Genomic DNA, 67,272 nt, shown 5'->3' on the forward strand with positions numbered 1-67,272 from the left:
TATTGGCATCCCAGGCAGATCCCTAGGTATGGGACATCTGAAAACCCTCTAGAGACAAACATTCTTCCCCTCTCATGCAATTATAATATCCTTTCACTCTCATCCAGAGGAAAAGGTGAAACATGATCTGCCTGCCCAATTCTGACTGTTTGGAATGTTTTGTCTATCTGTTTTCTGTATGTGGATGGGTCTGTTTTCTGATGTATCTGTAAGTTTCCTTACAAACATGGGAGCCGAGATGAAAATCAGTTAGGCCCAGTTGAATGTATAATAGTGGCCACTGCATGTTTTATTTCTGACTGGTTGTCTTTGAGTTTGTGAGTGTTCTGTGTTATATTCACTGGTTTGTTTTTGTTTGTTTTCTTTGCCACTGTCACCTGCAAGACACCACCACTAATGCTATTCAATATGGCCGCTTTGATGTCCAGAGAGCAGAATTTATCTTCAGGTTTTCAGGTCATGAGGGTCAGTTTACAAAAGAAAGGATTAAAATGCTTGTTTAGTATGGTTTTCAAACTATACCTTCACGTATTCATATACAATAATATACCCCTGGCTGCAGATGAACTTCTTTAACACAAATCAAAGGAGTTAACTTTTCGGTCTCTTATTACTATCTTCCCTCCTCACTCCCTAACTCAACAAATCATCTGTTTCTGCTGTCTTCAACCACCCATATTTGTTTCCAAATTTTAGAGTCTGCCTCATCAGATGCCTCTTCCTTCCACCTGATCTAATAATCACCCATCTCTCTTAAACTACTCAAGGTTCCCCAAAGATACCAACACCACCAAAATGCATTAAGTCATCTAAGAACAATGCCCACATTCGAAAAAGATGGGTTATGGATGTTTATTATCATTTAAGGGGGTTGGTTACAAGTAGTTATTAGTCATATTTAGGAAAAAAGCTAAACAAAGAAGTTAAAAAATCTCTTTCTAAAAGAAAAAGGTAGGATATGATATAGAAGTGCTGTGATTCAAAAAAGTAGATTATTGAATCTACTTTAACCCATGAAACAAGTATTAATCTTAAAATATTTTACATTGGTAGGGATTTTAGTTTATTAATGCAAATTTAAAGACATTTCTGTTATTTTGTCTGTAAGTTCCTACTTTTGTTTAGAGTATTGTGTTTATGCAGCTCATTTTTGTATTTATGCAGCTTAATTTTTCTTATCTCCCACTAAAGGCATTCCATATTACCCCCAGGCCAAGACACAAAGTTACACCTAAGCCTCTATGATCTTCTCACTAGTATTTAAAAAGATTTTGAGCCGGGTGGTGGTGGTGCACGCCTTTAATCCCAGCTCTCGGGAGGCAGAGGCAGGCGAATCTTTGTGAGTTCAAGACCAGCTTGGTCTACCAAGTGAGTTCCAGAAAAGGTGCAAAGCTACACAGAGAAACCCTGTCTCGAAAAACCAAAAAAAAAAAAAAAAAAAGACACATTTCATATTTAATTCTCTGGCTATCCTGATGTTTTGTTGAGACTCCAAGGATTCAGAACTTTGCTCTGACATAATTTACCAATGTTATATTGCTAACATGTCTAAGATTTTTGTCTATTAAGAAGGTTCTTATAAGCTTCAGGAGATCAAAATTTGCCAACACTCACAAGCCAAGAAGGACTGGGAGGAACGCAACCTAACTACAGTTCTTTTCTCCCACTTACAAAATTTCTTTTTCTTCTCTGGGTGGGGGAGGAGCCTTCCCTTTCCCTGGCCTGGTATCCCCTTCTCTCATCTGCTAACCATGCATTTAATATTCCATAGGTACACCTAAGAGAAAAAGTTTCCTCTTTAAAACTCATCTTTAAAACTCCTCAGCTGCATGTTCTACCATTAATACATATATTTGTTTCCAGCAGAAATTATAACCATTTAAAGAGTTACAAGTTTTCATCCTATGGACCACAGACATGCTGTCTAGCTGCAGGTCTGCATTCCACCCTCCAGCCCACACAGATGTGCTGTCCAGCTCAGCCCTGCATCATGCCCTCCAGCCCACGAGACAAAACATTCTGCCACACCGCATGTCTCACAGAGCCTGAAACAGCCTGCGCTTCCTGGGTTTCCACTGCATTCCAGCCTTCAAGACCCCCAGTTTTGTCCCCATATCAGCAGGAAGTAACCATAGACAACTTCTACAGCCCCCTTTGTCATGTACCCTTTTTTTTCTAAACTGAACTCTCCAGCCCAGGGGCTGGACTGCCCTTATCAATTGTATAATTTCTGCCCATGATTCTGAAATGTATGTACTATCAGATATTCTCCTCATGTACTTATGACAATTGTTCTGTATGTAAGTCTTGCTAGGTATACCTTGGCACAGGTTATTACTGTGTTCTCATAACTAATAGATTAATATGCATTGATTACAAATTTAAATTAGGTAGCTTCAGCTGCACCCTTGGTCCCACAGGCGCTCATGACTCAGGTAACTCTTTAACTATGCCTCCTTAAAATACAAGTTAACCAAATTAATACCAGTAACCAAAGATTAATAGATACAGTTAATGTTCCAAATTAACCGTTTCTTTTTGATAAGCCACAATCACAGTAGTCAGACACTTTTGATCATATTATGCCATACTGGCTATTGATAGAATTTTTATGTTACTCCTCTGCTCCCTTTCTAGGACAGAGATATTCTAACTATATACAACTAAACCTATTAGATGGTTATACTAATCCTCAGCCAGCCATCTATATAGACTATTGATTATAAATATATATAGTATTGATACAATATTGATTAAATATCAGTATTAATTAGTCATTTTTTAGTCATCTCCAAATTTAAGTTTAACTACATATTCACTGTCCTAGAGAGAATGAAAACTTTTTTTTAACTAAATGAAAAAAAACGAGAACTGCTATGGGCCGCAGGAATATATCATAAGAACTCAGCTGGTTATGGCAAAGTCACTACCTGGAGGGATCAAGGATTTCCTCCACAGGAAGCCAGATTCCAAGGAGATTTTGGTGTTATTTGGCTTGTTATATATCAGCTGTCTTCTGTTATGAAAATCATGTGTGCCTTCATAGTTTTCCCAATTAACTTTTCCCTAAGAAGGGCTAACAGTATGGACTGATCACTCTCTGGACATACACATTCCAGGCATTTGGAGAACAGTCTCAGGAAAGACTTTCTCTGGAATCAGATATCTCCCTTGGCCACTTTCACGGACTAGCAGTAATAACAGTCCACATGCTAGTCTCCTGATTTAAGGTAAATTCCACAAGGAGACACCACGTAGGTCAGGTGGACCTTAAGTAATAGCTTTACACAATTTAGCTTGGATCCTCCTTTCTTACAGCCTTAATAACTTTATAGACCTTTAACTCCTTCTAGCAACAGTTAGATAACTTTCTGTGCTGACAGCTATGCTCAGCCAGAACCCCAGTTCAAGCTTCCCTGTAATTATCATCATTGGCAGCAACTGGCAGCATCCAGTCAGGTGCATCCCCAGATGGAGGAAAGGACCTTATCAGAGATACCTCTGTACTCTCTAAGAACAGACTTAAGCATCCAGGATACCTGTTTGAGAAGGCCTGGTGGATGTGCCAATTAAGCTTTACATCCTCCTTTCCCAAACCTTACCTCTAGTTCCAGATCTCCCTTAACTATCACCAGAGGCATCTAGCTGTACACAGGTTGCCTAGTGACCGAGCATACTTTCCCCCACCCTGCAGAAAAAAACGGCAGATAGCTTGGACAGATAGGAGTCACAGGAAAAAAGAAGACAGTTTCATTTTCTCCCATTGACCTAGCAACTTATAGATTCTTAACATTTTCTACTAATCACGTTTAAGACTATAGTTGAGCACATAAGATATCTCTTCCTAGATATTATCCAAATTTGCTTTTATTTCCCTATTGGTCATGGGGTTGCAAATGATAATTAATGGTTATTGCCCCTCTATGTGATTCTTATCATCCCTCCATTTGACCCTGGAAGCCTGGCTTTGCACAACCAAAGAATTTACTCCTTGTAAGTATATATATACATATATATATATACACATATACATATATATATACTAGGACTCCCAGGGCACAGGGACTCAGAGAAGAGAAAAGAAGAGATCGGAAGAACTAGATGGGTAAGAACTTGAGAGGAACAAACTGAGATGGGGAAGAAATTGTTTGAAAGGCTAGAAGAGAGTACTAGAGGAATGAGAAGAAAGATGAGGAAGAGCCAGATGGGGAAGAACGAGATGAGGAAGAACAAGATGAGAGAGAAGGAGATGGGAGAGGAGCTGATATGGGAAGGAACTAGACTGATGAGAACCTAGAAGGGGCAGAGCTAGATGAAGGAATTAAGATAGACCCTGGAGGGGACAATAGATAAATGTAAAGAGAAATTGGGCAAGAAAGGAGCTAAAACTGAAAGCAGAATATAAGTTTGTAGAGGGAGAACTGACAGAATAATGAAGTGTATGGACTAAGGAATTTTGTGTACATAGATTCATTTCTTTTCTTCAAAGATTAATCATCAGTTGGTTGTAGATTCTTCCCAGACCCTGGGAAGGGACTATCCAGGGGCTGGACACCCATAGTCCTTGATAACAAAGTAGGACAGTCCTTGAAAATTCCCTGCTTCACAAAAATATTTGTCAGACATAGTAAGTTTATAGGCCAAAGATGGATGTCCCAATGTTACAGAACTCTGGGTGACTGTCCAGGCAGCCAGATGTCCCTTTCATTTCCCCCCTGTTATCTTGAATCTTTTTGTAATAAATCTAGATCATCCACTGTTTCTCTTTAAGATTTATTTTATGTACATGAGTATTTTTCTGGGGGTAGGTCTGTTCACCTCGTGCATGAAGTGCCTGCAGTGGCCGTAAGAGGCCAATAGATCATTTGGAAACTGATTTAAGTCAACATGCACATATATGGTACTGAATCTGGAAACTACAAGAGCAATAAGTGTTCTTAACTGCTGAGCCACATCTCCAGCACTTAGTTTATGGTTCCTTAATTAGTTATTGTGGAGAATTAAATCAATGAACAGTGAGACAGAATTAATGGACAACTAACAACACTTTCTTAAGAGTGTCACGGTGAGTGTCAGCTCATGAAAAACAGTGACAGAGAAGTGGGATAATGAAGATACACTGAAAAGTTTTGGCAGTAATAGGTGCTGGTTGTAAAAGACATTTTCCCAAAGTCATGTGGCTGAGAACTTATAGGCATAAGAATAAGTCAATCTAAACCAGTACACAGAAATGCATTAGAGGTTGTACAGAAATTCAGAGACCAGACAACAATATGAGTCAAGGAAAGACTTGTTTCTGTGAACTGACAAATGTACTGATGACCTAAATCAAACTAAAAGAATGAATTCCCAAGTGATACAACTAGAAAGAAAAATAGGACTTTGTAGTGTATCCCAATGACATCAGAGTTACTTATAGAAGACTGTGGATGGTCACATACCAAGAAATTGGAATTGAAGAAGAAAAGCATGACCTCCTAAAAACGAGTGAACAATTCAACCTTCTCAATTCTAAAACTAGAAAAGGCATTAAGCAGTGTTGAGACTGAAGCAGTCAGAATTTCCACTAACAGTTTCTGAGGACAAGATAGATTCAGCACATAGCTTTCTTTTCCTTTAGAAAAACCTTATAATAATACCACAAGAAGAACTTTGCATGAAACACAAAGAAAAGGAATGTTAGAAAGTCATCATATAAAGCCAGCTTTACCTCAACACTCAAAGCAGGTGATACCATATACCCAAAGCAGATGAGCCAAAACAAATGTATGCAAAAAAAAAAAAAAAAAATCACAGAATCAACATAGACAAACAAATTGTCTCTAAATTATATGCAAATGGAATGCAGGCTGATTTAAAGCCAAGAATGCACAAATGTTTGAACACCTATGACTGATCAATGTAAATCACCAAATATTTAGACTCAATGAGAAAAGAAAGATGATCAGGTCAACATATCCAAGGAAGGACTGTGACAAAACATCACATTTGCTCAGTATAAAAGCTCTGAAGGCTGTAAGAACAACAGGAATATACTTCAGCATATTTAAAACAATGAGATACAATCTTAAACGTATAAAAAGACAGGGGAATCACTTTGTCCTAATCAGAACAGAGATGGATATCTACCACACTCAAAATATTGCATCAGTGGGTACACAGTTCAAAGTCACAGAAAATTTTAAAGGTGATAATCTAGAACAATAATAAATAAAGCGGACCTCTTGAATAAGAAACAGAATTGTGAAATTTAAAAGTAGAAATACTCATGAGAAAGCAGACCTCTTCATAGGCTGAGTAATCCACATACATTACTTTTTACTTTTACATAACAAGATGTTAAGAAGTCAGCAATCCATGTAGAGTGTCTAAATATATCTTGGACTCTGGGGTACTATTCATAGTGTCAAAAACTGATATGCAGGCTTGTGGGGGTGGTGGTCAGAGATACCAATGGCCTACCCAGATTTAGAGCCTGTGTGCTATAATCCCAATATGGCAGGTAAAAAAATGCCCATTGGTATCAGAGTGGCAAGACTATTGTGGGTAACAGAAGGCCTCTGGTTTCATCTGAAGCCAGCTCCAGAGAAGGAAATAAATGCATAGCACAGGTAACCTGACCAAAATCCAGTGACAGTGAAGGTCACAGACTCTAGGAGGGATTCGACTACTGACATTCTCCTACATGCACAAATATTCAAACTACCTTTTTTTGTTTCTAATCACATCATAGGCAGGTGTTACTTTCAGCCTGGGTCTAAGAAATGTTGTTTTCCATGGACAACAGTTATTTCAGAAATTCGTAACTCATCAAATACTAAGAACAACTGCTTACTGCAGAGGATGTTTGGCTCTGAGTATTAATAATTATTAATAATTCAAACACAATAGGACAATCCTGAGGTTTTTTTTCTCAGCAGAATTCTCTAGAATCACTTATTATGAAATAGAATGTGGCAAAACCAATTTCATGTCCTTTTTCTGTCACTAAGCAATGTGGGCCCTGCACAGGAGAAAGAGATGATTCTTCAGAAAACACCTAAAACTTTTCATGGAACAAAAATAAAAGATGCTAACTGCCAATAAGGTAAACATGACAGAGAAAGAACATATCAAGAAAAGTGGGGCTGGAGAGATGGCTCAGAAGTTAAGAGCACAGGCTGCTCTTCCAGAAGTCCTGAGTTCAATTTCCAGCAACCACAGGGCAGCTCACAACCATCTGTAATGAGATCTGGTGCCCTCTTCTGTCATGCAGGCAGAAACACTGTATACATAATAAATAGTAAATCTCTAAAAAAAGAAAAGTGCCTCTCTTTCTCTGAGGATTTCACTTTACTCTCTGAGATGAGAGACTCATTCACACAGTAACATTCATGCAGAGTAGTTTTCTCAGGAACCTGAGGAGATCAAGAGCAACTGCAAGAAAACCATTCTCACCCTCAGAATCCAGACTGCTGCACTTCTCCAACAGATCTCTGCAAAACCCCTGTGAGCAAGATCTAGACATTCCCACTCCTCCCACAAGAAGTCCACAGTCACAGCACTGAATGTCAACAAATTCGGGAATAAAAAAGGACAGTTCGGACACGCGTCCATGGGTAGAGTGCTTTTCTTCAACCAAGGAGACGTTTTCCTGATACAGGTGAGTGATGAAAATTATTCCAATGATTCTTTCTAAAATTTTGATTCAATCTATAATGAGTGTGCTAATTATAAATTACTGTGCCCTGGTATACTCTCACAGCACTCATACTGAGCTTCCCTGGACAGAAGATGTAACATGAGAACACAGTATATGAAGACACATTTCTGAATGCTGTATTTAAATCCTAGACTGCACATATCTTAGAAGAAAAATTAATGGGAAGTAAAAGGTTTGCTAAATGTTTACAACCATATCTGTGGTACTCGATTGAATATATTTTCTGTTTAATCATATGTGCACTGGTTCCTCATGTCATTATTATATACAAAGGTCTTTGAGGATGCCTAGACTCAGGGGCAAAGGCCCTATGTCTTGAATAGGCAAGTGGTAAAACAGGGGAATTAGAAAGCATGGATGAATTTAAATTCTAGGAGGCTTGGCACTGCCATAATAGTAGAGAACCATGTTTGCAAACAACAGACAATGCAGATGCTCTACTAGGTTATTTTAAGAATTATTTTATGACAGAATAGTCTGGCAACAGTAATATAAGTGAAAAACATTATGGTAAGACTCACCTGATCTCAAACTTCCTGACAATGGAAAAATATCAACAACATAATACTGAAGCGCCTGAAAGCCGTGTACCTCTGACGGCAGGCCAGGGTGGGCGGCTAAGAGAACGCGCCACATGCAACAGGCCTAGTGCAAGACGGGAGAGCGAAAGTCGGTCTCCGCCTGAGGACATGAGAAGAGAGGCAGGCAGGCAGAGAACACTGAAGAGAGCAAGCGAGGAGCAAGAGCCAGAGTGGTGACGGACAAACACTTTAAAGCGGTTCGCGGTCCACAGGGAGGCACCCAGCTTGTAGTGCGTGGAAACGCCCGCACCAGGCCGCAGGTGATGACGTAAGCGGCCGGCGCCTCCGCCGCCACCGCCAAGGGCAAGCCCGTAGGAGCTAATGATGTCCTTCTGGGCACCCCCGCGGGCACCCCGGTCCTTCCCTCCCGCGTCCCAGCCCCGCAGCTCCTCTGACCTGGGAGGTTCCAGGGCCGCCGGGCTGCGGTTCCCGCCACTGCGCTGTGACTGTGACTTTCCCAGGCCGCCCGCGCGGAGACTGCGGCTCCGGGAGGTTTCAGGTCCCCAGTACCCGGCCGGGTCCTCCTCACCCACTTGCGGACCACGCAGCCCGAGGAATTCAAAGGGGAACAGGTGACAATTGCCTGGTTCCTTGCAGCGAATGCTGCCCGCCCCGCCCAATTATCTGCTTCCGGTTACGTACTTCCTCCAACCCGCCCACCATAGTCTCTTTTTCACGATCACGTTCATCAGGCACAGACATACTTGCAGCCCGAGCACCCACACACATCAAATCAAATTAAACCAAACCCCAAAACCTAGTGGAGCATGGTCGCTGGCACCACTTTAATCTCACCCCTCCGCCTGCGGAGGAATGTTTAACTCTGTTACTTGCCTCTAATCTTGTCTGCCTAGGGAGTTTCTGATGCGCAATAGCTATATAATGAGCCCACCACTTCAAAAATGAGAAACAAAGAAACAACAGCAAAAAAAATCAAACAAAAATGAAAGGGCTACAAATGCATTTGAAGGGGCACCAGGAGGAGTTATTCTAACTCCTGAAGGGAATGTGAACTAGTGCAAATAAGAGAAATTAAATTGGAGATTGCAGAAACCACAAGTATGAATGACCATATATATTTACCCCCAAAGATGAGGTACACACGGCTGTTTCAACATGTACAGATATATCCACGTAAGACAGCAAATTTTATGTTTTTAGAGAAAGAAAATGATTGTTAATATATTCATAAAAGCCATGTAGGGAATTTTCATATTTGCTGGTTATCAAAGATTTGAAAATTCAGGAAATAGGAAGAACATATCTTATTTAGTATAATGGGCTATAGAAGCCACAATCCTAAATCTAACATTGTACCAAACGTGAAAAAATGGAAGGAGTCCATACACCTCAGAAGAGAGATATGGGTATCCAGTCTTTCCAAAATAACTCAACATAGTGTCAACTGTTACTCATAAAAGAGAAAAATCTCCATTTAAAGGCATTGATGGAGGTAAGATAGTAACTTATACCAAATTGTAAGTAACATAAAACTGAGCATCAATAATTATAAATATTCTATGAGAAAGCTCAGATCTGACTGTCTTTGAAATAAACCATAAAACCCAGGCTCTAAATCAGGTGGTGATTTACATATCAACAAGGTAACGGTGAGAAGACAGCAGACCGCTAGGACCTGCATAGTGTCTATGAAATATCTTAGATGCCCTGATGATAGCATTCGAAGTACCAAAAGGTAATGTGTATATTTGTGGAGAAGAGTTACCAATGACCTCACCCAGGTGTGGACCCTCTGTGCCGCACTACCAACCTGACAGGCACAGTATGTCCTGACAGTGATAGAGCACAGGACCGTGAAAGCTGCCAGGAAAGACCAGCAACAGGGTGGTCAGAAGCCTTGGGGTGTCCAACTATGTCTTCTCTTTATCCAATATCCATCCACTCATTGACCCTCAGAAGTATAAATGACTTCTGTTGTCTGTTGTTCTTTACAGAAAAGTTTCTGCATGAGAAAATGCACAAACCCTATTGAACAAATATAAAAGAGCCAGTCAGAACCTGTGCCTCTCTGTGTTGTTGGCATGTGTGGAAGGGTTGGAGGCACACAGAAATAGATGGACATAGAACACTCTGTTTAACTGAACTCAAAGCTGAGAATATAGATGTTGATCATGTGACTCTGTGAGGTTCAGCACTAGACACTAAAGCTGTTTAATGAGTCACAGCTTGGTAGTTAACTTGGTTGCCTAAAGCAGTGTCATAATGGGAAGACAGTTTTCTGTGTAATGAAATGCTTCCTGTTTGAGTTTTTGGCCAGGTGCAGAGAAGGACATATTTGCAATGCATTGTAAACCTGGCCCCAAGAGCCAGTGACTGGGAGGCTGACAGACAATAGGGGAGAATACACTCATAATATCATGCTGCTGGTATAAATGCACAATTTGTCTTTACCTATTTCCACACCATAATCTGGTCCTGATTTCATCCTCTGTCCAAGTGACTTTGTATGCAATATGTAACAATTATTTCAGGGATTCATACCTCATCACATACAGAGATTGAGTGACAGATGACTATACAACCATGAAGAAGAAATATATAGACCTGGTTCAAATCCCAGGGAATATAACAGAAGAGGGGACAAAGTATGCAAGCAGCAGAATAAGGAGGTTAGCTATGTAAAGCACTATACTGAATATGACTCACAAGAATCATCAGGAGAAAACTGAGGCAGCACAAAGAACCCGAGAGCACAGAACAATCCCAGGGAATATCTTGAATTGTCCCAGCTGTGATTCCAGATGACAGTGCAGGGCCACAGAAGAACAGAACATGAAACCGTCAGAAGAGTAGAAATACAAACTAATGCAATAGAACAGCAGATCCAGAACCAGAACAATAGCAATGACCATGTGATGTCACCAAGATGACTCACACAAACACACACACATATGTGTTGCATACTAGGCAGCCTCATTAACCAGTAGTAATGGGAAATCTACACAGGCCAAAAATATGATACTGGGTCTGATTTTCTCCCACTATATAATGAATCACAGATCTTCATTAGGAGCTCAGACAATGAAACTGACAGAGGATGCATGCAAAATAAAACACGCACGGAAAATGTAAAAATGAAGAAACTGCCTATAGCACAGGTTAGTTTATTACCAAGCTTTTCATATTATGAGAGGTTAATAACAGATTATATCATATAATAAAGAAAAATCAAAGCAAATAAATAAAACATCATTTAAATGAAGAAGGAAATAATTTGAATAGATCATGCTAAAAAGCAATTAAGTACACATTTAAAATGCTGAACACCATTAGTAATGAAGAAAGGTTCACCTAATATGCACCGAGATCTCCTCTCTGCCTCGTTACTGTCCATACTCAAGATTTCAACAAAACAAATGATGCAGAAAATCCAACAGAAAGAAATTAGAGACGCAGTGTCAGTAAGTCACATCCAACTTACTGCGGTCACCATGGAGATCAGTGTGAACCTTCTTCAACAACCAAATAAGCAAAAATTTCACAAAAGAATCAACTGTATTATACATGGAGTTTTGTGTACTTGCAAAAGGAGTTATACATGGACCAACGTGCATTTAAACAGCAAAAGCAGTTGAAGAATACAATATATACATGGTATGTGAACACTGACCCATGCCTTTCATGTTCTCATTCAGACCTGGGAAGATAACAGACAGGGAGAGGGAGATTTCTGTGATGTAAGGAAGCAAAGCAATTTATTGGGAATGGGGAATTCCTACAAAATAGAGACAGTCATCCTGGATAGATATGTAATTTTGAGAAAGCACAGAGCTGAGAAACCTTCAGAAGATAAAACAAGATTTCAAAGTCTCTTAAATAATGAAATGAAAACCAATGAGAAGTGTTGTGAAGATAGTAGACAGGATATATCAATGGGAAGACAACACAGAGTTTAATGCTCTGCAAAGAAACAAAGCAATTCCTAATGAAGTCCTGCTTAGTAAAGTAAGATATGGGAAATTTCAAAGTTAGATTAAGAAACAAACCTAAAGGCATGAACTTTCTTTCTTATTTATTTATTTATTTGTTTGTTTGTTTGTTTGTTTATTTATTTTTAATGTGGAGCTGAGGATCGAACCCAGGGCCTTACACTTGCTAGGCAAGCAAGCGCTCTACCACTGAGCTAAATCCCCAACCCCAGGCATGAACTTTCTAATATTATAAGACAATAAAACTAAAGTAACGAAAATCATATATTATTGAAATGAAGACAAAATTGATGTATGAGTAGGATTGGGAAATCAAGGCTGATATGCACAGTCAAATAAATTACTTCTTCTAGCATTAATTATTACATAGAAAGTCAGTTACATGTAAAAATAAGATAATCTTGAGATTATTTACAGTAGAGTATTATAGGAACGTTTCTAGTGAAACAATGTAAAACTAATCTTCTGTATAATTTTCATTTTCTTTGTACTTAAATTTTCCCCTAAGAATTTGTATTTTAACTGATGAATGTAGTTGAAAGTTTCTCCAGAAATGCCCAGCCCTGCAGTCAGGACAAATCTCTCTAACCCAAGATCCTGTAAATGTTTATAAAATCATTCAGAGGCTTATATTAATTACAAACTGTATGGACTATGGTATCAACTTCTTGCTAGCTATCTCTTTCTTCTTAAATTAACCCATTCCTTTTAATCTATATGTTGCCATATGGTCGTGGTGTTACCGGTCTAATGGCATCTTGTTGCTCCTTCAGTGGCGGCAGGCTTGCATCTCTTCCAACTCCACCCTTCTTCATCTCCTCTTCAGTTTGAATGTACTGCCTAACCTTATCCTGCACTGACATAGGCCAATGCAACTTTATTTATCAAGTAAGTAGAGAAACACATATCTGCAGAGTACAGAAAGCTATCCCTTAGCACTTCCCCTTTTCTGTCTAATTAAAAAGGAAGATTTTAACTTTAGCACAGTAAAATTACATACAATAGAACAGTTATCAAGAAAGAATTATACTTATAATACCTAGTCTATTTGTATTTGGCAAAATTAAAGAAAATAGTTTATCATCCATCCTATATTTGTGAGCATAAAGTTTCATATCTAATTTATCTTTTGTCATAGCCATGGAAAATTACAATTATTGGAGGAGTGGATCTGAGATACAGTCAATATTGAATCTTATGACCATGATGATATTTGGATAGGAGAGGTTATTTCCAGAGGTTTGTAGAAAAATAGTAATGTCAAAAGTTTCAATTGTGGTAGACAAGATCCCCTAAAAAGGGACTGTAAACATAGCATTCCTAGACATAATGTTTATTCAAGGAATAATTCCAACAAAACATCCCTCCCATCTGGATTATGCAGAAAGTGTGGCAAAGGCAAACACTGGATTAACAAATTTAGGTCAACAAGTGACAGACAAATTAATCCCTTGCCTTTGCTGCTGGGAAACACCATGAGGGGCTGTAGCTAGAGACCTTCTCTCCAGCCCCCACCAAGCCCTGTCAGTCCGACAGCCCACTTATAAAATAAACACACAGGCGCTTATATTATTTAAACTGCTTGGCCATTAGTTCAGGCCTACCATTGTCTAGCTCTTACACTTATATTCAGCCCATTTTTATTAATCTATGCTTTGCTACTTGGCTCGTGGCTTACCGCTGCCTTACATCTCACTTGTCATGGCAGCAGCTGGCAGGTCTCTCCCCTCTGCCTTCCACTTCCCCCAATTTTCTTCTCTTTGTCCTGCCTATACTTCCTGCCTAGCTCCTGGCTAATCAGTGTTTTATTTATTAACCAATCAGAGCAACACACTACATGTAACATACAGGACATCCCACAGCACTTCCCCTTTTCTTTTTTTCTAAAAGGAAGGTTTTAACTTTCACATAGTAAAATTACAGATAACAAAACAATTATTAAGCAAGAATTACAGTTATAATATCTAGTCTATTTATAATAACTAGTTTATTTGGCAAAATTAAACAAGATATCCTATCTATCTTATATTTGTGAGTCTAAGGTTTTATATCTAACTTATCTTTTATCATAACTAAGGAAAATTGTAACTATCTTGCTTCAACTATATCAAGGACCTCAGAAGGATATAATATTACCTGAGAACCGGGAGAAAGACACAAGCAACTTTTGGGAGTATTGCGAGAGTAGACAGAGACAGCTGGCAGCCTGGACAGTCACCTAATGTTCCTTTGTAAAGTTGGGGCATTTGTCTTCAGCCCACAGGGCTAGAGTCTCTTGGTCATTTCTCTCTGTGTCCTGTAGAATGTCTGGCAGTTTCCTCTGCGAAGCAGGAACCTGAAGGACCATTTTGCCAAGCAAAGTTCAGTGGTCACCTTCCTATGGGTTCTGCATGTACAGTTGATCAAGCAGTCCAGGCAGGAACAGATTCTTGCCCAAATAGCTATTTTTGCCAAGGTGAAGATAAACTCCATATGAAGTGTCTTCAATGTCCATCCTCCTCTCTGAAGTAAATTGGTGCTGTCAGGAGCAGACATGTCTCACTGCCCAGAAAGTCTACATATTTAAAATATTTTAAATGCCATATTCTGTAGGTCTTTGAAGTATTTGAAGATTACCTATCTATCTGAAATATATCTATGTATACCTAGAAGACTTAACTAACATGGCTATGAGTATGATTATCATAGATGACTAATTATTAATCTATTTTTAATTATCCATTACAATTTTAAATGAACTGTACAAACATAATAACTTAAACAAGAGTAGAAATATACACACAGTATAACAAAATTAACTTGAAATTTGTATCAATAAACTAAAATCTATACCAATGTAAAACATTTTAAACAAGTTGTTGTTCTTTAAAAGTAGGTTTAGCAATTTACCCTTTTATCCTATTATATCTATATCATATTCCCTTTTCTTCTTTAGAAAGAGATTGTATTTATAATCAACCTGTTCTAAATAAAAATATTGGTTTTTCTCTGTCCCATACCAGAAGGCTCTTCTAATTTGGGACACAAGAATCTCTAAACCTTTTTTTTTAGCAATATGCCTGGGTTTAGAGAAGTAGTGAGCCAATTCCATCTCCAAAGCCAGCTTGGTATATTTGGAAATTTGGCCATAGTTTTTCTTACTACTTCCTGCTGGAGGGGAGCGCTGTATCTTTGGGGGACACAAAGAAAATTTTAGAATTATGGAATAGTCCATGAGGGTGTATCATCTGAGTCAGTTGCCTTGAAACCATTCTGGATGTCGGATCATCTAGGCCATGGTGTAATCGGACACCTTTCAGGTGGTCTTGGCTGATCAAACCTGATGTATCTTAATCTGTAACAAATCCACAGCCTCTGGCTTCCTGTGGAAAGAAAAGCAGAGCCTCTTTTCCAAAGCAACATATCCTTGTATCCAAATTTTTAAGTCAAGGTATCTTTAAAATTTACATATTTGTTTAACTCAACATATTTTATGATCAAATGGTTTTTTTTTTTTAAGATAAAAATCCCAAAGACAACAAAATCCAGATTCTCTGTGTAATAGCTATCTTTATGTAGCTTTTTTTGTTTGGTTTGGTTTGGTTTGGTTTGTTTTTTCGAGACAGGGTTTCTCTGTGTAGCTTTGCACCTTTCCTGGAACTTGCTTTGTAGACCAGGCTGACCTTGAACTCACAGAAATATGCCTGCCTCTGCCTCCAGAGTGCTTAGATTAAAGGCGTGCAGCACCACTGCCCATTATGCGGCTTGCTTTTTATACAACCTTTACTGTCTTTCTAAAGGCTTTATTTTTAAAAACTATATATTTCTTTATATAACTCTGTGTGTGTGTGTGTGTGTGTGTGTGTGTGTGTGTGTGTGTGTGTATTTCTCTCTTACAAGCCTAGGTACATTTTCACACAGATTGTAAAGCATTTAAAGTCTTGTTCCATCTGCATTTTTGTCTTATTGTGAATCTATTGCTTTAAACTGTAACATTTTTAAGATTGAAACACTGCTGTGGCTGCTGGCACCTCAGCTTCCCAAAGTGGTAGTGGTACAGTTTACCACCAGCTCTGGGTCTGGAGCCATATGTACCATCAACTGTCAGAAGCAGTTCTATCAAAGCAGTATGTAGCCCAGAAACCATTTGTTTGTTTGTTTGTTTGTTTGTTTTTTGTTTTAAACGAGCAAAAACTATATCCAACACACAGAATAGTGCGCAGCTTGGAAACACATCTATGTAACATAGTGTAGGTCAAGCCCGCACGCAGGCACGCAGGCACGCCACGAACCCGCTATACGCAGGCTGCCACTAAGTTGAGAGAGAAAACTAGGAAGCTGGTTTTAGCTCCGTTTTAAATTGCTTATTACATATTCTCAGGTTTAAGGTGGAAACTCGAGACATTGGGCACCATTTGTAGCTGGAGACTTTCTCTCCAGCTCCCGCCAAGCCCTGTCAGTCCGACAGCCCACATATAAAATAAACACACAGATGCTTATATAATTTAAACTGCTTGGCCATTAGCTCAGGACTACCATTGTCTAGCTCTTACACTTATATTCAGCCCATTTCTATTAACTTACACTTTGCTACTTGGCTCGTGGCTTACCGCTGCCTTACATCTCACTTGTCATGGCGGCAGCTGGCAGGTCTCTCCCCTCTGCCTTCCACTTCCTCCAACTTTCTTCTCTTTGTCCTGCCTATACTTCCTGCCTGGCTACTGGCCAATCAGTGTTTTATTTACTAACCAATCAGAGTAATACACCACATGTAACATACAGAACATCCCACAGCAAGGGGCCTCTCGCTGGCCCCCTTGTCAAATTCAGTTCATTCATTTCCTTTCATCGTAGAACAAACTCCTTTCCAGAGCAATTAAGGAACCTAATGCCTATTGGAAACACCATACTCTCTAGATAATAGAGTAATTATAGAAGAGAGAATAAAAAAATTCAGGAGATACATAAATCAAATTGATAAAGATTAGATTTAGAATGTTCCCAAAGTTAGGGTTGGGGAAAGGTTTTGTTTTTGTCCTTTCAGGATAATAAAAACCATCTTGAGGAATTTAAAGACCTTTGGATAAATAAGAAGAACAGAGAACTACCCTAAAAAAAATTACCAAGAAAAGAAAAAAATCTGACCTAATGCAATCTCTGAATTCTCCAAAAAGATGATGGGATTCCATGATGATTCCATATGGATGATGATAATGCCATTAAGCTAACAAACAAGACCCAAAGATTGGCTATGAAATACAAACTGCTCAGGACAATTTCAAGATGTCTAGCTGAGACGATCCAGCCTCACAGACTACTCTAGCCAGGACTTGAGATGAGCCCTGCATTTTGCCATTATGCAGAGACTGGACAACAAATGATACATCTACTTCTCCCAGGACTTGACAATTGACCCCAGATTTTTCTTTTCAGGATCCCTTAAAGATGCCTTTGCATCCAGAGAGCAGGAAGTAATTTTAAGAACACAATGCCCACATTCCCAAGAGGTGGGGTGGGTGGTTTTGACCTTTCAATAGGTTATGGATAACTGTCATTGTTTAGGAGGAGATTACATTCAGAGTTCTTGTTTGAAAAAAAAGAAAAAGAAGATATAGATATGATGATAAGATAAAAGGTAGATTATTAAATCTACTCTAAAAAAAGATATAGAAATGATAGGATAAAAGGGTAGATTATTGAATCTAATCTGAAAAAAGGGAGAATATGGATATGATAAGATAAAAAGTAGATTATTGAATCTTTTTAAAAGCAACTACTTGTTTTAAATATTTTACATTGGATTGGATTTCTGTATATTGTATACAAATTGTTTGTATTGATACAAAGTTCAGATTATTTTTGTTAGAATATATTGTACAAATATTTTTAATTTTGTTCAAGGTATTGTACCTATACAACACATTTAACAATGTAATACAAGTTGCTACTCCTTGAAAGTTATTATTACCAACTAATTAGGATATAAAGAAATGAAAGTTAGTAGTTAGGTATGTTTTTATGGTCAAATAGACACATTTTTGTAGTCTTCAAACACTTCAGAGATCTGCAGAATATGGCATTTAAGATGTTTTAGGAATATTGGTTTTTTTTTGTTTGTTTGTTTTTGTTTTTTTTAATGACTATGAGACATGGCTGTTCCTGGCACTACCAAGCTACTTCAGAGAAGATGATGGGCATTGATGAAACTCCTTATGGAGTTTACTTTCTTTGTGGCAAAAGTTAGCCACTAGGCAAAAATGTGTCCTTGCCTCGACTGCTGACAGTGTGCTGTCCAAATGGAAAAGCAAGACACAAAAGAAAGGACTGCTGATCCTTGCCAAGACAAAGTAGGACAGCCCTTCAGTAAGTTCTGCTTCACAGAAAAGTCTGTTAGATACGCTAGGCCTATAGGTTGAAGATGCCCCAATTTTGCAAAGGAACCTCAGGTGACTGCCCAGGCAGCCAGCTGTTTCTGTCATTTCTCACATTTTTGGAAGTTGCTTGCCTGCACTTCCTATTTACTTAGGTAATATTATTTCCTTCTCGGGGCTCTGATGGAGTTGAAAACTAGATAGTTATAATTTTGCTTGTTAATAAATTCAGAAAATAAATTAGTGAGTATTAAAGAGGTGTAAAATTATTAGTTTGAAATACATCAAAAGATAATTTTGGCTTGGTAATATAAGTTAGGTTAGAAAGTGAATTAGATATAACATTTTGCACTCACCAAAATTGGATAGATAATGGAGTATTTTCTTTCTTTCTTTCTTTTTTTTTTTTTTTTGAAAATGTTAGCATTTAATTAACCTCCCTGGGTGGCTTGAAGCCACCAGGACACAGGCACCTCCAACACCCTTTATCTTCTCTTCAGCTCTTCTGCTGAAAAATTTGGCTTTCATGATGACAGAGCTTTCCCTTCCCCAGGACTTTGCAGTAGCCCGATCACACAACATCAATGATGGGAGCAGCTCCAGTCTTGTTCTTTGCTGCATTGACGTGTGCCTGCTCACTGACCAGTGTCCACAATTTATCCAGGTTGACAGTCAGACAGAAGCTCTGGTTCCTCTTTAAGTGGTAATGTCTCATACCAACTTTCCCAAAATAACCTGGATGATATTTGTCGAAGGTGATTCTGTGGTGATGCATGCCTCCAGCATTCCCATGGCCTCCTGGGTGCTTGCGGTGTTTACCGATGCGGCCGTGGCCGTGGCTCACATGGCCCTGGAGTTTCCGAGTCTTCCTCAGTCTGGATGGCATGGCAGCAGCAGAACGGAAAGAGTGGAGTATTTTCTCTGAATTTGCGAAAAGTTCATGGACTAGACTTGACTATATATATTGTATATACTTATTATACTTATTGTATATAGCTTTTCTTATATTCATTATAACCTTTTATTATTTTAGACAAAAAGGGAAAATATGGTGATATATTGTGTATTTAATAAAGGTTGCCTGAGGATCAGAGGACAGAGCCAGCTACTAGATTAAACATAAAGGCCAAACAGCGGTGGCACACACCTTTAATCCTAGCACTCAGGAGGCAGAGATCCATCTAGACCTCTGGAAGATCAAAGCCACCCTGGACTACATGAGATTGATTCAGTCTAGGAGAGAAACAGAGCCAGGCAGTGGTGGTACACACCTGTAACCCCAGTACTTGAGAATCATATACCTTTAATCCCAGCACTTGAGATGTCATGCCTTTGCTACCAGTATTTGGTATATATGCCATTAATCCCAGCACTAGAAATGAAGTGGAACAGCTGGGTGGAGAAAGGCATATCAGGCATGAGGAAACAGGAACTAAAGCCTTTGGCTGAGTACTCAGAAGCATCCAGTCAGAGGATTCATGGAGATAGGATCTCGTCTTCCATTCAGCCTGATGTAGTGCTTATCAAAGTTGATATTATTGTAACCTAAAATAATGCTATCTATTGGCAATGTTCTGAAAAAAAAAAATGTGGCTTCATTTGGCACATGGAAATCAACAAGAACAATCTTTTCTATCAAAGGAGATCCATCTCTTCCTGGACTTTTGAAAAGAAACTTGTATGGCATAGAAGTCACTCATAAGCATTATTCACAATTAACATGGAATAATAGTGAATCCACTGGCACCCATCTTCACAAGGCCACATCTGATAACACCATCAATGGTGTTTTTCTATCACAGTGTTTATGCTTTGAATGTGTTTATATTCCTCCTTATTTTAATTCTGCTTCCAACTAGGTCCTCTAGTTTCCCTCTGGTAAACAACTGCCTTTGTGATGGACTTTTTTTGGTGAAAATACTACTTATACTGCATTTCCTGTGGGGTATAAAGGTTAATATGGAATAGGATTCATGACACACATTTTACTCAGTAAATACTAAAACCCATCGCTGGAAGTAGGAAAGCATTCCCTAAATATTGTGGTAATTTTTTGCATCTATTAGATCCTGTAGTGGTTGCAGCCATTTCAGCTCTTTTACTGCCTATTCCTGGATCAGTTACTGGAACACAAAGAGAATATCTAAAATGGCCCGTATGATTAGTGAAACTACTAATATAACTCCAAAGATACTAGTAAAAAATCAACCAAGAGATGGGTGAATTGAGGACCACAGTATTACAATATAGATCTATAGATTATTTATTGCTCAAGCATAACCTTGGTTATCAACAATTACCTGGTATGTGTTGCCTTAATGTGTCAGATTTTCTCATACTATTGATGATCAAATTAATACTTTGTACAAGGAGATAGATAAAAATCTCTCAACTGACTTTCATAAGCCCCTCGTGGCTAAGAACCCCTTCTCCTTTCCTTGGTCCTCTGTTAGCTGTTCTTACAATTCTCTTATGCTTGCCTACATTAATTAGACTAGACATAGAGGCACTGCATTCAACCATGGCCTCTATTACAAGTGCTATTTTTTCTTTAAAACTTAGAAATGGGGAGATATAGAGAGCATACAGCCTTGTGCACACAGATAAGCACTGGAGAAGCCAGGAAGGTTAAACACACAGATTAACTCTTCAATGGAATAAGGTGCAAAGCTGCTCTTCCTGGAATGCTAGGGATGTTGTTTTACAACCTGGTGACCCTTTGCTATTTGATGAGACAGTCTCTACGTTATCTCTCAGAATTTGTTTTTATTTATCCAAGACCTTTCCCCTAAATCTTGAATTGCTTTTAGACGATAAAACACACACTGGTGCTTTTTTTTTTTTTTTGAGCTGAGGATCGAACGCAGGGCCTTGTACTTGCTAGGCAAGCGCTCTACCAATGAGCTAAATCCCCAACCCTCATTTGTGCTTTATGAAGGCCCAAGTGACTTGTATATTATGTTAGGGCCGGGCCAACCAGACAACCAGAGGCATTACCTTTACCTCAGTCAAACCTCCCAAGCACTATCTCCTGAGTCAACCTTATCCATTCTTATAAAAGAGGCCAGATGTACTTTGTAAGGAATGTTAATGAAAACATGTCTTAAATTGTTATGCACCAACCTTGGTGCAGTGGGATGGGGCTTGGACCTGCCTAGGGCTCAGTGTGCTGGCTCTGCTGATTCCCCATGGGAAACCTGGATTTGGGGGGTGTGGGGTGGTTTGGGAAAGAGGGCTTGGGAGGAGGGGTGATCTGTGGATGGTATGTGGAGTGAGTAGAAAATTTCTTAATAAAGACTCAGTTAATTGGTAATTGTTATCTGAAAATATTTTCAAAACTTGTGTTGTGTTTAAATATGACTAAAGTAAAATGATCTGGGTCAGACTCTAGAAGTCCTGGACCAGCACCAGTTATAGTAAAATTGGGCCAAGCCGAGTTTCCTTCTTGTCTCTTCATGAATAATTTTTCCCTGCCTGCTGCCTGCAGGTTTGGAATCAACACAAACTGATATGGAAAATTACTGACAGTATTTTACATAGTAAATGTTAATGACGATAGCCATACCTATGGAGATTGAAAAAAATACGTTCAGTTACTGATTCAGATGACATCTTCAGTAGACCTTTAAGTGACTAATAACCAACAAGCTATTTAGGGTAAGTACTCACAGAATAAAATGCCACTATTTAGAAAAAGTTAATGGTAGAACATGGAAGTTGAAAAGGATCAGCTGATATTTAAAAAATTTTGTTGTATCTGAAACAGAAAACAGAATACTATTTAAAACACAAACATATAAATTTAATGTTGCTAGGTTATGTTTAAGAGAATATTCTGACAACCAGAAGATGAATAAAAAAAAAAAAAAAAAAACTAGGAAAAGCCCCAGTTCCTACGATCAGAAACAACAATGGTGACATGTCCCCAGCAAACTGTGAGAGCGGAGCCATCAGGTCAGGAGTTAAGAAGCTGCTACACCACCACTGCCACACACTGGACCCTGTAACTCCAAGACCCACTGCACTGCCCAAAGCGATGGAACCCATCCTCCTCCCTCTGGCCAGCCATCCCCCCACAAAATCAGCAGCCCCTAGAGGCACAAGCACCACCTGTGCCAACTAGAAGTTTTTTTCTGGATACAGTATTTACATTCTAGATCACATATACTCCAGATGGAAAATTAATGTGAGGTAAAGATTTGCTCAGTAAATAGTAATATTTTCAAACATTATTATGGGACCTAGTAAATTACACTCAATCGGATTCAATCAAGTCTGCTTTGGTTCCTTGTGGTACTAATCTCTAATCAGCTCTCAATTGATACCTAATCTCCAGGGACAAAGGCCACAAAAGACAAAGGACAAATAGCCTAGTGACACAACAGGGGAGGTAGAAAGCATTGACTATTTTAAATTCCAGAATTTCGTAACTGGCATAATAGCATGAGAAGCATGTTTGCAAACAAGACATAATGGAAATCCTTTTTCAGATTATTCTTCTATAAATATTCTGGCAAATATAACACAAATAAAGGAATCCCAGTAAGTCCCAGGCCATATGATCTACAGTTTAGTAAAATGCTTGGGTACCCACTGTTAGTTTTTATGTGGTGCTGTGTTATTTGTTAAGTGGTGCTTAACAAATATTGTTAAGTGGTTTACCATGTGAGGAAAGACACTACAAACCCACTATCAGAATTTATTAGGGGAAGCAGACAGAAAAGAATGTGCTCTTAGGCCTATAGAAATGGTTGTACATGGGGAGAGGGGAAGAATAGGAAGAAGGGGGAGGAGTCTGTGACCTGCCTTTTATGGATTCCCCACACATGTACATATGGGCTTATGTAGCTACACCATGCAGGTGCATAGACTGCGTGATCATGCTGTGTGCAAATTACACGATCATGCAGCACACGGATTACATAGGATTTAAGGCCCTGGAATAACTAAACATCTAGACAGCTCATGTGCAGTCATACAGCTGGGGCACTGGCCAGGAATTCCAACATGCTAGACTCTTTGCTTATTATTTAAAAAAGGAGCCACAGGAGTAGGGGTGCTGTGACCACCAAAACTTCTTCCAGCTGTGACCACCAAAACTTCTTCCAGCTAACTTGTTGGGTGTTGGTTAACTCGTGTTGGGTAGGGAAGGGGGCTTCTGAGGTAGCCAGACATCCTGGGATAGTGGATTATGCCCTGCTGCTTTGGGAATCATCCAACATGTTCCACTGTTTAGGGATCTGTGGCTGCTTGGGTCTGACAAGGTGCTGTCCAGGTGGATTCAAGCTTGCTCTAGAACTTGGAAGAATTTTTAAACATATTAGGAAGCAGCCACGGGGAATTTAAAAAAGCTCGTGGGGTGAGACCTCATTCTTCTGGATCTTGGTTTCCTCTGAACTTAGGAGAGAGCAGAGCCCTGTCTGTGTAACTGGGCATGAGGAGGAGAAGAGGCACTGCTGACGGGTCTGGAGTGAGGCACAGGGAGGGAGCAAATGAAATAAAGCTCCTACCTTAGCTAGAAAATCTCTTCCCATTAAGTACCCTTGAAAGGACAGTTAAGTGGTGGGGTCTGTTGAGGTGGGTAAGGCTATATCCGTACACCAACAATAGGGAAACTAGAAGGAGATGTGGGACCCCAAAACTCCCTCAGGATTGAGTAAGTGGCGTGGTTTCCAAAAGGAAGGAAATGGATCGCCCCAATACTACAATGGCTATCCTGGGTTCCCTGTGAGTCCGTGGCCAAGCCTAGGAGATTACTAGAGGGTGGTATTGGTTTAATGCCCTCATGCCATGAGGTGCACAAGGGCAGTCAGCTGACCAGTGTCCCTCTTGGTGGCAGTTCAGACAAGGTCCAATTTGGCCCTCATGTGACAGGGCACACACAAGCCAAGTGGCTTTCTCTACCACACTTAAAACAGGGACCTGGAAGCCTTCAGGTGGCCACTTGCATAGCCTGTGCCAGAATTTGGCAGTTCTGTTTATGGGCTTTCTCATCTCTCCCATGGTACGTATGCCTTAAATACCACAGCTGAGACTTCTGCCCGTGGGAGGGGCCCCCTCTCCAGATGCTTAAGTTTAGCACTGATAACAGGGAAGCTCTGAGAGACATGAGACAGATTTTATTCCTTATCCTGAATTACATTTTTTAGCTTTTCGTAGTTTACTGGTTTGGAGGCAGCCTCAGGAAGACCTGCCAGGAGGCAGGTTGTAGACCGATCTCCGGCTAGAGAGCCACCCTGGTTATTGTCATCCCAATGTGTGTGGGTCCTGATCGTGAACTGCCGTGGCCCCAGGTAGGTAGCATTGGTTTGATAAAACTCATATGCATGCCCTGTAGCTAACAGGATAATAATGTGTCTGTAGATAACAGCAGAAATAAACATTTAGGAAGACTTACGAAATTTCATATGTGATACACCAATAGGACAATTACTCTTTTTCTTGGGACTTTATTTTTCTGGATTATTTGTCCGTTTTTTTGTTTGTTTGTTTTTGTTTTTTGTTTTTTTTTGTTTTTTTTTGTGTTTTTTTTGAGATGTCTCATTTGCCCAGTGTTCTTCAGACTCCTTTGCCTTTATTCTCCTGAAAGACAAAAACAAAACCCTCCCTCAACCCTAATTTTAGGGAGGTTCTCTTTTGGCAAGTTATATCTGATCAAATGAAAAGCATTTGTTAGTGGTATAGAGTAATTTAAGTTGAATGGTCACACTGGACAATGAACTATCACCTCTTCTAATTAAGAGTTCTCTCTTGTTCAAATTGAAACTTTATCAATTTTGATGGTATCCATAGCCTTTTGTCTCCTGTAGAAACAAAAGCAAAACCTCATCCCCAACGTAACACATATCCTGGTTTGCATTTCTGAGATCAGCACATCTTTAAAGTATACAGGCAGATTTAATTCCATGGTTTTTTACCCAATGTCTCTCTGAAGCTGTTTTTCCTTTCTCATTAGTATTGAGAAAATTCTAAGTTAATATGTAATCTATTTCTGGGGAGGGAGTTGTTACCCTTTCCTGTTTATTTAGCATATCCTTTAGAGTTCGATTTGATCTTTCTTTGACTGCTTGGCCTGTGGGATTGTGTAGTATACCTGTAATATACTTTATATTGTAATGAGCAAAAAAAAAGTTTCATTTTACCAGAGACACATGCTAGAGCATTGTCAGTTTTAATTTGTGCCATATGATGGCCATAACGTCTAGCAAATGCATGATTACAGAACTCAAAGCAGTTGCCCATTGAAATCCTGAGTAGGTATCAATGGTGTGGTGTACATATCTCAATTTTCCAAATTCTACCAAATGAAACACATCCATCTGCCAGATTTCATTCCTCTGAATATCCTTTGTGTTACATCTTGCTGGTAGTGGAGTGTGATTATGTAAAGAACAAGTAGGACATTACCTTATAATAATTCCTTGACTTGTTGCCAGATTATGGAAAAATCCTTTTTTAAACCCTTACAATTGACATGATGTTTTTTATGAAATTCTGAGGCCTCCAGCACATTTCCTATCAATGGTTTATCAATCTCATCATTGTTAGTTTTAATGTGGGGGTGCTGTGTTATTCATTAAGTGGCACTATTGCCATGTGAGAAAGGCCATGAGGCAAGACAAAACCTACTATCAGAGCTTTATTAGGGGAAGAGACAGACAGAAAAGATCATGACCAGACCGGTGGAAGACACATGCAGAAAGAGAAGGCAGGAAACAGAAAGAGAAGGGGGAGGAGTCTGTGTCTTGCTTCTTATGGATTCCCCTGCACATATGCATATGAGCTTACGGAGCTACACCACACCTGCACACAGATTGCATGATCATGCTGCATGCAAATTATGCAACCATGCAGCACACAGATTATATAGGAAATAAGGCCCCTTGCTTGGCTACTGAACTGCACATGTGCAATCACGTAGCTGGGGGAGAGGCCAGGAATTTCAACCTTCCAGACTCTTTGCTTATTAAAAGACAAGCGAGTGAATAGAAATAGGGGTTTTGTGTCTCCTGAGAATGGCTTCTAGTTGACTTAGTGGGCATCAGTTAACTCTTTGGGGGTAGGGAAGGGGGCTTCTGAGGTAGCCAGGTGTCCTGGGATGGTGGGCTGTTGTCTGCTGCCTTGAAGCATCATTCCTCTCAGTCTGGGACTCTGGCTGCCTGTGTCTGAGAGAGTGCTGGTGAGGAGAGAAAATCTTAGAAAAAAGAATTATATTTTTTTTCTCCTTTGCGTGGTCCAAGGGTGAGGGAGGGGGTCCTGGGACCAGGAAAGTTTGGCTTACACTTATCTGAAGCAGATCCAACCTGTCCAGATGGATTCAAGTTGGTTTCTGGAGCTTAGAAGGATTTTTGAACATATTAAGAAGCAGCCATGGGAAATTTAAAGTCTTGGGCTGGTGACCATGATATTGTAATCTTTTAGTCCTCTGTGTCCTCTGGAACTTGAGAGAGAGCAGGGTGTGGTTGAATTTCTAAACAGTCTTATTAAATAAGAAACATAGAGCCAAATACAGAGGTAATAGCCAAAGAGATCAGAGAACTAGTGAACAGCCATGACTGCCTTACCTTACCACCTGCTGCCGTCACTTCCCCAGAGAGAGCTTCTTCCTGTCTGACTTGTGTTTTTATTGCCTTTCTGTTCTGCCTCTCATTGGCTCTAAGCCCAACCACATGACTTCCTCGTCACTGCCTGTCTATACAGACCTCCAGGTGTCTATGGTTGGTGCTGGGATTAAAGGCTCGTGTCACCACACTTGGCTGTGTCCTTGACCACACAGAGACTCTGCCTGCCATGTGATTGGATAAAGGGCATGTGCTACCACCGCCTGACTTCTGTTTATGGCTCGCTATGTGACCTCTGGTCTACAGGCAAACTTTATTCATTAACATACAAATAAAATCAATCACATTTCAGTACAAATAAAATCATCACCACAGCAGGGCCCGGTCTATGTCACTGTGTAGGAGAAGAAGAGGCACTGCTGATGGGCCTGGAGTGAGACACATGGAGGGAACAAATGAAATGAAAGCTCCTACCTTAGCTAGAAAAACTTTTCCGATTAGGTACCCCTGAAAGTACAATTAAGTGGTGGGGTCTGTTGAGGTGGGTAAGGCTGGCTCCGTACCCTGACAATAGGGAAACTAGGAGAGGTGGGACCCCAAAACTCCCTCAGGACTGAGTAAGTGGCTTGGTTTCCAAAAGGAGGAAATGGATCACCCCATACTGCATCTTGGGTTCCCTGTGAACCCGTGGCCAAGCCTAGGAGGTCTGCTCGAGGTCTTTGTTTGATGTCCCCATTCCATGAGGTGCACAAAGCCAGTCAGCTGACCAGTATCCCTCCTGGTGGCACTTTAAACAAGCCTCAATTGATGGCCAGACATGCACTAGCCCACGTGGCATTTTTTACCACACATTTGAAACAGGGACCTGGAAGCTTCTATGCAGCCACGTGGATAGCGTGTGCCAGCATTTGCCAATTCCAATGACGGGCTTTCTCATCTCTCCCATGGTACCTTAAATGCCCAGCTGAGACTTCTGCCTGTGGGGTCAGGGGCCTCTCTCCACATGCTTGTTAGTCCTGATGCCAGGAAGCTCTGGGAAACATGAGCTGGATTTTATTTCATATCTTGAATTGCATTTTTTAGGTTTTATAGTTTACCGGTTATGGGGCAGCCTTAAAGAGGCCCACCAGGAAGCAGGTTATAAACTGATATCTGACTAGAGCGCCATGCAGATTATTATAATCCCAATGTGGGTCTGATCATAAACTCATTTGCATGCATGCGTCCTAGCCTGCTTCCAAACCTATCTGTGTTTCTCAAGTCAGCTTGAGAACGAGTGACAGGAATGAAGGTGGGAGCCAGAGCTGGGCAGGAGTGGCCGGCCTGATGCCAGAGAGCAGAGCGGAGGTCAGACAGGCAGAGGTCCTATGGAGTCAGAGACTCCTCAGGCTCAGATTGCACGTGGGCAGCAGAGAAAGACTCAGAAAGGGAGGGTTCAGAACTTAGGTAAAAAGCTTGGGGATAAGGTAACTCTTTTGCCTGCTCACCGGCAGTATTTAGATAATTCCTGTGAAATATCAGGGTCCGAGGAGCCATTATGCAGCCATATTTACTGGTACCTAGAGAGACTTAAGGCATTTCTCAGAGGAGGAGTGGGACCAAGTGAAGGAAGCCTTTATGTCCCAAGGCTGCTGCTGAGAGAAAGAAAAAGTTAAAATAACTAACGGCACACAAGACTCCCATCTCAGGCGACCCCAAGAATAGGGAAAGATCTGTGGACCTGCAAAAGTTACCCAACCCTTTGTCAAGAGAGGACAAGGGCTGGAGGTGGGGGGGAGGGGGGACGGACCTGGAGGACCACCTGGGGGTCTGACAGCATTCAATGCTTCATCAAGAGAGAATGAGCCATGGCATATGCAACCTGAGTACCACCCAGGGGTCTGACGTGAGAAATATATATCAAGCTACAGTCATGGGAAATGGTGAGGGGTTGGAAAGGGAAAACTCACCAATCTGGGCAGCTGGTGTGTTGTGTAGAGCAGTCCAAATGCTGGGAAAATGAGAAAAGTAGGCAGTCGTAGGTTGAAGAAACCTCGGTACAGGGTTCCGGATGAAGATCACAGGGAGAGAGCCTGGTTTGTATGGCACCAAATGTTTTTTTAAATGAGGCACTTTTATTCTGCAAGGAAAGGTCATGAGGCATGACAAAATCTACTATGAGAGCTTTATTAGGAGAAGAAGAGAGCATGGCCAGGCCTGTGGAAGACACATGCAGAAAGAGAAGGCAAGGAGAAGGAGAAGAAGGAGGAGGAGAAGTCAGTGCCCCATTTCTTATGGATTCCCCTGCACATGCACATATCAGCTTACAGAGTATGCCATGCATGTGTGTATATTGCGTGATCATGTTGCATGCAAATTACTCAATCATGCAGTGCACGAATTATATAGGACATAAGGCCCCTTGCTTGACTGCTGAATGGTGCATGTGCAGTCATGTAGCTGGGGGAGTGACCAGGAATTCCAATAATCAGTACCTTGTGTTAGAGGGCTTGGAAGACTCATACAAGATTGAATGTGAGTTATATATAAGGGATGATTCCTATTACTGATTATTTCTTATAACTGAATAAATAATAAAGTTACTTCTTACTCATCAGGCATAAATTCAGCAGCTTCAATATGTATGACCACTCTTTCACATATTGAGAGTCAGTAACTATGTTGAAAGTTTCCACATAATCCATTAATGAAATCAGAATGTCATATAAATCCAATTTTTAGACAGAAATATAAGGACTTTGAACAATGTCACTTAAATTTTCTAATCTGTAACCTGCTTTTCCTTTTTAGTTTGTATCTGTATAAAATGGTAGAGGCTCCACATTATGGACTCTTAATGACTTTCAAGAACTATTAGGAGACATTTTCAATCTACAGACTACTATTGGGGTAAAAAATGATGAACTGAGTACTGGTGTTTCACATACAATGCGAGGCAGGATTCAGTTAGTTCTCTTTATAACTTTAATTCCATCACTTTTGGGATATTTGTTGTAAATCTTACACAAAAAAATTACAGTAAGCTCTTTGCCAAGGTTCACTTTCTGCCCGTAATTTGTCAGTCTCACATCAGTTAAAGATGCTATAATTTGTGCTGGGTTTATTCCTACGAATTGATGAAGTCTCCATTTTCCTTTTAAAATCAAGTCAGAGATCGTTTCCACATAATTTTTAAATTTTGTACTTGGTTTATCTGGTAGAAATATCTATTCCTATACACTAGCTTCCATTCACATTAAAATTCCTGTAGGAGAATGCTTAGTGATTAAAATAACCAAAATGCAATCAAGCTTTGGATCAAAATGATCCACATGTGCATGTTGTATTTTCTTTTCCATCAAAGCCACAAGGACAGAGAGGAAAATTAAAGCCGTATGTGGCTAATAGAACTATGAACTTATGGGAATATGATATATTACAACAATGGAATACCTAGATTTACATTCTTTCAATATCAGAAACAAATAATAAAGTAACATGTTTCTAAGAAAAGTATTAGGAGGTATTATAAAGACCAGTTACTGACCATCTAGGTTGTAAAAGAACAGGGCACACCAACTGCTGATCAGCATACTGAAGAATCAACCAGCCCTTGGAATTCTCCTGTATTTGTTGTTAAAAAGAAATCTGGTAAATGGAGAATGGTAATAGACCTAAGAGCAATTAACCAAGTAATTCAGCCAACGGGCTCTCTACAGTCCAGAATTCCTTTGTCTACTCTGTTACCTAAGGCTGGCCTCTGATAGTAATTGATTTAAAAGCCTGTTTCTTCTCAATACTCTTACAAGAAAAAGACAGAGAAAGATTTGCCTTCATGGTGCCTCGTTATAATAATTCTCAGCCGGTTAGGAGATATCAATGGAGGGTCTAACTAAAGGGAATGTCAAATAACCCTATGCCAATATTTTGTATGATGGCCATTGGAAGTAATAATACATAAAAATTTCCTAAATCTATAATTTATCATTACATAGATGATATTTTACTAGCTGATTCAAATGCAGATAACTTAGAATGTTTGAAGAGGTAAAGAAAATTTTGCCTTGTTTGGGATTACAAATTGCTCCTGAAAAGATACAAAGAGGAGATTCTACTAATTATTTATGATATAAAATAGGTCTACAAAAAATTAGACCCCAAAAAGGTGCAAATTAGGAGAGACCGATTAAAAAAGACTCTTAATGACTTTCAAAGAATATTCAGAGACATCTCTACAGACTGTTGTTGGGATAAAAAATGATGAACTGAGTAATTTGCTCAAAACCTTAGAAGGTGACAAGGACTAAATAATACAAGAGAATTATGAGCTGAAGCTGAGAGAGAAATGGCCTTGGTGGAAAAGAAAGTACAGGAAGGACATGTGGATCATGTGGACACAAAGCTTGATTACATTTTGGTTATTTTACCCTAAAATTCTCCTACAGGATTTTTAATGCAGAGGGAAAATATTATATTGGAATAGATATTTCTACTAAATGATCTTTATGTAGTCCCAGTTCAGTTAAAAAATAAAGCTGGCTTTGGAATTAGAGAATGACTCTCTCCTTCTCTAAACCTAAGCATGCTTGTTAAAAGAAAATACAAAAATCTCTGTATCATGTCAGAAGCACCATCTGATATGGGGCAGAAGAAAACCAAAATTAAGGGACTATTCTTTCACCACTAACAACAATGATATAGCTATCTCTACCAGAACTTGGCAATTAACCCAAAGTTTTTCTTTTCAGGATTCCCTAGAGATGCCTTTGCCCACAAATAGCAGAAAGCAATTTTACAAAACATGACACCTATATTTCCAAGAGATGGGGTGGGTGGTTTTTGGTCTTTCGATGAGTTTTGTGGGTGGATAATTGTCATTGCTTAGGATGGTTGGTTACAAGTTGTTATTGTTAATAGTCAGGAAAGAGGTTAAACAAAGGTTAGATTTAGGGTTCTTGTTTAAAAAGAAAAAAGAGCATATAGATAAGAGGTACATTATTGAATCTACTCTGAAAAGAAAAAAAAGAGGATATAGATATGATATAGATAAATAGGTAATTATTGAATCTACTTTTAAAAGGCAACTACTAGTTTTAAATATTTTACATTAGATTAGATTTTTATATATTGTATACAAATTATATATATGTATATACACAAATTTGAGATTAATTTTGTTACAAAATATTATACATATATTTCTAATCTTGTTCAAGATATTGTACCTATACAGTTCATTTAACAATGAAATGCAATTTGCTAATCCTTGAAAGTTATTATTAGCAACTACTTAGGATATAAAGAAATGAAAGTTAGTAGTTATACATTAAAATTGAACTTGGAGTCCATATTAGTTACGTTTTCAAGGTCATGAAGATATATTTTAGATAGACAGGTCATCTTCAAACCTTTCAGAGACCTGCAGAATATGGCATTTAAAATGTTTTAATAACAGTTTTTTTTTCTTTTCTTTTTCTTTTTCTTTTTTTTTTTTTTAAATGAGTCATGTAAATTACTGCTCCTGGCAGCAGCAATCTACTTCAAATAAGATATGGGCATTGAAGAAATTCCACATGAAGTTAACTTTCACTGTGGCAAAAGTTAGCCACTGGGCAAGAAAGTGCCCTCTCATTGACTGCTGAAAGTATGCTGTTCAAAATGGACAAGCAGGACCCCCCCCCCCAAAAAAAAAGAATGCTGACCCTTGCCAAGACAAGTGTGATTGTTGATAGGAAGTCACAACATGCCCACACAGTTGGGCTTGCGCGGCGGACCACCTAGTTATTTCCAGTTCAAAATAGCCATTTCCAGGTCAAAATATCTCGCGTGACTAGGACTCCGTGGCTTTGCATGGCTGTGTAAAGAGTGCACGCACACGTGCGGCCATATAATCTACGTGCATGCGTGTAGCCACATGCGTTCCTGTACGCATGCGGGGCCCACTCTTTTAAAAAGCCGGCGCCATTTTGCACAGGTCTCTTCTCTCTTCTCTCCTCTCTTCCTTTTCTCTTGACCATGTGGCCTGTCACATCTGTCTCTTCCTATCCTACATTAATAAACAGTTCTTCTGTGGATTTGTCATGTTCGGGACGTGTTCCTCACCGGGTAAGAGCACCGCCAAAATTACTAACAATTGTAGCTTTGGCAACAGACGTCCTCTGAGGCCAGGACAATATGACACCATCAATGAAGTGGCTTTGCAATCTGGAAAAGGTACAGTACTCTTTCCTTTGAAGACAGCTGAGCAAGCAGTGGGTTGATGGCTCCATGTGTGCAGTGGAACAGTAGCTGGAATAGTTATTCTTGGAGGAGTAACTAGGCTGGTGGAGTCTGGCCTCTCAATGGTAGACTAGTATTTAATAAAGGAGATGAAGCTACCCACAAGCCAAGAAGAATGGGAAGCCGAATTCCAAAAATACCAGCAATTTCCAGAATTTAAAATCCTGAGTCATGACAGGACACTGGCAGAATTCAAGTTTATCTAGTAAATGGAATACTTGCACCAAATGTGAGGTTGAGCTGTAGGCCTTGCGTACATCATGCTTCACAAATGAGTCTATCAGATATGCTAAGTCTGTAATCAATGATGCCCCAACATTGTAAAGAAACCTCGGGTGACTGTCCAGGAACCTGGCTGTTTCTGTCATAACTCACATTTTTTGGAAGTCACTTGTTTGCACTTCCTGTTTTACAAGTTAATATTATTTCCTTCTCGGGTCTCTAAGGGAGTTGAAGATTAGATAGTTTAAGTTACAGTTTTCTTTGTTAAGAAATTCAGATAAGTGCTGGGTGGTGGTGGCGCATGCCTTTAATCCCAGCACTTGGGAGTCAGAGGCAGGTGGCAAAGTGAGTTCCTGGAAAGACGCAAAACTACACAGAGAATCTCGAAAAAACAACGACAAAGAAATTCAGATAAGAAACTCACTAAGAGGTGTTAAGTGTATAAGTGTAAAAGACATCATAAGATAGTTTTTTGTTGGTAATACAAAATAGGATAGAAAGTGAATTAGGTACATTTTTGACTCACCAAAATAGGGTAGATAATGTAATATTTTCTCTGAATTTGTCAAATGCAAATGGATTAGACATTGTTGATGTATTTATTGCATGTATATATTGTGTATATATATATATATATATATATTGTACTTACTGTATATATTTTTCTTATATTACTTATACCTTTTTTAAAAATTTTTTTAGTAGACAAAAAGGGGAAATGGGGTAATATTTATTTGTGCTGAAATGTTGTGATTTTTATTTGTGCTTTAATAAATAAAGCTTGCCTAGAAATCAGAGGAAAAGCCAGCCAAAACACAGAAGTCAAGCAATGTTAACTCGTGCCTTTAATCCTATCACTTGGCAGGCAGGATCTCTGTATTCAAGGCCACATTGGAAACAGCGCCAAGTTTGTGGTGGCACATGCCTTAAATTCCAAAACTAATTAACCATGGAGGTCTGGAGGTCTGTATAGATAGACAGGAAGTGACAGAGCTGTTGAGAAAGAGGGCGTGATGTAGCTGAACTGAGAGAGCAAATCAGAAGGCAGAACAGCAAAGTATATAGACTCACATTTGGAAGCAGCAGAGTTGGTGAGGTAAGGTTGGCTGGGGGCTTTCCCTATTTCCCTGTTCTCTGTAAGGCTTTCACCCCTCTATTTGGCTCTGTGTTTTTTGTTGTGTTAAGACCATTTAGAAATTTGTCTACAGCAAACCTGGTTGTCTGAGTGGCTTCAGAAACTCCAGAAGCTGCCAACAATCGCAGATGCCAGAGCCAGGCATTGACAGCTAAAACCCACGGGACATCAGCGTGGCACAGGGGGCAACGCCCGAGACAGCATGAGCTTAGAGGGTCTGCAAGCTTTCAGCTGAGAGGAAGCCACTGAGGAGCAGAGCAGAGATGCTATGCTGTGAGAGGCGAAAGGCAGGCAATGACTTGGGAGAGCCGACCAGAGATGCTGCTACGTGGGAAAAGTGAACAGCTAGCAGTGGTGAACAGTAGAGACTGTGGAGATCAGACTGCTGCCAGGGGTAGAGAGGCAGTGTTAGTGCCTGATGAGCAGCTGAGACACACTGGAGTCCAGAAAGCTATGGAGGTGAAAGCCGTGCTCCAGGCTGAACAGCCAGATAGAAGCTCTGTGGGAACTGTGGAGACTGACACAGCCTGAGCTCCCAGGAGCAGGGTGTGTTTGCAACGATGGAATGACCCTGGGGCTACATTTGGCTGTGCAAGCAGGACAGCATACAGTTTCTTGGACCCAGGGTGCTAAGATTGGGGCCACCAATTAGGCAGGTAATGGGACTCAAGGAAGCAGTAGTTCTTGGTGCCTGGGTTTCCTCCTGGGGCCAGGATTGCTCTATGAAAGCCACAGCACAGTTTGTAGCAGCGGGAGGAACCTTGAGCCCGCTTGGCATGAGACAATTGAGAACCATCTAGCCTCAGGAGTCAGAGGTCCTGGTTATAGGAGGCACAGACAGACCAGGACTGTGAAAGCTGTGAAAGCTAGGAGCTTTGCATTTTCTGATTGCTGGTGTATGAAAGTCTCTTTTGAGAGGACTCTGTGCCAACCAGCTTTTGTGGAGCTAATAGTTTCTGCCCTGAGGTAAGGTTCCTCAGGAAAGACTGCCCTAAAAAGCTGACATGAGTGAAGTTTCAGCAATGCTTGTTTGAACTAGATTGTTAACTGCAAAAAGATTTTGGCTGTGAGAAACATTTCTTCATATCTGGAGACTGGTACCATAATTTATTTTTTTGAACTTTTTTGACGTAAGAAATGGGATGGACAGGAGTGATTTCATTGCAATGGGACAATTTTGAATTTACTTATGCATGCAGACTCTATCAATGATGAAGACTTATGAATTGTTTCATGGAACGGTTTGTGTTAAAAATGGAACTGCTTAAATGGAGAAATTTGTTCTTTCCTACCTAGGCTCAAGATGCAGTTTTGTCTATGCATGTATGCTTTATAAACTGTGGTGATTTATGGGCTATGGGCCATTTTGTGTTAAAAATGGAAATGTTTAAATGGAGAATTTTGAGTTTATTTCTAACTACACTGAAGATTTAGTTTAAAAAATTATAAAGAAATGGAAGAGTTAATATTCCTCTATTTAATTTAGAAAATATTTTCTTGTTACTTGAGTGCATTAGTTATGTTTTATATAGTTCTATTAAGAAACTGCTTTTAGCCAGGCAGCGGTGGTATATGCCTTTAATCCCAGCACTCAGGAGGTAAAGCCAGGTGGATCTCTGTGAGTTCGAGGACAGCCTAATCTACAGAGTGAGTTCCAGGACAGGCACCAAAACTACACAGAGGAACCCTGTCTCAGAAAGAAAAAAAAAAAAAAAGAAATTGCTTTTGGATTTTTGCTAAAGTTTTTAAAGTGGATTTTGGCTAAAGTTTTTAAGGTGTTAATGGTTATATTGAAAGTATTGCTTTTGAATGTAGGTTCATAGGAATTTTAATTGTGTTAGTACATTAACCTATTGATATTGATGCACCATGGTTTGATGATGTTCAGTGAGTAATTCACTTTGATGTGAAGAAGTTATCCTGTGTTTTGTTAGCAAGCTATCCAAGTGGTCCTATTAAGGGATTGCTTTAAAGTGTAGTTTTACTAAAATTGTTAAAATGTTAATGGTTCTATTAAGAGATTGCTTTTGGATGTAAGTTTGAGAGAACTGTAATTATGTATAGCAATATTTATGTTAGAATTATGTTAACCTGTTAATGTTAATGACGAAGCTAAGGGAGACTTTAAGTTTCATGCATTTGCATCTGGAGCTTGACTTTTTTGATGCAGTTACATCAAGAGTTTATTAATTTAACAAAGGGATTTGTGCAGCTAAGATTTCTATAGACATCTGAGACCCATTCACAAAGGAAATTCCCATCTTTATTATCCTCTACTCCTTCACTAGAAGGTCTGACAGCTATGGAGATTGCTGTGAGCTCTTAATGGGAAGCCCTTTAAAATATTAAGAAGGGTTGGGGTTGGGGATTTAGCACAGTGGTAGAGTGCTCGCCTAGCAAGCACAAGGCCCTGGGTTTGGTCCTCAGCTCCCACAAATATATATATATATATATATATATATATATATATATAAAGAAGGGGAACCTGTTGGAGCCCACCAACGTTTCCTAGTAGCTTATCCCAGCAGGACTGCATGAGCCGATGACTGGACCATGAGCTTTGGTACCAGGTTTTTGAAATGGTATACACTTGATTATATCTAGCAAGGGGAAGTCTTTTTGCCTCGCCCCTTGACATTGTTATAAAAATCCCTTTTGAATAAAGTTCTGGGCTGGTGGATTTTGACCCAGGCCCTCCTTACCCTCTTTCTGTCTTTCCTCTCATCATCTAGGTATCTCTTTCCATCTAAATATTTCCAGTTTTCCCTGCTCAAGAGTAACCTGGTCATAAAAGGGGGGCTGGTCCCGCACAAGTAGTAAATACTAGTGTTTTTAACTACTATTGTGGGGCTCTATAAATTATACTTTCTGATCTTGGGCTCAACAATTCACGCTCTTACAGTCCCTCCTCTTTCTCGACAATTGGACACCTGGGGCCTGGCTGAGGATCTCTGCATCCACTTCCATCAGTTATGGACGAGAGTTCCAGCTCGACTGTTAAGGTGTTTGGCCATCTGATCACCAGACTAGGTCAGGTCAGGCTTTCTCTCGACCATTGCCAGCAGTCTACAGAGGATGTATCATTGTGGATTTCAGGGAGCCTCTCCAGCACTCTACCTATTCCTGTTCTCATGTGGTCTTCATTTATCGTGATCTGTTATTCCTTGTTCTCCCTTTCTGTTCTTGATCCAGCTGGGATCTCCTGCTCCCCTAAGCTTTCTTTCCCTCAAACCTCATAAGCACAGGGACAAATAGCCAAACGAATGGAAGCACATGAATTATGAACCAAAGGCTGTGGAGCCCCCAGCTGGATCAGGCCCTCTGGATAAACGAGACAATTGAATAGCTTGAACTGTTTTGGAGGCATCCAGGCTGTGGGATTGGGACCTGTCCTTAGTGCACGAGCTGGCTGTTTGGAACCTTGGGCTTACACAGGGACATTTTGCTCAGCCTGGAAGGAGGGGACTGGACCTGCCTGTACTGAATCCACCAGGTTTAAATGAATCCCCAGGGGAGTCTTGGCCCTGGAGGAGATGGGAATGGAGGGGAAGGGATGGGGGGTAGGTGGGAGTGGGGGCGGGAGGGGGGAGGACAGGAGAGCCCATGGCTGATGTGTAAAATTAAAACACAAATATAATAATAATAATAATAATAATAATAATAATAATAATAAATTATACTTTCTGCCTCAATCAAATATGCACTGGTTCCTCAGGGAACTAATTTCTGAAAAGCTCCCAGTGTGCCTAATCTCCAGTAGCAAAGGCCACTTGCTTAAATAGCAAGTGGTAAAATAATGGAATTAGAAAGCATGGGTTATTTTAAATTACAAGATCTTTATGTGTCCCAATAGTATGACAACTGATTTTGCATACTAGGGATAATGCAAATTCTCTTTTCAATTATTTTTCTGTAAGTATTCTGGCAACTGTAAGACTCATGAAAAGTACCCCATTAAGCCCCAGATTTTATTATCTAAAATTCACTTATAGGGGAGTGGTATCCCCAGAACAATTCTGAGAGACTGTCATCCTATTTAGCAGCATAAAAGTTGATCACACCTCTGGCACACTCCAATATACCTGTTTCACAATGCTGTTTTCCCTTCTATTGTGTTTCCAGTCCCCTATAGCACAATGTACTCACAAGGATTCCTGTCCTAGCAAGATCCTATCTGAGGCCAGTCTTGTTCTTAAAAATATAGCCTCTGGAATGTGCACCAGGTTCTTGAAATCTGACTCTTACGATGCTCTTCCCAAAATGCTGTTGAATTCAAAATCCCACAGAGCCTCTACTTCGTTTGCCATTACACCTCTCATATGGTGATTGTTACCACCTCACTGACATGCATATGATCCTCTATCACCATGCTGTCTTCCACGCAGGTCCAGCCTCTAGGCTACCAGGACCCATTTATACAGGCTCACCACATGCTGGCTACTACCATAGACTAGAACTATGTGTATAAATGTGTATAAATTTTCCACTACCATAGACTAGAAATATGTGTATAAATTTTCATTGTGTACAAGTTTAAAAATGTACCATGATACAAGAAATCTGTACTGATTTAGGATAATGATTTCAAGATCCCTAAAAAGAGGGGTCCTATCCCTTGAACACCTGAAGTTGGAATCCCAGAGTTTGTCAGCTGGTTGCAATTTCCAGAATGTTAAAAGCCAATATAGAAACCTAACATTCCATGGTCTTCTGTCTCAGGTCCAACATCCCTGATGTAGCAGCAATTGGTAGAAATTATCTATGATCCTTTTAATTCAACAGCCTGAATTTATTCAAGATATTATAAAAATGAGCGCCTGTTTTAATAAACACCAATACTGAGAATGCCAAAATGTTCTCAAACAATATTTTCTCATGGATTGAATATATTTTTGTGTGGAAATCTGTAAAAATATATTTTTATATAATGATATGGATTTGTTAAGTGTAGTACACTAAGTTTCCTACGGTACAAACTTTTAGTCTTCCTGGTTTTATTATCAATAGTCTATTATAATGCTTTAGCGTCAACTAGATACCTTTTCATCCCTTCTCGGTATGTCAAATTGATTTCCCAGCACACTTTTGGGGATTTCTAAACTATAAATGAGCATATGTACATGTCTTGTTCAGATTATCTCATTAAAACTTAAATAGTTACATGATATTTCTATGGATAGACCTACACATGAAATGAAGCTGAAGATAAATCCTTAGCAAATCCCTTTATTAAGCTTCGTTTCTTATGAATATTCTGGAATTACTACAATAGTAGTATTGTGTAAACGCCTTTAAAAAAGAACTGAAATTCAACTAATATCTTGGGGCTTATAGAGTGTTACGGCCCACAAGAATATGAAACAGGTAGTCCAGCTGTATATAATAAGCTATATCTTGAGCAACCAAGATGTCCTTCAAGGGGGAAGACATTCATCAAGGATTATTGGATGTTATTAAGCTTAATATTCAGCTCTTTCTTGTTATGAATTTCTTGTGCTCATATTTTCCCTTAGGACGGTGTGTGTGAGCCTCCTCCTCAGGTTAGTACTTGGATAAGGTCATGCAGGCAGGGTCTGCTGCCTCTGAGATCCATGCTCTAAATTTAATATTTGAATTGGCTATCTGTCTTTTGCAAATAGCCCCTTTAGCTAAATCCAAAGATAGGGCAGCTCCAAACAAAGCACTGAAGCAACAGAATAGCTGACCAGACTACCTGCTATGTGCCTGAAGCCCCTGAATTATGGTCCTTTCAAAGGCATCCTGGCTCCTAGGCCAAGTACCTGGCTCCTAGGTGTATAGCTATGCTTTTTGTGCAAATCAAGTTCAGATCTCTCCACTTCTCACTGCTCCAGAGCAACTTCTTAGAACAAAGGGTTTTCTTTTCACCAGGTGTTTCAAGCTGTGATGCAGATTGACTGGCTATCAGTACTCCTCTCCTGCCCTGTCAGAAAACTGGCAGCAGAGAAAAATAGTGGCACTTTTATTTTTAGTGACTTATATATGTCTTTACCCTATCACCTGTAAGTTTGTAGTCTGACTACATTTAGGATAGACTTGTAATGTCTTCATCTAACCACATATGAGGATATATTTCTAGCACATAAATTCCTTTTCTGATTTATTCCAGCTCCTATCTAACCTTTACTCACTCCCCATTTGGGTTGAAATGAATTTAACCAGGAAGCTTCTGGTGAGGACCTTGCAATGCTTGTGTTGTTTTGTAGAAACAGAGTTTCCTGCTGTGTTTGCAGAGATATAGACCGGTCCCTGAGAGAACTGGGGAGAATTATGGTGGCAGACAAATAAACAAGTTGGACAAAAGAGCTCTGTGTATCTATATTCAGTTCCCCACCATTGGTAGCATCTCTGCTGGACCCCTGGGAAGGAAATTAAGAGGCTGGACCTCAAAATTTCTGTTAATAGAGCAGGATGATAAGGTGTAGCAAGACACAAGGACACCACAATACTCTGTTGTATATGCCCACGGATAGCATAGTTCTCGAGGTCATTGGAACTTGGCTGACTCACACAGTATATAGCACGAGTTCAAAGCTTTTCAGGAGCACAGTCCAGTTTGGATGATGTCTGTCACCAACAGTGTTGTAGCTGTATTTTCATTTGTCATTTTGTAGACCTTGCTCTCCTCCTTTAATGAAAGGAAGAAAGCAGCCTTCTATCTGAGCCTCCCAAAGCCCATACAGTCTATGAGTGGAGCCTTCTAACTTAAGCAAGTACCACTGTAAACCTGGAACCCTTGAGTGGAAACATTCTTCTCCCTTTTTGTAGCCTCAACTGCCTTTTCTCTAATACAGTGGCTCCAAATTTCCTAATGCTGCAAGCTTTTAATTTCGTCTCCCATGTAACCTATGGGGCCCAAATTACTCAAGGTCAAAGAATCTGAACTTGCTTTACCCCAGCAGGGCTTTGACCACGGGAATGGCTACCAGGTGTTTTGAAAGGTCTACTCTTGCCTGTATGTCATGCTTTGATCTTGAATGGGGGAGGACTTTTGCCTCACCCCTTGGCATTGCACAAAAGGTCCTTTGGAATAAACCTTGAGGTGACTGAGTATTGACCCAGGGTCCTACCAAAGTTATCCCATGTCTCTGGCTTTCTTGGCATCTTTTTCTATCTTTCTGTCTAATACTTCCTCATTCCTCTCCCCTGCCCTCAAGAACCCTTCAAAAAGTGGGAGCTGGACTTCCATACACTCCTATGTGGGGGTATCTGCATGTGGGCTGACCCAGCTAGAGACAACAGAGGCATGGTATCTCAGTTCCTAAAACCATTGAAAATATATTTTCCTGTGCCTTAGGCAACCCCTGTGGAAGGGTCTTTTAATCCCAAAGGAGTCATGGCCCACAGGTTGACAAATGCTACTCTATTATCAAACTTCTGTTTAGAACAAGTTTGGGGGAAGAATTAATGGGTACAGCACATATTTTATGAGACACCTTTCCTAGGGAGATGCAACATAAGCATCTACTCACCCCAATGGGAAACTGAAAACGGAATCAAATCCAACTTTTTGAATCAATGAGCTTTATTGGAATTGCTTAGAAGATTATGGGTAAGCAGTTGCTTATTGGAGCATAAGGAACTCAAACAATTGTTAACATGAAACTCAAAAAACAGCACGTGTTAAAGCTCATGAATAATGCACAAGGCAGACCTGAAAGTGCATCCACAAGTTAAAGAGCATCCTATCTTGATGGCTAAAATCCTCTTCTAAGAGGCATGACTTCTGAGTTTCTTCGTTTGAGTTCTGAACACTGAACGCTGTCAGTTTCAGGGGTTTCTTGAAGCTGAAGCCTGAAGCTCTTGAGTGGCGTATTTCCTGCCTTAATCAGCTTCCCTTCAAAATGGACCATTCCAGTCTCCAGGAAACTGTTACACAACAGCAATATGCTTCAGTTTTCTCCAGTTTGTATTCATTATCAAGTATTTGAGGGTGAACATGTAAAAAATTTTAATGAAAATTGTCCTATATTTTCACATTCTCCCTATACATAAATTCTTGGTGTTTTCTAAGATTTGAATATAACTTAAAGGCTTTCACAAGTTTCTCATGTTCATAATAATTCTCTAGTGTGGAGTTTCAAGTATAGCTAAGAACAGAACTTGGTTAAATCACATGCCAAATTATATCCCATGAAAACGTCTCAGCAGTATGAATTTTCAGATGTTTCCTTAGACCAAGAAGCAGCTAAAGACTTTTCGTCATGCATTACATTTGTAACTTTTCTCTCCTGTATGAATATTTTGATATGTTCCCAGGGTGATTTTTAATAAAATGTTTCTTATATTGACTACTATGATGGTTTGAATATGTATGGCACCCATGTACATATGTGATTGAATGCTTTGCCCATAGGGAGTGGAACTATTAGGTGTGGCCTTGTTGGAAGAATTGTTTCACCATTGAGGCAGGCACTGAGGTCTCATATATGCTCAAGTCACACCTAATACAAAGCTCACTTCCTGATGCCAGAGGATAAAGATGTAGAACTCTCAGATCCTTCTCTAGTACCACATGTGACTCCATGTAACTATGCTTACTGATGTGAGTCTAATAGACAAAATCTTTGAAACTATAAGCTAGCCCCCTATTAAAAGTTTTCCTTTAAGAGTTGCCATGCTCATGGTGTCTCTTCTCAGTAGTTAAAACCAAACTAAAATAACTTCACTTGTAAGGTTTCTCTCCTGAATGAATTCTCTAATGTATTCTCAGAAATGCGCAAACAGAAAAGGATTTCTCACATTTGCTACATTTGTAAGGTTTCTCTTTTGTATGTATAATCTGATGTGTTCATCTTGTTCTTCTGTTGGCTAAGTGGAGGCATCTGACTGCAACCCTATGACCCTGCATTCAACAACCTGTTGCTCAGGCAATGGCCTGGTGGGATTTCTGGTTCAGCTGGCACAGACTCTGCCACAGCCACCACATGTAGTTTTTAACTAAGTCTCCATTGTTGTATTTCACAATAAAGACTGAGGAATAAGATGTTAGGGTGAAAACTTGCTAGTTAAGAGAGGGCAGGAAGCAACCAGCTGACCTTCCTTTTTAGCCAGAGACCCAGCAAGAGAGTGTCTCTCCAACCACTCAAACCCAAAACACCAAGAAACTACAAGTCATTCCCTACTCCTTTCCGTGTGTCTGGTTTCCACACTCCTCCATACTCTCTGTGGCAATTTCATGTCAACTAATTCCAGGCCCTAGCCCCGTCCATAGTTGATTTTAATACATTGATTTCAGAGTGAGATAAAATATCCCACAACATATTCTTAAGATGAACAATTAGTAAAGGATTTCTCATGTTCACTACATTTCTAAAGTTTCTTAAATGTATATATTCTCTAATGAGTTCCAAGCTTCTCTTTAAATAACAGACTTCTAGCATTCACTACATTATGTAATGTTTCTCAGCTGTATGAGTTTTCAGATGTTTTCTAAGAACCAAGCCACATGAAAAGGATTTGTCACATTCACTACATTTGTAAGGTTTCTCTCCTGTGTGGATTCTCTGATGAGTTCTAATGCTGCCTTCTCTATTAAAAGATTTGTCACATTCACTACATTTGTAAGTCTCCCCTCTGTGGATTCTCTGATGTATCCTAAGAGATGAGCCACATGCAAATGATTTGTCACATTCGGTACATTTGTAAGGATCTTCTTCTATGTGGATTCTCTGATGAGTTCTAAGATGGCCTTTTGTGGCAAAGGATTTGTCACATTCACTACATTTATAAGGTTTCTCTCCTGTATGAATTCTCTGATGATTTCTAAGTTCTTTCCAGGTAAAGAATTTCTTGAATTCATTACGTTTGTAATATTTATCACCTGTATGAATTTTCAGGTGTTTTATAAAAACTTAGCCACTGGAAAAGGATCTGCCACATTCATTACATTTGTAAGGTTTCTCTCCTGTGTGGATTCTCTGATGAGTTGTAAGATGGCTTTCTGTGGTGAAGGATTTGTCACATTCACTACATTTGTATCATCATGATCATGACATTTTCATGATCATGGATCAAATGCTTTGTGACTTGATGTGAGACCTTTTCATATTTACCATATATGCAATGGTTCTCTGAAAAATTAGTGTAATTAGGGATAATAGCAATTAATGCATGAGGATCAGATTCAATAACTGATGTTTTCTTAGTTTTCTATGACAGATAAACAGTTAACTTTCAGGTACATAGCTCTTAATAAAGGACTTTTCTGTTTCACAATCATTGAATGGATGTTCATAATAATTCCAATCTGATCTATAAGCACAGGAACAATAATAGCCTTCTCATTTTTTTCCTTTTTATTAAATGTTTTCATTTATTTGACATCTCACCTGCAGTTTCCCCTCCCCCCTCTTCTCATGTTCCCTCTCCCCACCTCCCCTTTCTCCCTGTCTTTTTCTGGTCTGAAAGGGACAGGCCTCCCATGGGTGTCAACAGAGCATGGAAATCAAGTTTAGGTAGGACTAAGCTCCTCCCTTTGTGTTAAGTCTGGGTGAAGCAGCCCACTCTGAGGACAGTTCCCAATATGAAGCCAAGGAATCAGGGAAAGGCCCTGATGGTATTCTAGGAGTCTCACAAACAGCCAAACTAAACAACTGTCATACATATGTAGAAGACTTAGGTCAGAGCCATGCAGCCTTCTCATTCTTATCTAAATGCTGTAAATTGCAGCTGGTAAGACAAATAGGTTTGAGCAGTAAAGAACTTCCAGAAAGAAGCTCTGTGAAGGATCATATAAAGAACATTTCTTATGTTTTTGAGACACAGCACAACAGTACAGCTATGGTCACCTAGGAACTCACAATATAACCCAGGTTGGCAGGGCACTCACCATGTCCTCCTGCTTCAGCCTCCACATTAAAATCATGCTGTGCCAGTAGTAGACATGGCAAGTACATCTCAAAAATAAATACACAAAAACAGCATTCTCAAAACCAACACATCTTTCTCTAAAACATTTTCTATTGTTTATAGTCAGATATAGGTGAAGAGTAAAATACAGTAGTAAAATTAATATAGTCTAATTACTACGGGTACTGTTATATATTTCCTTGCTCTGAATATTCAATATTCTTTGAACTTTGAAATTTTCTTTATATATTAGATAAGGGGGCAAAGAGATCATGGAGAATATCACATTGGTTACTCTTCTAGAGAACACAGACAAATATAAATGAAGCACCATCAAAAAGTTCTGTTGGTAACAAGAATTTTCCTCATTTCTAGGATTCTCTAGGTACAGAGAGTTTATATATACATGAAGTAACTAAAAAGGATGAATCAGAAATTCTACAAGAAGAGAATTCTTACCCACAAAGAGTAGGTTGTTATAATTCTCCAACATCACATCTATGCACAAAGCCCTCTGAGCACAGTCTAGACATTCCCATTCTTCCTGGGAGATGTCCACAGCCACATCCCTGAATGATAACAAACCCTGCCATGGAAAATTACCTATTTACCATGGGATGCTTGACAAATGATTTCTTAGGTGAAGGAGACCTGAAGAGACATGTTTATGATATACATGAGGCATGATGATGTTTTAGAGAAGTACTGCATTGCTATCTTTCAGAGACAATGGACAGAAGGAATTACTACATTGTTTCCATACATTAGGTCACTCTCTTCCATGAATTTTCTGATGTTTTCTAAGACTCGAGTAGCAGATAAAAGATTTGCCACAATCACTATATTTGAAAAATTTGTCTCCAATTTACAGTCCATCAGGTCTTAAAATCCATGAAAATGTAGTTAGGTTCCCTGTATACTCATGGCACTACAAAACAGAATTTAATCTCAGATCCATGAGACCCAGTGCTCACTGATGAACCTTATGGGCAGGAGTCATGCATAGTACACACACATACTTTCAGGGTAATAATATATGGAAATTCATAAAATGAAATTGCACCTTAATTTTAACAAAGATACTTTCTAAAATATTGTCTTTATTGTACTGTCTATCTCTGTGAAATCAGCATAACATATTAGTCGTGCAATCAGCAAACTTTTAGGGAATATAACATACACATTTGAGGTCTAGATGCAGAAATGTACCTTTATGAAGTATGTGTTGATAGCAAACAGAATCCCAGTGTCACATCTCAGAGAGTAAAGTTATACTTCAAATTATACAACTGTTGACATTGCTTCAAAAGGGACACTAGATTAACCCTGTCTGAAGCTGGATTCACCTGACTCTACTATAAAATGCCCACTTGAGATCCTGAGGCCTAAGTAAAATGCTGCACCCTTTCTAGAAAAAAAGAGGTAGAATATGGAATGCATAATTCATAGATGAATTAAAAGTTAGTTTTTCCTTGAGAGTAAGGAGTGTAAAATCATTGCATACATCCAATGTTTCAAATAACACATAGAATCAAATTCTTTATGAAGACATTTTTTGAGAAATATTTACAACCATGAAATAGAGAAAAATCAGAATTAGACATTAATGTTATTTAAATTTTCTAAAAATTGAAACAAACAATACTGATAATAACAATTTCATGAATTCCATAAAGTGTTTCACTACAAAATAATTCAATATATATGTGTAAACAGATGCCATCTGTGACAGTGCATTCAGATGAAGTAGAAACACTTTCTGTTATAAAAACAAATGGATTAAATACAATGAGAAATATTCTAACTTCACTAATTGTGAATTGAATCAATTGAAAATTGAAATCTTTTCATTTTAACTTTATTTTTTCTTCAGTATTTGAGCTCATTTATCTAACTGGGTTCTATCATAGATAAGTATCATTTGTGATTATTCCTTCATTTTTCAAAACTAGAATACCTAGGGTTATATACTGTCACAAGTATGTACCAGAAATGTAAATCTAGAGCCTAAAGACATGGCTCAGAGGTAAAAGACACTTGCTATACCTGCAGAGACACCTAATTTAATTCTCTCTACACACATGACAACTAACTATATTTTCTGACATCAGTGCCAAGGGTTTGGTGCTGACATCATGGATCTAAGGGCAAAATGAATCATGCAATATACATAAAATATGCAGATAGACCCTCATATACTCAAAGTACTATTGTAAAGATATAGAAACATTTACACAATTCTTCAGAACTTGTCCCTGTATAATACAAACCTTCAGGGAGAGGAAAAACTTAGGCTGGAGAGAGCCTTCATTCTCCAAAAGAAGAGAAAAAAGTAATTAAGAGAGACATTCGTTTATGTTTGAAAATTGAGGGTTTATGTCCAGCACCAAATAAATACTCTCTAGAAAATTCTCACTACCATATTCCACCTGATGCCATACAAAGGTAGAGACAGCAGTGCTAACCACAGAACTTTAAACAGAATCTCTACTGAAACAATTACATCTCAGGTGTCAACACACTCATCATCAATGTGACATAACATGGCAAAAACAGAAACCAGAATACTGCAACCTTCATCTGCTCATAGGCACATCAATTTTCTGGCAAGAGCAAGCCACATATTACTTCTGTCATCTGTGCTCTCTAGGATGCTGAAATACTATTAGGGTTCAAGGCAAGCAGTCGCTTCAAATTCTACTTTTCTATAAATTTCTCAGTGATGTCAGTAAAAAGGTCCATGTATTGGAATGTTCACACTACATGCCTATTTCTGCAAAACTGACCATTCCAGAATGCCAGCTATGTGGCACTTGAGACCTCCCTTCCTCACTAATACAAAAGAACACATGTTCATCCCATGTAGAAAGTGGGCATCAATATATTTCTTTGAGTGTCATTTACAATAACATCTCTTTTAGAAATTCAATTCTTCAATCCATGGAAATTCATGTCCTCACAGTATACAATCAAGTGAAAATATAACTGGACAAGTCTCTGCTATATAGGTGAAAGATTTAAAGACTTAAACTTGAATATAAAAGAAGAAAAAACAGATAAATAAGGCAAAATAACTTTCAAAAACATTGCCAGTGGTAGAGAACCAAAATCTTGAATGGTTTCTATAATAAAAGCAGTTTTCAAAGAAATGTGAAAAAGACACTGACCTGGGGAGCATTAACCACAGAAGCATTCATTCTTCTTGTTGCTCTTCTCTGAGTTTCTGTCTCAGAAACAGAGAATGGAATTTTGTTGAAATTTCACATCAAGGTGTCAAAAAACAAAGCTAAAATTAATACAACTCTATTACAGTCAATACAAAACCACGTAAGAAGACTAAAAAACCTAAATGATATCAGAAATCTTGTCAAAGACAGGAGAACACGGAAGGGTATATTTAGAGTGGTGAAAGAGAATCTATGATTCTTATCATTGCTCCCCAAAACATGAGCTCTTAAAATTCATGAAGGAAAGTCATACGAAGTGGATTATAAAATGACAAAGGTCATCCACTCAAGCTGCACTGGAATTACAGAGAAATTAGTCATGACAACCCAAAAAATAAGGCATTTTATAAAAGGAGCAGATGGTTAGGAGAGCTAGGGTGTACCAGATTATTTCCAACACACAAAACCAGCAAACTACCATTTCCAACTAAAAGAAAGTAAATTACCTACCCCTAACATTACCCACAATGATATTAAAAAAAAAAAACAAATCGTGAATAAAAGCTCTATGATATGAAAATACCAGTAGAAACAGATATGCTACAAGACAAACTTCAGGAGATTTTTATGATAAACTCCTAAGTGAAACAGGAAGAAATGGAACACAGCAAGAAATGTTACACTGAAGCCAATAGTCCAGTGCAGAGAAAAAAAAAAACGAGCAACATTAGCAGGAAAACTAACAGGAGAGTAAAACAACATGTGCTCTCCAGTCTTATTGAATCTAGTGGCATAAGTGTGCCAGGGGAAAAAAATGAATAAGCGTTAAGAAAAAACAGATAGTAAAGGCACCAAATTCCATTTGAATGATGTTGAATGATGATGTGATCACACAAAAACTTTCCATAGTCACCACAGGAAAATGTTAGATTCACTAACTGCTTCACATATTACAGAAAAGTACAAAACTAACACAGAAAATAATTACTTTATATATTAATAGTAACAATTTGAAAAGAAATTTATAAATTTAAGCCATTCAGATTGTTTCCAAAAGATCTAGGAATAACATTAAGTAATGATGAATTCATTTCTATGAAGAAAATTTTAAGGCACTCAGGCTAAAACATGAAAAGTAATAATACATAAAGAAATAGACTTCTGTAAACACTGACTGATGATTAAAATGCTGTATATGGTTTGTCTTAGCAAGGGTTTCTATTGCTGCAATGAGACATCATGATCAAAGAGCAAGTCAAGGAGAAAAGAGTTTATTTGGCCCACACTTCCATATTGCTGTTAATCATTGAAGGAATTCAGGACAGGAACATATAAACAAGCCAGACCTGGAGGCAAGGGCTGATGCAGAAGCCATGGAGAAGTATTGCTTACTGGCTTGCTTCCCATAGCTTGCTCAGCCTACTTTCTCATACAAGTAAGCAGCACCAGCCCACCATCCCCAACAGGGTGGGTCCTGCCCCATCAATCCCTAATTAAGAATTATGTCAGACCTTATGAAGGCATTTTCTCAATTGAGATTCCTTCCTCTCTTGATAACTTATGTCAAGCTGACAAAAAACTATCCTGCACATGGTTACATTATTAAGAGTGGACTGGTGCAATCCAATAAGCAAATACTGACATTTTCCACAAAAGTAGATATAGAAACAGTCATATGGACACAGAAAAATTGCAAATATTAAAATTATTCTTATAAACGTAGTACTGGGGGTATCACAAGACCTGATCATATATTATAATTTGGAGGCACAATAACAAAGACAGTATGGTACTACATTAAAAACAAACAAACCATAGATTATTGAACAGAACAGAGATCCCAAAAAGAAACACAAAGCAAAATGATCAAGTGAGCCAAATACATAAAAAATGAACCAAAGAAGAGTGAGAGCCCTTTGAACATTCAAAGCTGGGGAAATGATTGCCCATGTGTAGACAAGTGACATTAGATCCATATCTCTCACCCTAACTAGATCACAAAAATCAACACTAACTAGATCAAGGAACTTCCTGGAAAACTTGAAGTGATGAAAAAATGCTAGAGGAAAACATGATTATAAATTCTAAATTATTTTGAAATGAGCCAACACACCCTGAAAGAGATTCCAGGAACACAGAAATTAACCAAGAATAAAGCTGTGCAGGTCAGGAAAGTACACAAAGAACGAATGGTAGCTAAGAAAGTGAAATAAATACTTAGGCTTTCTTCACACAAGGGCCTAATATACACACGATACAAAGAGCTGCTTGAAGTAAACGAACCTATGATGTTCAAACTCTCTATACAAAAGACCTTGGGATGGGAACAAGAGCTTTCAATGGCGTTATAAACAGAGACAATACTGGGTATTGGAAGATTGGCGGTGGCTGTGTAGTAAGAGGCAGGTGACAATAATTCCCCTCATGAAATGAGTTCAGAAGAAAAGCCTCAAAACCATGATGCAGCCTTGAGACAGGAACGCATCATGAATGGATAATTCCATACTGTGTTCTTCCTATGGCATCATGAGCTGAGTGAAGTTTTAAATGACAGCCTCATAAGCTCACAGCCCAGGAAAAGGACGACTTTCACAATGACAGAAGAAGGCAGAGGAAGATGTTAACTTCTCCAAATAAACAGAAAATTACTTCCAATATAAACACACACTCACATTTCCCGACTAGTCACTTCTTGAGCAAAGGTTTGAGGGGCTCTAAAATCTCCCACCAGTGCACATTGCTATCAGCAGTTGTAGGTTAGCAGACAAAACCTAGGGATATGGAGTTTGTGATCCCTGGCAAAAGACCACAGACTTAATCCAATTATTTATTGATTAGATGCTAGCAAGATGAACAATCTCCAGCCAAATTTGAGACTGCCATGCAGGAAGAGTATGAGGATGGTGTAGTTGGATTTTCATTGGACCACCAGCTCCTACATAATGACATGGAGACGAATTACTAATTATGAAAGCCTGGCCTTAGCTTAGGCTTGTTCCCAACTAGCTCTTATAACATAAATTAACTTGTGGAATATTTTGATCGCACTGTGATACTCCAAGACCGCCAATAAAGTTGACCTTGAATCAGCGTGCAGAGTTACCAATTGGCTGAGTAGAATTAACCATAGAGGTTTTGGTGGACCCATATTAAGATAAAGAGACACAGGAAGGAATACAGAGGGGCTTGGAAAGATTCATGTTCTTTTTCATAAGGAAAACATAGAGAGGCAGGTTCAGCCAATCATTTCTCCATTGCTCTGTAGATCTATCAGTCTTTTTTCCCCCAATATCTCATTCCTGAGTTTTATTGAATAATAAAACAATAAATGCAATCTCTTCATTAACCCATTTATATTAATCTACATTCTGTCATGTGGTTCGTTATTTCTCCTCCATGCTGAATTCCTGCCTCCTCTGTGGCTTGCTGGTGAATTCTGTGTGCCTCAGATTCCTCTCTCTACCTGGAAATCCCACCTCTCATGCCTAGCTCTTGGCTGTTCAGCTTTTTATTAAAACAATCAAAGCAACACATCTTCACGTAGGGTACAAATAAACAGCAACAGGAAGGTTTCTGCAAAGAGAAACCACAAGAAGACTTTCAATGTCTATGCAAGCAAGCAGAAACTGTTCTGTTCTGGCAAATTTATGGTTACAGCAACTCAAAACAATCTTTGGGTATTTGTTTTGCAAGTTACAATTAAAAAAAAAAAGCAGTTAGTCATATCCTAAAACATAGTCATGTCTGTTCATCTTTGGGTGAGTGGAGTGGGCGGTCACACAGTCAGGGTTATTGGGAACTTACCTTCTAGGGACTGGGGTCAGAGATAAATGTCTAGTGGGTACCAAAGCAGACGCCTAGCATAAAATAGTTTCTTTAACCATCACACTAGAATACAATATCTGACCCTTGGGTCACATTTCACTCCATTCTACCTGGTAGTATAGTACATGTATTTACCACGTGTGCCATATTGTCTTAGAGAACATACACCTCTATCTGCCAAATATCACGGTTTTTTTCTCAAAATAATAATAAACTGGTTATGAGATCTAGTTAGTCATTCTTATCATCATCTAAGAAGGCTATACAGTTCACTTAGATACAATGTATCTTTCTGTTTTACTGCTGCTTTCAATGTGGACCTGTTTTCTAAGTTGTGTACACATATTTGTGTAAGAATATTGATCCCTTGGAATCCAAATGAATGCATTCATTGATAGGTAGAATGTTATAACTCAGGCCATATGTCTTTAAATGGAATGTCTGTGTGCTAAATGTTCAAAGCAGGTGTTTCTCAACTTTCCTAAAGCTGTGTGACTTTAAAATGTTCTGCATACTCATATGTGGATATATTTCCATGTGGGCAGCCATGTCTGGAGATGGATATGGGTCTGGTGCCTCAGTTCCTAAGATCTTGAGGAATGGATTTTCCATTGGTCTTAAGTGACTCCTGTGAAAGGGTTGTTTGACCACCCCACCACCACCACCACCACCACCACCACCACCACCCCCAACCCCCTGCAAAGAGGTCTCGACTAGCATGTTGAGAACCATTGTCTTAGACAATGTCAAGGCAGAATCATCGAGGAGGCATGGCAGAAACTTCCTGATGACTTCCAGAGAGAAGAAACTGTTCATAGAGATAAGGTCCTTCAAAATCCTATCACCTATCTTCCTGAACATGAATAGAACTGGGTCTTGGTATTTTAACAAGCAGTTCTCAGGTTCCCAATTAGTAATATATACAATTACAGTGACACTCCTCAGTTCCAGGCTGTTACAGGTTTCCTCTCTGGTGATCAACTTTGTAGTTGGACATGCAAGTAAGAATGTATGAGATGGCCAGGCAGTGGTGGTGCACGCCTTTAATCCCAGCACTTGGGAGGCAGAGGCAGGAGGATCTCTGTGAGTTCGAGGCCAGCCTGGACTACAGAGTGAGTTCCAGGAAAGGCACAAAGCTACACAGAGAAACCCTATCTTGAAAAAAAAAAAAAAAAAAAAAAAAAAGTATGAGATGAGAATCCTGGCATATATACAAATACCCATATGTGCATATAATTATATAAATATATACATATTTTAATGCATGTATCAAAATTAAGGACTCATTCTGAATCTCATAATACTATTACTACGTTTTCATGACCATGGCATAAGTGTATACATAGCACTTTATTACACTGACATTATATTTAATCTCATATGAAATAGTTTTCTTGATAATTAATGGACTACTGGACGGTTTCTTTCCTTGCTACTGCTCAAGTACTTTAGAGTAATAATGAGAGAGATGTCATTTAATACTACCATCATTCTACCTGATCATCCTGGTCACTGTGTGGATGGAGGCTATGTTTACCTCTCATGGTTTGGGAGAACTGCTCTAACCTTTTTTCATCATATAGAAATAACAAATAGCTCCAAATTTCTTATGATCAAATTAAACAATAGTCAAAAACTGTTCAAAGGACCTAGATAAATAAAATACCAAAATCTCTCAAATCAATGGTGGATATTTATCATACTAAGAATTCAAAAGGTATTCAATGAGCTAAGCAAGAAGAATGAAAACTAAATGAATAAGGATAGTAATAATATCAAGACTATTAAAACAATAAAATGGAAAACATCTTGTAGCTCTTATATCTACAATATGAAGCAATAGATGAGAAATTATCAATTTGAAGGAAGAAAACAGACATAATTCACCAGCTTCACTGAGCCTACAGAGCAGAAACCAGAAGACACAGGAATGGAGAATTCATTGTTTTAAAACTGACACACCATAAAAAATAAAAATAAAAAAATAAACAACAAAAAAACAAACAAACAAAAAACTGACAGAAGGAGAAGGACCTGATAAGCAGCAATAGAAACTGAATGTGTCTATTCTGAAGATGGTTCCCTGAGACAATCAGTGGAATTCACAGCAGCAACATGGAATTCAAGAGCAGTGAGGGGATTAAGGTGAAATGCTGCAGGAACAAATGCTCCAAGTGAACAGCACCACACGCAGTCAAGTCTCCTCAGAGAAGAATATGCATGTCCTTCAGGGACCTTAGACGTCCAACTGCAATCTGCTGCAATCAAGGTGAGCTGTTTCTCATTATACTTCAAATGTGAATCACAGATAAGAGTTTTTCAGTGTTACTTAGGGGAAAATTGACTGGCACCCCTTCATTCGACTTCAAATCCTGTTGGGCTATTAGTACTCATTTAGAGAGGAAATTTGACCCTTCTGATTAGTGTGGAGGTTTTGGAGAGTTGGGTATCCAGGGTAGAAATTAATGATATAGAGACTCAAAGAAGGATACAAGGGGTCAATGCCAGAATTCTTGCAGTAAAAAGACACAAATAGTGACAAACCATTCTTTACCAATCCAAATAAGAGAGTGGATCTCCAAAAGTCACAGAATTAGATCTGAAAATGGAACAATGCCATCCATATATGTCAATGACCTCAATGTTTCCTTGTGGAGTACTGTGGAAAGTGATACAAAATGAATGAGAATTCAAGAAGAAAAGGATGCTTTCCTAGAAACAAGCAAACAATTCAAACTCCTATGTCATAAAACTAGGCCAGAAAAGAAGCAAGTGCTGAAACTGAAGCAGTCAGAATTTCCTCTAACAGTGCCTGAGGACTGGACAGATTCAGCACTGAATTCTTTGAAAGGACACTAGCCCACTGGAACATGTGCCTCTGGAGGGCCTTGCCCTTCTCTCCCATTCCTTCCACCTTGCTAAAAATCATTAGATTACATCCCTAAAGCTAGCCACCAAGGTCTACTCCTTTATTTGGCCACTTCATCCTCCTGAGGTTTTCTTCTAAGGTCCACTTATGGAAGCATTGAATCAACAATCAGAAGCCTCCTTTGGTTCACCTAATAAACATGCCCAATTAATATTAAACGTTGCATTTCATCATGGGGTTTCCTCTGTTTACCTTTATAAACTGCCATTTGCCTATGTGCCACCTCTGCATCCCATTTATCCAGAGGCAGTCCTATGTCCCTCAAGGACAAATATCCCTGTCCTTTTACCCTTGACCCCTTCCCCTTCTCCCTCATCCTCTATGTTTTTACCACTGCATCCTAGCCCATTCTAACACAGAGTTCTCCTTCTTCTCTTTTCAAGAATTCCACCTGCAAGGTCATTTGCTGCCCTTTTCTGCATGAGTCAAAAAGCAGTCATTTTAATTTTTCTTTCCTGTTTAATAAAAGATTTGTGAAAAAAATGTGTTTTGGGGTGGTATGTGCCTAATGTGGGCCCAGTAGGGAATCCCTGCTCTGCAACGGTCCCCTTCTTTATCTAATTCCTTTACAAATGCCTAAACTAATTCTCCATAGAAATAGACTGCCAAAAATTGAAAAAAAGAAATGACAGACCGTCATCACTAAAAGCTGGCTTTACATTGATACAAATGGCAGATGAGAATGAAAAACATTTGCAAAAGAAAAACCCTAGGCAAGTTGCAAGAATGGACATTAATGAAGAGATTCTCTCTAATGGATTTAGAAATGGAACTCGAGTTGATTTCAGTCAAGGGATGCAAGAATGCTTCAACATCCAAAAGCCAATCAATTCAAGACACAAAATATGTAGAGTCAGTGAGAGACGACACACAACCATGTCAGCATATCCATGAAAGGCCTATGGGAAAGTATCACATTTGTAACAACAGATACATAAAAGCCTTGTGGTAAAATATGACAATTGCTTAGTATAAAGCTCTCAAGAACGGGGTTGGGGATTTAGCTCAGTGGTAGAGCACTTGCCTAGCAAGCATAAGGCCCTGGGTTTAGTCCTCAGCTCTGGAAAAAAACAAAAACAAAAAAAAACATGAAGCACTTTAAGTTGTGTCCATGCCAGTGGATACCCACATGCTCCAGAAGAGAATTTGACATTGCTGCTGCCTTTGTTGATGTTATAACAGTGACAACCACCGCTACTACTGTTTCTGGGATTGCCATTTCATAATTGGTTACTATAGCTGGCACAGTGGAGAACCTGGCAGCAAAAGTAGCTACCACAGTTAGTTAATCTTTCATTCTATTGGGCATGACAAATTTAGGTCAATAGTTATATACATTTCGATTGGCTTTGAAAGTTATAAATTTACAAACTTAAGTTCCATTTGCTTTTGGGATACCATCTTACAAGGACTCCAATTTGCAGTAAGGTTTGTTGAGGAAGGGAATGGCTCAATTGTCTTTAGCCTACTGGCTATGGGTGGGTTAAGACTTCTGTTGGTCTTTTCTATGTCAAACACACAGATCGCAAGCCCAGTGCCACTTAGAGATGTTTGGCAACAGTTAACTTTGCAGCTCTCACATAATTAAGCCTGTATGATAATGAGTATTCAGAGACAGGTAATTCCTGGGGGGGCACTCACCAACCTAAGATAGAGCTCCTATGTGGCCTAGACAGGCATCTCCATGACAGGTAAGATGACCTGCTGATGCCCCAAGCAACCTAAGTCAGAAGCTCATTTTTTAGTAAAGGGGGGGGGGGGCTGTAGGGCCCAGGACCCCATTTTGGGTAACTCTTGCCTTGCTTGCTGACCTTGACCTTGATATCCTCCCTATGCTAATTCCCTGCAAGATTCCACCCTCCAGAATGCTTAAGGGAAGCTCCTTGTCTATGTATCCTGCATATTGGGTGTTAACAGCTTAGATGTAAGATTATAAAACATCTGAATCGACCTTCTGCCCTCCGGGGTTCTCCCATTGTGCTGTAAGCCTGTATTTAAGACCTCTTCCCTCCTTCAATAACCGGCATTCGGAATTCAAAAAAAAAAAAAAAAAGGAAAGAAAGAAATTTTAGACAGCGATGTTCTAAAACAAGAAGTAGTGATGGTGTCATGGGCCTATGAGGATGCTGGACTAAAGTCAATCAAATTGTGCAAACAGGAAAATTGTATACTATGTGAATTATCTGTCAATAAATATCTTATTTTAAAAAAAAAAAAAGCTCTCCAGAATGTGAGAACAGGAGAAACGTACCTCAGCACAATAAACATGGAGACACAAAGCTAAACCAAACAGTACAAAAGAAGGACAACTTGAATTATTCCACTTGAATCAGGACTAACTCAACCCAGGGCATCAGTCAAGAAAGACAGAGAAAAGTTTAAAGAGCACAACATAGGAGAGTCAGAAAGCAAGGGGACCTTCTTGAGAAGGCTCAGATCAGACCACTCACACTGTCTACAGATACCTTGGACTCCCTGGTCTTAGAATTCATTTTGTCAAAAACTGCTATGCAGGATGGGGCAGGGGGCACAGTTATCAATGGCCATAACCAGATTTGGATCCTCTATGCAATAGTCCCAATCTGTCAGGCAAGGCATGCCCACTGGTGTCATAGGAAGAAGACTCTTCTATAGGTACCAGGTTTTCTGGTTCAATATCAGGCCAGCTCCACAGAAGAAAATACATGGATAGACTGGGAACCTGGCCAAAAGCAATGATACTGAAGGTCACAGGCCCTAGGCAGGGAGCCACTACTGATATTTGCTACATGTACAATACTCAACCTGCCTTTAAATAACTCAGGTCACTCCCATATCTGGGGTGCTGCTTTCAGCCTGGGTCAAAGAAACTTTGGTTTCAAGAGGCAACAGTTATGTCAGAGACTCATAACTCATCAAATACTGAGAACAATTGACACAACCAACAATGGCAAATTCAGTACCACATCTAAGACTATCTCAGTGAAATTTTCCATAATCACTAATGAAATAGAATCTACCAAAACCAACTTCCTGTTTCCACTTGAGACCTACCCCACCCCTTCTTCAATCCTTCTGGCATACCTGGATCCTTTGCTACTGTCTCCTCTCTCTTCACCATGCAGGGTTCTTTGTTCTGATTCTCAGGTGAGGAGAACGCACTGAGCAATGTGACACTTATGTAAGGGAAAGGGATTCTTCAGAATGTACTTGGAACTTTTCATGGAACAAAAACGAAAGAAGAAAACACCTGCCAAAGGATAAACACGAAGGAGAGAGAAAATATCACGAAAAACGTCTCTTTATCTCTGAGTATTTCACTTTACTTTATCCGATGGGAAACTTCATTGACACGAAGCTCACACACATGCAGAGTAGTTTGTCAGGAACCCTGAGGAAGAGCAAGGGAGACTGCAAGATAATTATTCTGACCCTCAGAACCCAGACTGATATACTTCTCCAAGAGGAGGTCTCTGAAAAAAGCCCTGAAACAGGGTCTAGGCATTCCCACTCCTCCTACAAGAAGTTCACAGTCACAGCACTGAATGTCAACGAACCATGAAATTAAAAAAACAAAAACAAAAAAAACAAAAAACACTTTTGCAGGGCGGTGGTGGCGCACGCCTGTGATCCCAGCACTCGGGAGGCAAAGGCACGTGGATCTCTGTGAGTTCAAGGCCAGCCTGGTCTACAAAGCGAGTTCCAGGACAGGCTCCAAAGCTACAGAGAAACCCTGTCTAGAAAATTCAAAAAAAAAACCACAACACTTTTGCCACATGCACAAGGCAGAGTGCATTTCTTCAACAAGGAGACATTTTCTGATGTAGGTGTCCCAGCATAATTACTCAAAATGTGCTTTCTAATGATGTTTTAATCTATAAAGAGATTTCTATCTATAAAAATGGTGTGGCCTGATAACATCTTCTCATAGCATGTATCCTGGGCTTGCCTGGACCTTGGCAGGGGCAAAAAAACTCAGGACAAATGGCTAACTGAGGTGCCAATTAACATATCAGAGAGGACTTTTTTTTTTTTGCTATGTGCTCTTTTGGCCTCTAGGCTCCAGATTCCTCTCTTGGCCTCCACCTCTCTCCCATCTTCTCTTCATTTCCCTCTCTCCTCTTCTCTCCCCTCTCATGTACCAGATCATATGGACCCTTCCAGATGCCTCTGCCTATTTTCTCCCTCATACCTACAATAAACCTTCTCCTCAACCACATCGTGGAGCAGTCTGTCCTCATTCATCATTCAGACCTAAGGTGTAATATCAACAACGAAGCATATGAAGACACATTTCGGGATTCTGTGTTTACAACAGAGTGCATACATCTCAGGTGGAAAATTAATGGGGAGTAAAAGTTTGCCCAGTAAATGTTAATATTTACAATCATAACTTTGTAACGTACATTTTCTGATTCAATCAAATCTACAAAGGTTCAGCATATGACTAATATCTACAAAGCTCTCTGGGAAGCCAATTCCCCAGGCCACAGGCCACTATTGAATAGGCAAGAAGTGGACCAGGGGCGTTAAGAAACCATGGATGAATTACAATTCTAGCAGCGTTGTAACTGGTACAGTATCAAAGAAAACCCGTTTGCAAATTAGAGACGCTGCAGATGCTCCACAAGATTATATGGTGACAACATTCTGGCATCTATAAATGAAAATATCATGACACACCCCACTTCGTAGGATCTCAACCATATCGACAACAGAAAAATATCCACAACAGAATTTTGGAAGCTGTGTCTTCTGGGCACCTCCGCGGGCACCCCGGTCCTTCCCTCCCGCGTCCCAGCCCCGCAGCTCCTCTGACCTGGGAGGTTCCAGGGCCGCCGGGCTGCGGTTCCCGCCACTGCGCTGTGACTGTGACTTTCCCAGGCCGCCCGCGCGGAGACTGCGGCTCCGGGAGGTTTCAGGTCCCGAGGACCCGGCCGGGTCTTCCTCACGCAGTTCGCGACAAAGCGGCTACAGGAGACCAACAAAGAATGGTGGAAATGCCTATCCCTTCAGCATGGTTCCCTGAAGTGGCTCTGCCGGGCACCGCCCAATGCATGGCTGCTTCCGGTTACATTCATCCTCCAGAAAGCCACATCCGGCGCTCGCTCGCGCTCTCTCTCTCTCTCTCTCTCTCTCTCTCTCTCTCTCTCTCTTCCTTTTTTTTTTTTTTTTTTTTTTTTAATTTATTTACTTATGCATTGGCGTTTTGCCTGCATGTATGTCTGTGTGAGGGTGAGAGATCTTGGAGTCAGAGACAGCTGTGACCTGCCACGTAGTTGCTGGGATTTAAACCTGGATGCTCTGGGAGAGCATCTCTTAACCACTGAGCATTCTTCTTGTTTTGTTATCTAACCACCCGCTGTTTCTTTTCTCCTAAAGGCCACTGATCAGGCAGGTGCCCAATCGGGGACCGTCCCTCCCACTGGGTCTCAGGCTGCCTTCCACACAGCTCCAGCTGTCAGCTGCCCTGGACCCGCTCTGCACAACCTCCCCACATGCTTGCTGCCAGCCTGGACCAGAACTGCACCTAGGAGGACGCTGCACCCCTGGCTCTGACCCTGTGCTCTGACCCCATCAGATACAAGCTATCCCGCCTAAGTTCTCATCTTGGAATACAAGCCTCCTGGGTAAAACACACAGCAAAAAGAAAACAAACACCCTAAATTCTGATGCTTAAGTCTGATTCCCAAAACACATTAAAACTAAGATAAAACACCCTGGGTTAAAAACACAAACCATGTCTGTATCCCCTAAGGAAAGAAAGTGAAATGATATCCAATATACAGAACTCAAAAACCAGAGTCATGTCCAAAATGCTCAAAACATGTAAAGCATGTGAATCAACTCAAAGAAGACTGGAACAAAAAGATCCGTGGACAAGAAAACACTAGCAAAAGCCTGAAGGATGTGAAGACATTGTAGGATATGAAAATTAAATTCAGTAAGTACTTAGAAATACCGAAAAAAAAAATCCAAACTGAAATGAAACAGGAAATGAAAAATGCAATAACTCTGATATAAATCAAAGAGATCAATCAGGGTAGGAACAGAATATCAGGCTTGAAGACAAGGTAGAGGAGCAGGATGGCTCAAAGAAAATAAAGAATTAAAATAAAAATGTTCTTTGCAAGTAGCACTAGTTAAAGGTAAAAGTGAAGTTGCATCTGTATATTCTACATTTATTTGAAATATTCTAAATTTTTGAAACAGAATCTCACTCTGGAGAGCTTTCCTGGGAATCTGGATAATCATTTCCATCACTATGCAAATGAAGTGACACTAAAAAGCCATCTTTATCCTTCCCTCACAGAACTCCACTACTGCCACTCAAATGTCCGGAATTATACTATTAGCAGTGTTGACTTGGCAGAGCACAATTCAGTAACTCAGGGTTTAGAAAGGAAATAGGGGGGTTGGGGATTTAGCTCAGTGGTAGAGCGCTTGGCTAGCAAGCACAAGGCCCTGGGTTCGATCCTCAGCTCAAAAGACAGAAAGGAAAGAAGGAAATAGGCAGCTCAGGAAGTCAGTGGTCAGTCAGACCATTAACAGCCCAGTGCTGAAGTCATGCTGTGCTGTGAGATGGGGATGTTGTGCTTGTGCTAACACAGAAACAAGTTGGTCTTCTGGGAAGGAGACTGGAAGATGCTTTTATGGAAAACAGAAAATTCCTTTTGAAAACTCAGTGGTGAATGTACAAGCTTGTGGCTGTTCAAGATGCATAAAATAAGCCATTGAAATGGGCACAGCCTTAAACAGCTCAGTTACACTATCCCATCAATGGCTCTGGAAACATCGAGGAAGGGGCAGTGGGAAGGAAATAAGACAATAAACATGGGGACCGGCCAGGACACGGCATGCTCGAGACTCCACACAGCTGTTGTAATCAGTAACCCAGAGCAACTGTACTCACCTGCACTGGGCTCAGTCAAGGCCAGCCCTGGACACAATCAGTCTAGGAAGGGGAGAGGCTCACAGGGCCCCACCCTTTACCTCTCAACTGTGGCCATGGAGAGATTTTAGGAAAAGGGGAATCACTGTCTTTACTTGTGTCTCTTCTGCTGAGTCCAACAGGCTCCAAAACAGCTGCAAACCCACATCCTCACAGATGGCCCTGGTTAATCTTGGTGGGTCAAAAGCAAAATGAGTAGAAATGAACATGAGAGAGAGTTATGGAATGAGGGAGAGAGAGAGAGATGGGGATAGAGAGGGAGGGTGCTGGGAATAGAACCTGTGTCCTCTGAAAGAGCAGCCAGCATTTTATCCACTGTGCCACCTCTCCAGCCCTCATATATACTTTCCTGAGGTAGGGTCTCACTGACTACCCCTGACTGGCCTGGAATTCACTATGTGGACCAGACTGGTCTTGACTGACAGAGATTCATCTGCCTCTACCTCCAGAGTGCTGGGAGATATGCACCACCACTCGTGAAATTCACCAGACATTCTGAAATTTACAAACAAGTGTGAGAAATGTAAACAGAATATTTGTCTTTTCTGACAAAGGTTGAAATAAGACACAATTCCATTTCAAAAAATGTAAATAAGCTTCTTGGGATTATTTCAAATTTCTCAAGGGTCAACAACATTTTGAGGTCAAAATGTTAAATAATAATTTTGTTTGATGCTCAAAATTGTGTTCAGGTTGTCAACTGTGTTGTTTTAAATTAGCCATTGTCCTAAGTATGTGAGGTGAGCTCTGACCAGTCAAACACTAGCCCCTTTCCAGTTAGGAACAAAGTCCTGGTCGGACCCTTGCTGATCTGTTTGCATGCTGCACTTGGCACAACCATGCTTGCTCCCACAGAAGTAAGATTTTTTACCTCGCCATTATTTTGAGATGCTCAGATCCATTCCTAACATTAAAAGAGTTTGATGTTCTAGTTCTGTTTTAATGTCATTCTTTGCCTGAGTGTAATGGTATACTCACTTTTTATATTGTCTCATGTTTGAATATAAACATGCTAGTAATGCACCAGTTTTTACTGGTCATTTATGTAGTTTATTTTCTTTCTGTTGTTGATATTTGCATTCGAGTTACATAAGTAAATAAAATATTCCAGCATGATTTTTTCTAGATCCATCCATTTGCCTGCAAACCTCATGATGTCATTGATTTTCTCTGCTGAGTAGTACTCCATTGTGTATATGTACCATATTTTCTTTATCCATTCTTCAGTTGAACGGCATCTAGGTTGTTTCCAGGTTCTGACTTGTTGACTGTATCCTTTGCTCTACAAAAGCTTCCTAGTTTCAACAGGTCCCATTGATTGATTGTTTCTCTCAGTGTTTGTGCTACTGGTGTTATATTTAGAAAGTGATCTCCTATGCCAATGTGTTCGAGAGTACTTCCTACTTTTTCTTCTATCAGGTTCAGAGTAATTAGATTTATGTTGAGGTCTTTGATCCACTTGGACTTAAGTTTTGTGCACGGTGACAGATATGGATCTATTTGCAGCCTTCTACACTGTTCAAGCTTTTTTTTTTTTTACCAAGAAGTCATAATGTTTCTAAACTTCCATTAATGTTTTCATGGCCCACCTTAGAACTTTATGAATTATAGTCTTGGGTTTACTTAAACTTATCCATTTTATCATTTATGTGCATGAATGATTTGCCTGTATAAGTATGGATGCACTATTGGTGAAATTGGCTAGCTCAGTCGGTAGAGCATGGGACTCTTAATCCCAGGGTCGTGGGTTCAGGCTCCATGTTGGGCGCCAGATATTGGTGAAATTATTTAGGCCACTCCAAGTAGTTAAAAGGGAGGTTTATTTTGTGGGGTAACTTACAATGAAGGGGTAGGTTGCAGGGTCTGGCAAAGGTATAGTGCAGTCTGGCGGTTTTCTCTGGAGAACTCTGCTCCGTCTCCCTCCAGCGTCCAGGGTCCCAGAACCAAGTGCGCCTCCCCTTCCAATCCTCCATCTTCCGTTTCCTTCTCCACCCTGTCTTGTGGGCGCGACCATTATCGAAGCCTCAATGGGGGTTGGAACTTCCTGGCCAATGCTGGGATGGCTATCCACTACAATACACCACACGAATTCCTCATACCTGTGAATATCAGAAGAGGGATTCTCATCTCCTGTTAATGGAGACAGCTTTGACCCCATTCTGTAGATGCTGTGAATGAAACCTGCATCCTCTTTGAGAACATCAAATGCTACTGACCACTGAGCCATCACTACAGCCCCCAACCCTAACCCATAGAGAAATTCGTCAGCAGATGACTCTTCCTTCGACCCTTCCATCTTAAATGGCTCCTTTAAACAAACAAGGAGGTGGTAAGCTTCTTTATCTGAGTGAAAAAGTACTCATAGTAGTATACATTTGCCTTTCTGGAGTGCCGCAAATGAAACACTGTGTTTGTGTTTCCCATGTTTCTGGGTTCATTGTTTTCGCTCAATATCGCCTGTCTTCAAACTTGTGTGTTAAAGTTTAAAGGTTTTAGCTCAGGAAAATGTGCAGTTTAATCTGCAATGATGACTCAGGTTGCTCAAACAGAAGGAAATCAATCATCACTATCATATTCTCAGAGTGATAGAGAGAATCATTTTCAGAGAACTGGACTCAATGGGCTGAAATTTAGATTAAGTCTGCCCAAGCAGGCCCCATTTTAACATTAGCAAACCATCAACTGGAATAAAATGGAGGGCTGAAAAAACCCAGTGTGTGCTCTACTCCCAGGTGTGCCTACCCCAATGCAGAAATGATGAGGCACATGAGAATATCAATACAGCCTGACTCAAAATGCAGTAGTCATGTACTTAGGTGAGAGTAAACTCAATTATACTAAACAAAGAATTCAAAGAATGCATATTAGAATGTACCATAAAATCAAAGAGGCACCAATCACTTCCTGAGGGAATTCAGTGAAATCTCAACCTCTTCCACATAATAAGGATGTATTCATGATGTGACAGATATTCAATAAAGATAACAAAATAATGTGAAATGAAGTGATGACACATACCTTTAATCCTGGCTTCTGAGTCTGTCGCTGATTTGTTTTGATTTTCATCTTTGAGTTTTTGTAATTTTTTGTTTTTGTTTTTGTTTCTTTTTTTAAAAAGAGAGAAACACATAATATTCAGTACATGGGGAGTTGTAGCCTATTTGGAGTGTTTGGGAAGATATAAAAATTGCTCAAAATACATGACATGAAAAATATTCAATAAAAGGTAGTAAAAGAAAATAAATTCAAGTTATTAAAGAAAGAAATTGAAGATTTTAGAAGATGGAATATGTCTCATACTCATGGATTGGTGGGAATAATATAGGGAAAAAACGACCATCCTAATGAAAATAAACAGTAGATTAAAATCCCCATCAAAATCCCAACATAATTCTTCATACACACACATATATTGCTTCTGGTGTTTTGAGACAGGTTTTTCTCTTAGTTGCCCTGGCTATCCTGGGACTCACTTTGTAGATCAGGCTTGTCTTGAACCCAGAGATCTGCCTGCCTCTGTTTCCAGAGTGCTGGAATTAAAAGCCTGCACCACTACTGCCAGATATCTTCACAGATCCTAAAGGAACAATTTTTAGCTTCATATGATAACACACAACAACAACAACAACAACAACAACAACAACAACAACGAACAGGATAGCCCAAACAAACCAGAACCAGAAGAACTGTGGGATGTCACACTACAAAGCTATAGCAATAAAAACTAGCATGGTATTAAAAAACAAAAAAAAAAAAAACAGACAAATTGATCAATGGCATCGTTAGTGGGCTAAAAATCAGCTAAAGAATGAAACATTGCTGGACTCCCTGCTGCAGAGTTTTAGCCCCAAATCCGATGGTTTCATTGATATGGCATACAGGGAGTCAGAATGAAGTGCTTTGGAGCTTGCAGAAGACAGAATGAAAGTGTGCTACAAAGTTCTATTTTAGCATGAATCTTAAAGGTACTTGTTAATAAAAACAAACCTGAGACTGATTATTGGGGTGATTGCTAGAAGATCAGAGAAGCAGAACAAGCCACAGCTATCTCACCTTGCTAGTTCCTCAGGTGATCCTTTTTCCTCAGGCTGAAGATTATGAGTCCTCCTCCACATGAATCTCAGCTGAACTGTGTTGCTCCAAAGCCTGACGCTTAACCAACCAAATGCTTAACTAACTACATGCTTTATTCCTTTAGTTCCTGGTGCTCAGGCCTTAGATACTTTTCTCTTTCTGCCCCCACTCCCTGGGATTAAAGGTTGGGTTTCTGGGATTAAAGGCGTGGGTCACCAAGTTTAGCTGTTTCTAAAGTGGCCTTGAACTCAGAGATCCAGCTAGCTCTGCCTCCCAAGTGCTGGAATTAAAGGCGTGTACCACCACTGCCTGGCTGTGCTTTTTTTTTTTTTTTTTTTTTTAATATATATATATACTGTATCCAGTGTTCTGCCTGCACATATACCACATATACCTGCAGGTCAGAAGAGGGTGCCAGATCTCATTACAGAAGGCTGTGAGCCACCATGTGGTTGCTGGGAATTGAACTGAGAACCTCTGGAGGAACAACCAGTGTTCTTAACCACTCCAGCCCCAACATTTATTCTCTACACAAAAATGTAGTGATTTCTTAGAAAAAAAGTCACAAATGACCACAAAACTTCACACATGACTCTACACTGCATGGAATGCCTTTTCCAAAATCCCACATTGGATGCTGTAGCTTTAATCAGGGTGGGCTGGTGTTCTAATCCAATCATGACGCCGAATTCCCATATCTCAACTGCTCAGCCTCTCC

At 39.6% G+C, this 67,272-nt stretch overlaps 1 long non-coding RNA gene and 2 pseudogenes across 1 annotated transcript; all 3 read right to left on the minus strand.

The window, feature by feature from the left end:
- Nucleotides 1–18,996: 18,996 nt before the first annotated feature.
- On the minus strand, nucleotides 18,997–19,518 carry LOC118576639 (annotated as a pseudogene).
- A 22,814-nt stretch (nucleotides 19,519–42,332) lies between these two features.
- Nucleotides 42,333–44,751, minus strand: LOC118576640 (annotated as a pseudogene).
- A 422-nt stretch (nucleotides 44,752–45,173) lies between these two features.
- On the minus strand, nucleotides 45,174–60,593 carry LOC118576641. The gene is made up of 4 exons (XR_004943963.1): nucleotides 60,348–60,593; nucleotides 58,613–58,778; nucleotides 48,796–48,851; nucleotides 45,174–45,675 (listed from the first exon to the last, which is right to left on the minus strand). It is a non-coding gene; the product is annotated as an uncharacterized LOC118576641 (long non-coding RNA).
- Between the last annotated feature and the right edge of the window lie 6,679 nt (nucleotides 60,594–67,272).

This window comes from Onychomys torridus, unplaced genomic scaffold (genome assembly GCF_903995425.1).
Source record: "Onychomys torridus unplaced genomic scaffold, mOncTor1.1, whole genome shotgun sequence".
NCBI lineage: Eukaryota > Metazoa > Chordata > Mammalia > Rodentia > Cricetidae > Onychomys > Onychomys torridus.